Source organism: Melanotaenia boesemani, chromosome 4 (genome assembly GCF_017639745.1).
Source record: "Melanotaenia boesemani isolate fMelBoe1 chromosome 4, fMelBoe1.pri, whole genome shotgun sequence".
Taxonomy (NCBI): Eukaryota; Metazoa; Chordata; class Actinopteri; order Atheriniformes; family Melanotaeniidae; genus Melanotaenia; species Melanotaenia boesemani.
In genome coordinates, this window is record NC_055685.1 from 30613893 (window position 1) to 30684637 (window position 70745).

General features: G+C 38.0%; 3 protein-coding genes across 3 annotated transcripts; all 3 read right to left on the bottom strand.

Moving 5' to 3' along the window:
* Positions 1-7782: 7782 nt before the first annotated feature.
* LOC121639016 (stromal membrane-associated protein 1-like) lies at positions 7783-15801 on the bottom strand. Its single transcript, XM_041984164.1, has 10 exons — positions 15522-15801; positions 14982-15115; positions 13576-13661; positions 13397-13472; positions 13260-13322; positions 13083-13158; positions 11391-11524; positions 9476-9686; positions 8937-9277; positions 7783-8269 (listed from the first exon to the last, which is right to left on the bottom strand). The coding sequence occupies exons 1-10, from the start codon at positions 15637-15639 to the stop codon at positions 8135-8137; spliced, it is 1374 nt and encodes a 457-aa protein (XP_041840098.1). The 5' UTR covers positions 15640-15801; the 3' UTR covers positions 7783-8134.
* A 773-nt stretch (positions 15802-16574) lies between these two features.
* cenpk (centromere protein K) lies at positions 16575-22118 on the bottom strand. The gene is made up of 10 exons (XM_041984176.1): positions 22045-22118; positions 21720-21806; positions 21459-21515; positions 20089-20152; positions 19767-19813; positions 19609-19691; positions 19376-19474; positions 19068-19203; positions 18936-18989; positions 16575-17187 (listed from the first exon to the last, which is right to left on the bottom strand). The coding sequence occupies exons 1-10, from the start codon at positions 22069-22071 to the stop codon at positions 17032-17034; spliced, it is 810 nt and encodes a 269-aa protein (XP_041840110.1). The 5' UTR covers positions 22072-22118; the 3' UTR covers positions 16575-17031.
* A 15957-nt stretch (positions 22119-38075) lies between these two features.
* lbx1b (ladybird homeobox 1b) lies at positions 38076-40219 on the bottom strand. Its single transcript, XM_041984175.1, has 2 exons — positions 39895-40219; positions 38076-39441 (listed from the first exon to the last, which is right to left on the bottom strand). The coding sequence occupies exons 1-2, from the start codon at positions 40217-40219 to the stop codon at positions 38954-38956; spliced, it is 813 nt and encodes a 270-aa protein (XP_041840109.1). The 3' UTR covers positions 38076-38953.
* Between the last annotated feature and the right edge of the window lie 30526 nt (positions 40220-70745).

Below are 70745 nucleotides of genomic sequence, written 5' to 3' on the forward strand. Positions count from 1 at the left end.
TTCAAACGCTCTCTGAAGAACTTCTCTTGTCCATATTTGGAGCCATTTTGTTGCACATCAGTGTCTGTTCCAACTGTTCTTATGATAGCTGAATGCAAATCCCTTCCAGTAATGCTTGGTATTTGATAAGCAAATCCAAAAAAGAGGTCATAAAAAGTTGTTGCATGAACTTCAAACCATTTTGTCAGAGTTTAACCAAGCAGAAAATGTCTAGAAAAAGTTGCCTCAGTGATGCATTTGTGTATTTTAATGTTTTTGTTGCTTCCTGTTGTTAAAATGTGCCATGCTTCTCTCTTTTTCTCTTTGATGTCAAACCAAGCCAACCTTATCTATAAGTTTACATATTAAAACCCTGCCTCAGTTGGCTTTCCAGGACATGACACCATCAGTTTTGAAAATCGTTGACCAGTATTAACTTTATAAATATATACATGCACAGATGCATCAGAACATTTCAACATTTGCTTTATTTACTGCTTTTGGTTAAACTGTCAGAACTGGTTAAAGCTCAGAACAAGGAATGGAAGCAGGAGGGGAAACAGCTGAACAGTTAAAAGAGCAAAAGAACATGTTAACATAATGGTAGTCAGTGCTCTGAGGCAAAACGAATCCCCCTCTTAACAACCAAGTCACACTGATCTGATAAATAAACAGATTATTAGCCTTTTTTATATCCAGATGAGCAGACAGAGACGTGAGGAGTTGGAATCGTCTTAAAACCACAATAAATGAGCAGGAATTGATTTTTTACCTTTTAAGTTTGTGCATGTTGTGAAGGTAAAATATAGAATATACAAACATACGCTTTTCCCAGAGAGAATATAGTAAAGACACTTTTTATTCTCTTTGAATGTAGTTCTCATTTAGTACTGCGCAGTAAGTTTATCTTGCAAAAGTGTGACCCACCCATCTCTGCCTCTGACGGCTGAATGTTTGCAGACTTCAATGAATTAGGTTGGTTTAGGCATGTTGATCCAGTAAAGTAAAAGCAGAGGAGGGTGTGTGTGATGCTTTACTCCAGTTGCCTGAAACTCACCATGCTGGTTTCTCCCCAAATAATAATGGATGAAAATATGGCCTTTGTAGTACTTTATTTAAAATAAGTTGGAAAGATTGACCCAACCAACCAAAATTCATACAGAAGTACTTCAACATGGTAGAGTATTTTTAGAAGCCGTTTCATATGAGAACATTTTTAAAACTAGAGAGCCTGCAGGGCAGAAAAATATACCCACTTTAAGATACACCAATATTAATTTTATTTAATTGAGGACTTGATAACTATGCTGTTGGGATTGCACGAGCCACACCTGAAATGAGGTGTCAGACCACACCTACACACACCCATCAACTGGACTTAATCTTGGTTTGGTTTAAGCTACACATCTATAAAGCTTTGTGACTTTAAACTGGACAATAGAAAATGATCATTTTGATCTTTGTCGATCCTCTGATAGACATCCATGACTGGCAAGTAAACCTGCCTCATTCTCAGACAATATATATATATATATAATTGTTGTTATTATTATTGTTTTTTTTTTTTTTTTTGCAAAAATTTCAATTCAGCTATGAAAAGACCTGCTACCTGGAAGAATTGACGTTATAATCATTATTTGTGCATGTACTCCGAAGGCAAACATCCTGAAGGGGACAAGCAGAACAGGTGGTTTATAAAACTGCATTCATCTGATTTTAGTCTAATTTACTTGCATAACATGAGCACCATATAAACCACCAAGCTGCCTCCAACATGAGTTCGGAGTGATTGCTGAATTCATATCTGTTTTCTTTCTCAATTTGTCATAATAGTGTGCTGTCGTATGAACTGATTGATGAATTGGCAAACTGTCTGCACGTGGCCACATTAGGAAGTATAATAAAAAGATGTGCCAAGTTGCCAACAGTTGTGTCTGTAGCTTCTCCCCATTGTGGCTCACTGCCATTTGAGGCTCGCCTGGGGCTTGCAGAGAAAATAACTGAAGTCATAAAATACTTGATATCTAACAAAGAAGTTACATGAAAGCCAGTGGCATTTCGGTTCTGGGATATTTTTGTCTTTCTGTCTGGAAAGTTCCCCTCAACATGTTTTCCCTTTCTGTGCTGCAGCAATATCTTATATCATTAACAGTTAGTGTCCGTGTGTTTCAACAACTTTTCTAACATTTATCATTAATTTTTAAATGACATAGAAACGAAATCTGACTCTATAAAATTAACATGTTACTGAATATAGAGGGATTATAGACCACATGGGCCAGCAAGGAGCAGGCATTTATAAGACCATAATAAAGTTTAATAATCCCACTTTTTTCTCACCTGTAAATCCTTCTTGACTTAATAATATCTGATAGGCTACCATATTCATGTCGTTTTCATGTGTAATTTTATTGCCTAATACTCTCAGAAATAAAAAATAAAAAAAAGCATGTTTTGTACATTCATATTGGTATCATGATCAACTGCAGTATTTTAACTGGCAGATATCAAAGAATTAACTCTAGAGTATCGATACGCCCATCCCTAATTTAAATGCTCTATTCTGGTTTAAAGTGTAACTACACCCCCTACTTTCTGCGTAACTCCACCCACTGCCGAATTTGTAAAATGCCTGAAACTGCAAGGGTTGGGGTGGGAGGTGTGGGGTGATCAGTGGGCGGGTCGGAATACACAGGCAAAAATGACTGACAGACAGCAGCTCAGCTCACTGGCAAGATGCAAAGCAAGATTCACAAAGCACCTACACCACAGAGCGGTCTTTGACTTGGAAGAGCTAAACATGAACAAGCTGGTCCGCTGTTACGCTGGCCTGTCAGCATTTCCAGCAGCTCTGGAAAGCTGTGGAGACTCGCGTCAGGTTGTGGCAGCTGCAGGAAGTGCTGCTCTAAGTAGCCGCTGCTACGATTTGAGCTGCTGTCTCTCCTTAGATGAGGATCAGTAGGTAAAGAATAAAGTCTGGTGTTACTTTTACATCCCTCAAAAGCACAAATCCGTCCCATTGCAGGAATATTTCATCAGAAACTCTATGAAAGAATAGAAGTCTGAAACTAGCAAATCTACACTATAAGTTCACATCCCTTCATATGTGTTGGTGGACGTGGTTTTCTAGTCCTGCAAGGCGAGGACCCTCCTACCTGCATCTGGAGAGAGGGACTATGGGGATTTTAAAATTTTCTCATAAGGTAGATAAACCTCTGTATGTCACGAAAAACAAGCTAAACAACTAAAAAACAAACAAAAACAACAACAAAAAACCAAAACAAAAAACATTTTTTGGTGCACTACCCCTTTAATTACCTGATGGAGAAACAGAAAGAAAGGACAGTGTTGGCATGACACTAGTTCTAACAACGTCATCTGAAATGGTGCAGAGTCCCAGAAGCACAACAAAGTTACACAATTCAGTAAAATGTCAGATGGAAAAATGAAACAATAATGTGTAGTAATGAGGTAGGCGGGCTTAATGACTGGTTTATAACATCTTGTTGACTAGATTAGGACAAATGAAAAAAGAGGGTAAGTGGTTGGTTTATAATTTATCTTAATTTTCTTTGTTTTTTATAGTTTACATTTGATTAATTAACCATAAAAGAGCAATTATCAGCCCACATGTATTCAAAACTATTTAATGACAGACTGAATAAAAGACTAACAACAAACATTCACTTTGTCTGTTTGATCTGTTTCAGTGAGGAATTTAACCAAATCGCATTAACCTTTCATATCAGTGAAATGTTTATTCAGGTATTAGTCATGTCGGCAACAGTTAAACTGCAGGCTTACAGCAGCCATATCAGCAGGAATGTTGATGTCATTGGGTCAACAAGTCCATTAAGCGGCTGGAGAAAGAGGGAGCATTCTTCATTCGGATGGGGGACAGTGTCAGGTTGACTCACACACCGAGAGGAATGCCTAACCTCTTTGCTAAAGGTCTCGGGCACTGTATGGCATCAGCCCTCACTGTGAAAGTTTTCACACTGGGCTGGAGCTGCAGCTAGGAGTAGGAACAGTTGAGAGGTCGCTAGTGGAACGAGACCAAGTACAGCTCAAGGCTTTCAAAGCTTTCCAAGCGTGAGATTGATGTGAATGCTGTTATCTGTTTGCAATACACTTCTTATCCCAAGTAATGTCTCCTTGTACTCTTTAACATTAACACATGTGGGTCTGTCTTGGCCGGCTGAAAGAAGGGAGTTTAACAGATAGAGCTGGTTTAAAAAAAAGACACACCCTCTGTAAAATTCTAGGATCTTTTTTAAAGCTTCCCATGGGCTGGGTGGATGTGTATTGTGTGAAGAGATGAAAACCTAAATGCTTTGTAGTTTCAAAGAACCACATGCTGATGGTATAATTTCTTTTCAGATACAAAACTCGAGTAAATGTATGGCATGAAAAAAAAAAACTTACAGATTAAAACTCCTGAGAGTCTGAGACACATTTTCCCTTCAAAACTCCTACTGACTATAAACACATAGCATGACTGTGATTTTCCTAATTCTGCCAGTGTGCTTTGGCTCCCCGATAAACTTCAAGAAAAGACCATTCATTGCACAAACTATAAAAGAAGTTGCTTAATACTCTGTATGCAGCACTGTATCCTCATATTGTATTGGGAGGAAAGACTCAAAAATTGTAAGTGAAATCTAGTAGAATAGAAATAAAAAGAAACTTTTTTCTATTTTTGTTTATTCTATGTGTTTGTGAGCACACTGAATAAATAGAATATTGAGATTTAACCTGCTTTTACAAAAATAACTATTCTACACTGATCTGCCATAAAAATATAACTGCTCACCACTCCATTCTTTGTGGATTAGGCTTCCTTTCTACAGATGCCATCAGAACTGTAGAGTTTTGAGGGTATATGAATACCTCAGATGTTTCTTCAGCAGTATCTTTTAGGTCTGCAGCTTTTCTATTGAGAGAAGCTGCTGTTGCCATGTAGGGGTGTGACTCATGTAGGTGGTAAGTGTAAATTTAACATTGATGTGAATGCTGGGATGCAGCTTTCCCTATAACAACAATGCATTGTATGAAGATTAGCAGAGTTACTCACTGTACCTGTCTGTGGTTTTAATACTGCGTCTGATTAATGGACAGTGTGTTTTTTTAGCGGTAAAGCACAAGACAGTTGAACACTGCTTACTCCTCAGATTAGGCTAAGTTTTTTAACCTAATTCAAAGGCAGATGCAGACCCTGTGACAGTCATTCATCATGCCTGAAACTATTTAAATTTGCACTACACTTTCTTAAAAAAAATAATAAGCACTTGTATCTCAAGTTAATGGGTTAATCTTTGGAAAACTCATTTATTTGTCCGTGCAAGACTATTGAAGTTTGTGGTTGAAATTGTTTGGCTCTTCAAGCTCTGGACAAAGACCAAGTAACTGAAATAAAGTGACCATAGTGAAGCTTTCCACCGGGTGACTCACAGCAGGAAAACTGGGCTTACAGTACAATCATACATGTGCACGGCCCACAGTGACTTTCTGTGCTGATTGTGTTGCAGTATTGGCTCGTTTTACATGGAAAGTTTAGCTTGTGAGATCATGTCCATGTCCTTTTTGGACCTCCACCATAACAACATTGCCACCTAGAGCACATTAGCAGAAATAAATTAGCCAAATCTGCTACCATGACATTTTCAACCCAAAATTTCTCTTTAAGCAGGCACTTGCAACTTCTTTAGAAGAAATCCGTAAAGCCGTCCACGTGCAAAATGCTGCACAGTGTACTTTTACAGTTACCAGAGTGCTTCAATCATACGTTAAACCAAAAGAAAAACAGAAGAGCCTCTTTCTCTGCACGTTTATTTCCTCCAGGCTGAGGAATCATAGTAATTGTAGCCTGCAACACCAGAACTGTTTTCAGTTCTGGTGTTTCATTTTCAGCTCACCAAAGTAACCAGTAATTTGCTGCCTAGATTGCAGCCAAGATTAATGATAATGCTCTCAACTAAAAAAAAAAAAAGCCACAGCATTCCTTCCTGTGGTTGACACCAACACTGAGACAGCATAGCGAGCATGTAAAAGTTTTTTTTTTTTTTTTACAGAAAAAAGGGAAAAACTGGCATTACTTCAATGTCCCACTAACTATTTCCCGTATCTCTCATGTGGTTTACCCCCACTGACCCCCCCGCTTCATACCGACATGTCCCAAGTCTCTTCTTTCCAGTGGGAGAAAAGCACAAGAGCACAATGACCGATTCGTTAGCCCCTCTGGTGGGAATATTTGACCCAGTTTACACAAGCAACACATCTTCTAAGCATTCTGGTATTTTTAAGGTCATTAAATAAGAAGAAAGTTATCTTTCTTCAAGGTTTGTCTGTCTCACCAGCTGACTAAACATGAATCTAAATATCTAATCATATTATCTAAATTGGTGTTTTATTACTCATTAGCCCAATTATATCTATGGCTAAATGAAAAACAAACTGAAACAGGTTTTACCAGTAGTCTTCAGTGGAGCAACCTCAACTCTTTTTTGTGTCTCTGTTTTATTGAGAACTGCAGTGTCTCCTGGAGCAGGAAAGCAGAGGGATGGAGGCTAAACCCGAACTGAGGAGCTGCATCACTGAACACTGAAGCTTTAACATTCAAGAAACCTCAAAGTCTTAATCTCTTCATCATGAAGCCTATTTTTTCTGCATCCGCTCCTAAATGACAAATGCATATTCATAACTTCAAGGATTGCATGTATAATCTTGGTTTCAAAAGAAAGCTGAGACATGTGAGATTGACATCAGTGTCTGAATCAAGATCATCTTACTGTGTCAGTATAAATTCATCCTGAGCACAATAGAAAATGTAAAGGGTCATCTCCTTCTAAAAAAATAAACATTTCAGTGGAAACCAGAGAGCAGCCCACTGGTCATCTAGTAATTAGTAATGTCTGATGTGTAACTGCGCAATAATAAAAGCTAGAAAAGTAAACCTGCGTAGTTTTACGGATGTTGTAATAGAGGTGTTACACAGGTGAACATCATGACCAGGAACCCATCAGCTGATGATGATTAACACCTCTATCAATCGTCAGAGTCTGGAGGATCCAGGGATAACCCCCAAATTCACCTTCCAAACAGCATGATGATCCAGAAAGACGTGATACCCAAGATAATATATCATAGGAAGACTTCATATAAAACTTCATTTTCGTGGAAACTAGCAGGACCTTCATGATTAATTTCAAAGGGAGAGTCATACGAGAACACATTAGCAGAGCTTTTTTGAGCTGGAATCAAACTTTTGACCCCAAAACTGCAAAAATAAGACATGTTCATGTTTTAGATTCATGCTCTTATAATTATGATTTGAATTGTGTCACATTTAGATGTCAGTGTTTGGTGAGGTTATTTAGCTAAGGTCCTCTCTGTGCTTTTGGTATGCTACATGTTAACATTGGTGCTTCCTAGCATGTGTAAAGATCTTCTGTATTGCATGAATCTCATGCTGCCCCCCATACAGGGGGTTCTCATGATGAAGAGGATACCTTCTCTTAATAAGTACTTATAAATTTAGACTTTTTTTTTACCTTTAAAGTAAAAACCATCTGATTACATCTGAATCATCCGACAGAAAACTGATGACAGAAGACATGCGAGGCGAATTATTTATCATCACTTTAATTTTTTAGAGGAATCACAAGAACTTTAAAAGAAGGTTATATAGCGCTGTACATCTGGGAGCAGTACTGACTGACTTGATAGTCATTTAGCTTCTCCCTTTAAATACTATTCATTTAAATGTTCTATAATCTTATAATGATACAGTGATACAATAAAAGCTTGTGTAACTGGTCCTGCAGCTTTCCTGATATGTCGATGTTGGGACTGTAACTTCCTTGTCTTTTTTTTTTTCCAAAAAAGGAAAATAAAAGTTATGATCAAAAACTGTACGACAGGCAGAAACTGCCAGGCTGTAATCCTGTGGTACTCCCAATTCACTCACACAATAGAGAGAAAGAGAGACAGAAAGGGAGAAGGAGAAAGAGAGAGATACAATTGTAATGTTCTGAAGGCTGGTCCGTGATGACTGTGGGCATCAGTTCATAGTAATATGCAGAGAAGTACAAGTTAGATTTTGCACTTTCGGCCACATCGACTCTTACGCTGCCCGACCATCGACCTTCTCCAAGGCTCACTTCCACAGCTGTGTGCTCAGAGTCTGGCCAGATCCCGTTGCAGCCCATCCACCCATGGCTGATGAAGGCTGACCGAAGGCCATCTGACCTCCTGCACCATTCAGAGTCAACCCTGACATCTGCTGGTTCACCTGTGGATGTTACACAAGTCAGCTTGAATAACAAATCATTCATTAATACAGACTCCAATAATTCTAACAGTGATAATTATTCTTCAGAATTGATTACAGACGTTCCCCTACGTACTTGCTGTCTCCAGACTAAATAATGTGTGTCTGCGCTTTACATGGTGCAATCGGAAATCCTCTTTCTGCTAATACTGGCATCCTCATCCTTGTGTTTTCAAATAAACTACCTAAAACATAATTTTACCAAAATATTTTTGTCTGGTTTAGTCCTGCAAAAACTATCCTCAGGTTTTGTGAGAGATGATCTGTTAATCTAAGTTAGTATCAATGATTATGATAAAACATGACAGTTTTTTTTTAGAATGCAAACTTTCAAAGTATTTGTATATCCGATAATCACCTAATAAAAGAGTTTGCATTAAGAAGAGCTTTTCCTTTTGAAATCAAGTTTGTGCTGCCATCTAGTGGGTGCTGGATGCTATGTTCCCAGACTGCATTGTTTAGCACTTCCCAATGTAGTTTGCTTAATTCCAACTGGATGTGTGTGAGTCAAATAAAACATACCGTGTCACACACATCACTACAAGTTGGTAGTTTTACCTCTAATTCCTCTCACCTGTTAATTAATCTCAGACAATGTTAAGGCAAACAGTTCAAGCAGTTTCCATACCTGACCCATGTTCCATTGAGGCTGCTGCCCTGGTTGGATGGCGTACATGCCCTGAGCAGGCACCATACCTGTAGGCATGGCACCACCTTGTGGTCCCATCATCCTGGGGGCCATGCCCATCATACCAGTGGCAGGCGCATTCCCCATGAAACCATTTGACATCGACATTCCAACCATCATGCCTGGACTGTGTCCCATCATGGCTCCTCCACTCTGAGCCATCATAGCACCCATGACGGTAGTGGGTGGCATGGCTGTGCCCATGCCAGGGAAGCCCTGATAGCCAGCAGCAGCAGCCTGGACAGGAAACTGCATCTGGGAGGGGCCCATGAACAAGCCAGCTGACAAAGAAAGAGAACATACAGTTAAAAGTTGGAAACTCCGTGACTGAGCTACAAACAAGAATCTACTTGCTCGTCGTGCATTCATGTCTGGTGATGTCAACATATTCACTGAACTCAGGACGACTTCTGAGTAAGACGCTTCTGTTCAGGTTTGCTAGCAGACTTTACTCCTTCAATATAAATGCTATTTCTCACCGGCTTGCTGGGACATGCTGTTGGTTCCATACAGGGACAGAATTGAGTCCTTGGACAGAGGCTTCTTAGCGGCATCCTCAGTTTTTGCAGTGCTGTTGCTGTCACTGAACAGGTCAAGGTCTCCCTGTCCTGACCCTGAGCTGGCTCCGCCTCCTACCACTCCAGCTGCTGGAGGTTGTGTGGGAGTGCTAGCCGAGTTACTTGAGCTCACCTGGAAGGTGAAAAGACACACTGAGGCCAATTTGATGCTGATGAAGAAAAAGTTCAGTATGTATCTTTACCAAAATAACAGGGTCACCTCACAGAGACAAATCGGTGTTTTTATACAAGCATGTTGGCACATTTGAGGCTGTCTGACTCCTGGGTTGGGAAGCAATATAAAAAAGGTTCTATAATAAATAATGTGATCCTTCCTTTTATTACATGACTATGAACCTGACCGTAAGCTTGAATAAAAATCCAATTTTCCTATCCTGCTTATTGGTTACAATAACTTTTGCGGTGGCTTGTAAATAGCTGGTGCAGCCAGAAAGCTTAGTTGGGTTTAAATCCACTCAATCTGTCAAAAAGTTCCTTTATTGTGAAGACCTTTACCATACCAGCTCAGGTTTTTTAATCCCTGGGAGTATAAATTAGTTAATAGATCAGACGTTAGACGATGAATCATCTAGAGTTTTGAGCTGCACCTGTAAAGGTTCTGTTACTTCTGAGTTTATGTGAGACAAAACATCTGGTGCTGGCAGTTCATTAAGATTGGCTGGCTGTAAAAGTCAAGCGGAGAGGTTATAAAGGCGCATATCAGTGTTTCATGGTTGCGTTTGGCCAAAACGGCTTAATTTTAGATATCTTCCTCCACTGAAGAAAGCTGGATTTCACCACTGCACTGAAATGACATCAAGTCATTTCATGGCTATCATTCACATTTTAATTAATTACTTGAAGAAAAAAACTATTAAGAGTCAACATTTCCATATTTTCACAACAGAGCACTTTGCTGTGAGACTGCAGATTTATTTGTGGTTCCCAGAGTCTCTAAAAGTAGAACGGGAGGCAGAGCCTTCGGCCATCAGGCCCCCTCTCTATAGAACCAGCTCCCAGTGTGGATGTAGGAGGCAGACACCCTCTCTACCTTTAAGATCAGGCTTACAACCTTCCTTTTTGATAAACCTTACAGTTTACCCCTAACTCCCTAAGTTAGGGTTAGCCCTCCCTGAGCATGGTTCTGGTTCTGCTGGAGATTTTTCCTTCTCGTTAAAAGGGAGGGTTTTTCTTCTTTCTGCTTTCACCTGCTGCCCCACGCAGCTCAGGATATTGGATTGAATGCAAGAGAAGATTGGATGCAATTCGTTGGTTTCCTCAGATTGGCTTGAATGAACACCGTTATTAGAAATTGGACTAATTTGGATTTGTTTTAACTGGATCACAATGAATTGGCTCAAACTGATTATGTCTGTAAAGTGCCATGAGATGACTTTGTTGTGAACTGGAGCTATACAAATAAAACTGAATTGGATGTAATACCCAATCAGTAAAATCTGTAAGAAAGATTTCTCATTTCTTTAGGTTTTTGTTAATCAAAGCCAGTATATACAGATAAAACACATACAAAAGAGAGAAAGGCGTGTCATGATGGCCTAGGAGGCCTCGATGATTATTTAGCTTTGTAAATTACAATTACAATTAACTAATGAGCTATTAGTGAAGAGAATGGATTCATTAATTCATTTTCTGTTTAATATGAGCTCAGCAGTGTTGCCGTCTTGTGGGCTGTTGATTTTGATGGTCTTCATTGGCCTTTTTATTTTGACTGCACACCCGATTTCAGTTTTACAACAAGGCAACCGTTGCTGTTGAGCCCTGCAGAGCAGTACTCTGTAATCTAAATGACACGGGGGGAATTCTTGCTTAGTTGTACCTGAGAAAACTGAGCTGTGGATGTGGATGAGGATGAGGGAAGGGGGTTTGATACCATGGGGCCAAATATATCCAGGTCACTGTTCTGGTTTGTGCTCGTGCTACCATTGTTAGTCGATGCAGCAGCTGGTACGTCTGTGACAGAAAAGAAGACAAACAGGTTTTACATGTGGACTATTAGCATACACAGCCATAGGCAAATTCTATTAAGCTGCACAATTTACCAACTATATTCTATCTGTGTTCCTAAAAACTGATAAAGCATCAAAAATAGAACCTTACAATCATTTTATTGCTATTAAAAGTGGCATAAAGTCAAGAGATTTTGTGTTTGCTAAGGTGGAAATGTGCACTAAATTGCAGATTTTCATTAAAATTCTCATACATGGCGCACAGTAACAACAACAGTTAGGACAACAAGAAAAAATAATGAATGTAGTCTAATTAGGTTTTTATATAAGAAAACATAATTACTACCAGGTCATTTTCTTTGTAACTAAGTAAAACGAATGTCATGAAATAGTAACACGAATTAAATAACATCACTGAAAACACAAAAAAGTAAAAATAATACTGTGACTCAATGGATCACAAAGAGAGTTATCCACATAACAACTTACAAGACTTACTGTAAGGGATTCTTAATGTGTCCATAAGAAAACTTTACTTGCAACTCTAAACAAAAGTCTACAACAACTTGCTCCGTTTCCATGTTTTTGTAATAATGTGAGCTTTCACTATTTCTTTTTTCAAACGAGTTCCCAGCAAATTATTATTTCACAGTTTGCTAAAATATAGTTGTCATATTCAGCACTAAACCACCAAAAATGTAAAAATCTGAATTACTTCCAGTTTTGAAAAACAAAACAAAGGAAGAACAAAAGAGGAATTTCCGTGTCTGCTGCTATAAAAGAACTGAGTCAGCAGCTTGTAGCACTTCCTCTTCTGAAATGAAAAAAAAAAAAAAAAGGGGAACGCTTCAGTGGTTTCTAATGTAAAGTAGTAGACAGAACTAAGCAAATAACTATTTAAAAGGACTACACTGCAGCTAAAGCAGAGCACACAGAGTCTCAGTGACCGCTGCCTCTCTGCTACGATAACCATTTAAAAATGATGTTTTCTCTAACCAGATGTTTGGTCAACAGATGTTGTAATTTTGATTTAGAACAGTGTTTGTCAATCCTCAGGGACCACGGCCCTGCATGTTTTAGATCTTTCCAACGTCAGCACACCTGCTTCAGATTAACTGAACTGATCGGTAAGTTCATTGCCAGCTTGGTAACGAGCCATTCATTTGAGCCAGGTGTGTAAGCTCGGACACCTTGCAGGGCTGTGGTCCCAGAGGACCAGGATTGAGAAACACTGGTTTACAGGGACAAAACGAATCTGGATGGGGAAGCAGTCTCACACACGACACAACAACAACACACTGCACCACAAGTTTGGTTTAAAAGGCAAGAAAAGATCATTAAACCCAATGAAATTCTAAAAACAAATGATTAAAAATAGTGTTTACATACAGAATTAACACAGTTAATCAGCAATAACACCACATTCCCACTTCAGGACTGTTTAGCCACAGGATAAATAAGTCATTAAACTGGTCATTTAAACTGGTAATAAAGAGGAAACAGTTTGTCTCAGACCTTATTTAGATGAATCCATAAATCATACTTATTTATTTTATACCCACCAAGGCCTAGTAGGTTCACAGACGGCTCTGAAGTCTTAACAGGGCTGATTTTTGGAACTGGCCTGGACTCTTCACTCTTAGGACAGAATAGTCGTGAAATTTAAGCAAAGATCAGAAAACCCTTCAGAGATGCTTTCATTAAGCTTTTTTAAATACATGAATGAGTCAGAGACGTACCCTGGTGTAAGCAGATGCCTTGCTCCCTCTGTCAGACTCTTTCTCTTTCTTACTATCTTTTGGCTGAAATAATAGAAAAATATTGAACAGCTTTATCTTTTTAAATGCAAACTGGAAATGTTTAGTTTGATACATACACTGCTCCCATTGATCACATTCTTGCTATAGTATTTCTTCCTCTCATATTTATCCCTGATGAAGAATTCAACTGCTCTGAGGGCACAGTTAAGAAAAAGGGACAATGAAAAGGCTAAATAATTACACATGAACACAAAGCCAACTATACATTTGGATCTTTGGTGAAAGCAAAGGATACTGGTCTGTCTGAGGTCTTCTGAAGCTGTCTGGAAGGTTGGCCTCATAAAGCTGCCTGGCCTTGGTGTTACCCATCTCCTGTATGCTCTGAAAATGAATAAACAACATGTAAACAGAGCACCAAGCTGCTCATATAAAAGAATTACAGCAACATTTTGCTGATCTAATGGGTGGCGATCAGCCGGAATATTTCAGCAGCGACTCGGTCAATGATGAGAGCTGTGCAGAAGCAAAGTCTTCCGCAAGGCTGAATACAAATAAATCCATCCATTATCTAGACCGCATCATCCATTAAGGGTTACGGGGAAGCTGGAGCCTAACCCAGCATTTAGCAGGTGAGAGGCAGGGAACACCCTGGAAAGGTCTACAATCCCAATTCCAACTGAGATCTGGATGCATGACAAAGAGCATGATGTAATCAGGGTCCTCTTAAGTTACTGCTAAAAATATTTAAAACAAACTAGATGTGGCGTTTGTGTGATGTGATCATTCAATAGATTTATTATACACCAAGTTTAGATTAAAAACACGTGACAACCCAACATCCATCAAGATTGTGTTTTATTACTTTTAATAACAAACTTTGCTCGATCCCACATACCAAGTTATTTCCCCACATAAACTGTTGTATTAAGAAGAATCAAGCTGGATATCTTTGAGTTTTCACTAAATCATCTGTGGTTATGACTTGGACGTTCATCTTGACAGTAACATACTGTTTACATAACATACTGTTGTTTATGTAACATACTGTTTAAAAAAATGGTTATTAAAGGAACTTCCAGGCGTGCTGCATTAACGACAATAAAGCTTGACACACTGCAGACACAAACGTTATGCGATTTAAGAAGCAGCAGCTGCACAAAATCCCCTCCTTCTGGTTTTGGGAGGGATAATTAGGAAAATTAAGAACAGCATTTCTTTAAATGTTATATCACTGTATTGACAACCAAACAGTAGATGGTTGACAGAGAAACTATAGATGAAATGCACAAATGATTTTGGTTGATGACTCATCTAGACCGAACCTACAGTAATCATAGGAGACTATGATTAGGTATTGTTCTGCTGAAATAAGGAAGATCTTCCCAGGAAAGTGTCTGGTCTACATCAAAGCACATTTTGCTCTATAGCGGTTTGCATATTTCAGCATTACGGAAGCCAGTTCAAGTCTTGTTTCTAGTCCAGTCATGTCACTGACTTTAGTTCTGTCACCGGCTCAGTGAACTATTCTGCTTCAGCCTCTGACAAAAAGTCTCTGCAGTGTTGTTGATCAATTAGTTTTTAGATCATTTGAATGTTATGTTTTAACTACTTTCAGCATGTTACACGAAATCTCAACATTGATGTATAAAAGGTTAATCGATTTCACAATATTTTGTTTAATAATGAAGAAGAAAACAGTACCTGGATTTGTTCTGAGGTCCATTGGTCCAGGTTGACTGATTTAACTCTGGATATGTGTACTCCCAGGTTCCTGTGGATGCCTGCACACCGGATGCAGATAAAAACTCCCAAATTCCAGGATGCCCATCTTGGACCTGTTGATGTAAAACATGTCTAATCCAATCGTACTTCATCTTCGACTTTTAAGAGGCAAAAGAAAGCTCTGTGGTATATAAATGATCCAACATAACACCGAGACTCCGGATTCTTCGAAAGCTATGTCGCTGTTTGTTAAGCCCAGCAACGGAACAGAAGGCGGTGGGGACTGAAAAGCACCGCAGAAGCTTAGGTAGATTTACAGAAGTTAGCTTGCTAGTTAGCCACTTAGTTTAGCTTGAGGGGAGATATGTCAGCTGAATAGCCTGAGCCAGCCAAATCTTAGCGAGTTAGCCTCTTTAAACTAAACCACGCAGTTATCCAATACTTTCAGTTAGCTAAGTAATTGGTTCTGAACCAAACTGTAATAAAACCGTCAAAGAGTCGACAGTTTGAACGCCTCACCTTTCGCCTCGCAGTCGGCGCAGTACTTGTTGTCTTCCTCCCTCAGCATTTTGGACAGGATGGCCTGGTGCTGCTCGTTAAGTTTCTGGGCCTTCTCTCTCTCCGAGCGGGTCGTCATGTTTATGGTTTGAGTGAGACTTTCTTAATGAAAAGAACCCTACTTTAATCAGTCGTCAGTCGAGAGAAGTTTCAGATAAAATATCATAATCAAAGGTCTGAAAGCCCCCAACAGGAATATGAAAACACCCGGAACCGGAATCTCTTCTCCGCCCACAGGAATTTTAGAGCTGACGCGGCGGCTTCACCGGATTGGACGACAGTTGCTACGTCATCTGATGCGCTGGAAGCAAGAGGAATCAAGTTTTATATAGCGACATACTAATTATCTCCACTGTCTGATATAATTGTAATATTTGGATTAGAAAAATAAAACGATCGAATATTTAGTAAACATTGTAATTTTATTTTTTAGATGTAGGTATTTCAAAACTAAACTCATATTTAATCATTATAATAATTTTTAATATTTTAAATCTGAGATTGGTTAAAAACAAAAAGCAGTCAAACTATATTTGATCTTCATATTCAGCTGCTTTGTTTGTGTGACAGACTTACTGTGTTTTTTTATGGCTATTTTATCTACTTTGGTGTGTGAAGGCTTGTGTTATTTTAATATGCGTGAATTGTTCTTTTTAATTATGTAAAGCATTTTATGTTGCCTTTGGCACGAAAAGCACTTTATAAATAAAGCTTGATTTGATATATGGTAACCCTATGGGACTGAAAAATTTAAGTTGCGGTATCTTTTGTTTTATTGTATTTTGTCTTATTTCTGACAAGTCATTTTACTTGCACAATCTGTTTACTGTGTTGAATGTTGATATACATACAAAGTGTCTTATGTATTTTGTACATTTGCAGTAATTACAATAATAATATATACACACGTCTCACTCACACTTGCACAACCAACAGATTAAGGCGAACAATGAACAGTGGTGTTTTTTCCCCCATGAGTTATAATTATTCAGGGAATCTTAAAAACACAGCAGATGAACATCCCAAGTTTATTACACATAGAACAGTTTCAGAAGTCATGTTAAAAACTATAAAATGAAAAAAGACCCAGTTCAACATATACAAATATGTGGTGATAATTGGTAGAATAACACTGACTTATATAATCCAGTTTGCAGAAAAATAAGGTAAAAAGAAACATGGGGTTTAAAGTTTAAAATCTAATAAGTAAAAATTACAGTGGGAGAAACATATTGTTAAGCTACTTGAAAATACTTGGAGAAAACTAAAAAAAACACACACAGTCACTATACAAAATAACTTAAAATTCCATCTGAAGCCTAAATGAAGATCTTAACTATGATACACACACGTAGAGTAAATCAGCCTCCTTGCAGTTAAGTCCTCATATCAGCTGACACAAATGACTGCAATGTACAAGCACATTTAAAGTAAAAACAAGTGGTGTTTAGATGCTGAATGAACCACATTATTAGAAAAATGTTTCCAGGCGTATCTTTAAGTTATTCTCTTGGTGTCTCACTGCAATCCCATAGCGCAGCAGCATCTCCACGTATGGTGGCCAGAATGTGTCATCTATTAAAACGTAGGGGTCGTGCGGTGTGTTCAGGACTTTGTTCATGAGTATCTGCAGGTTTCAACAAGACAAGAGAATTTGGAGGATTTTCTCAGTCAGTGCTGACATGTCAGAACCACACCTGTTTACACTGATCGAGTCACTTAAAGTTAGAAAAACAAGTTCAAACTAAATATGCAATTGTACAGTTATAAAGAACACTTTATTACCTCCCACACGAGATGTGTTTAAGTCGATATGCAGCGATATATAAAACAGCAAAACTGATTCTTATGTATGCATCTTCAAATGCTTCTCTAATTCATTAAAACTGTGTAACCATCACAGACTCAGCAGGGCGTATGTGATCCACCCAACCTACTGTTTTCATACACTCATCGTGGGCATAAATATCATAGCAATAGTGAGCTTTTCTTGAGCTGTTCTTTTAAAAAAGGAGAAAATAAATCAGGTTCACATGTTTTATTTGATTTTTCTAAATTCAATAGAAACAACAAGACACACATACATACACCTACTTAACTGATAAATTCTGTGGTGATGAAAATGGACTAAATGTGTTGACTAACCAGAACCTTTTAGTTCTGTTAGTGATCATGACTGACTGCAGCTGGTAGCTTTGTTTGCAGAGAATGCAAACCATCCCCTGCTAGTCATATTTCTATGCTTTAGTCTTGTCCTTAAATTAAATTTTTGGCAGCCCTTCTGGCACTTGTCTTCACAACCTCTCTGTTTTAGCCTGACAACCCTGCTAGCCTGGATACTGATCGCACACACCTGAAAGAAGCTTTCGTATTATTATTTATTCACTGCTCAAAAATCCAATTTAAGAAAGAAAGCTAATCTATTGTTTAGTCCAAATGGTAGAGACACTGTCATTTTTAAATGTGTGAAAACATACAAAAGTCAACGCTCCTCAATTTGCACAAACCAGGGTCCTGTTCCAGAAAGCAGGTTCAGTCTAAACCGATTTTCCGGTTTAGAACAGCAGCTTTGAGTTGGTTCAGTTAACTCTGAGTATCTTCACTCACAGTTAGGCACATGCACAAACCAGAATAAAAAGAAAGCTCTGTTACCTGGAGTCACCATGGCAACTGCTAATAAGAAGCTGCCAGTTATTTTACCCCACTAGAGCAAGAGGTTCTCATACTAGTATGAGGAATACAAGGAGGGAAAGGATGGGAGAAAACTGCTGCCTGAGTCAGTGTGGAAGCTGGAATCCACCAGTTCAGACTTGATATTTAACCTGATTAAAACTCTAACACGTGGGTTTAAATGTAATAAAATATTTTCCTCATGGCTTGACATATCATTATCTTTCCATTAATTCAGCATTTAAATAAATGGGATCACACTGGTATGGACAACTCCTGTCTACCAGCTGCTTAAGGTGGGAGGACTTCACAGAGTCAGTTACCATGGTGACAGACTCAGAGTTTGACTTCCCTCTCTTTATAGAACAGAAAACCCAAAGTTTCCCTCAACTCAGGGATAACATACTCACAGAACCTGCTTTCTGGAAAAGGCTTTTCCCCAGATGTAAAAAGAGTCTTTCAAGGATAAACTGTGTATTCATGCATCAGCAAAAACTTAAGTATTAGTGGAAAAAAAAACAAAAAACATTTACGTGACTGAGAGGACTTTTTTGTTGATTTAAAAAAAAAAATGCTTAAATGAAGGTAAGCACTTGTTAAGATCCAGTTTGATCATATTGATTGGTTCTACTTTTATGAAACTTGTCTATTGGGGCCGTTTCTCAAATTAAAGCAGACCAAAAACAAAAGCATGAGAAAACTCACCTCCAGAATTTCACTGAGTGAAATGATGTCGTCAGTAATCTCAGCCACAGTATTCTGGAAATGGAAACATAAGCTCGTAAGTTATAGAGTGGAAGCAATATGCATTTCTGTTATGACGAGCTTTCACTGCACCTTCTTTTTTCTACTTGAACTGGATTCGCTCTGAGGCAGAGGAACATGCTTCTCCAGGATGTCCCCCAGAGACTCCATCAGCTTGTCTTGGTATTCTTTCATCTTCTGGACTTTTGCTTTGGTGTCCTGCAACACACTGGAATGTATGGACAATAACCTTTAAAAAGCTCAATTAAAATTTTCATGACATGCCTTCATTTTTACAGAACCGTACTGTTTAAATTTTGAACATTTCCACATGTTTTCTGACATCTGAATTGAATACAACTTCAAATCTGAGCTCACGCTGACTTAGCAATCAGACTCACTTGTACTTTGATGATTTCTCACTTTCCATTTTAAGTTGTTCAGCGTGATCTTTGGCAGCTATTAGCACCCGTTTCTTCTCCTCCAGCCATTTCTGTTCACTACAAAACATAAATAGTAAGACGAAGGAAAACGTCTCTAAAATGTTCCTTCCATGATTCTTGCAAAACATGTCTGTGCTCTGATGAAGAATAGAAGTTATTAAACGCCCACAGAATAATGAAACGTAACGCACAGCTCTTTAGTCTCTTTCAGTTTGTCTCTCTTGGCTTCACAACAAGAAAGGATCATCTCCAGCTCAGAGCACAGCTTGAGCATCTGCAGAAAGAGAGGTGAGCAAATTAAAAAGCCACATAGTATACCTTATAATAAGAATATATACTGCAAACTTACCTCCTCTTTTCCAGCTTGAAGTAAAATTTCAGAGTTTGTTGCCAGCACTGGATGGGTTGAAAAAAAACGACATGTTAATGATTTCAAATCTAATTTTCCACATAGGATACTGCACGTTTTAATACACAAGTCCAATTTGACTTAAAAGTCTTAAAAAATTAGATTTAGGTGTAAAATCTGAAATTCTGGATTAGACAGTAATATCTGGAGCAAAGTACTACACAAAACACTGACTTTCATTTCTGATGTTAACATGTTCGCAGTAAATTCTTGAGTGAAGTTATGATCATAAGTTTGATCGCGGTATGAAAGGAGGACTTACACTTCGGCTCCTCTGCCAGCCACTGCTTGACTTCAGCTTCTGTTGCCATCAGCCTGTTTACTGACTGTTTAAAATAAATATCAACAATCCACAGAAAACACACCACCATTAACAAGAGCACTGATTTATTTTAATAAACAAATATCACACACATAAATGCAAAACAAATATTTCCAGAAAAAAATAAACTGCTTTAGTTTAATTAATATGTTGATTTATATTATTCAAAGAAATAAAACACTGAATGTAACTCAAAATATATTCTTAGAGGGAAAAAAAGGCTGAAAAGTAAAAGTTTTAAAGGAAGTACTACTAAAGTTTTAATGAACTCAACTCCCCGTTAGCATCTTAAGACTACATCCAAACTAATGTTCTTATTACAAAACATCCATTTTTATACACTCGTGCTAATACCTTAAATCAGACCTTACGAAACGCTAATGACGAGGTTACAAATAGTGAACTCCTGCACAGCTTTTAGCTGAGGAAAGCAGGACAGGAACTCAGATAGCTAAAGAGGAACAAACGCTCTCTGAGATCATGACTGTCAGTCATTTAGTCACTGCTAGTTATTTCCAATGATCTAAACATTATGTTCTACATATTACACCTCTTCATGATCAATAATTTAATCTTTATTTTTAAAGAGACATACATTTGAATGGCTTACATTCTTGTATCTCATGCACCAAGTTTTGAGAGAACCACAATTTCATTTCTCTGTTTGTTTCATGCTGCAGAATTGACAATAAAGCTGACTTTGATTTTATTTCCTGAGTAATTTCCCATTATCAAAGCTTCTTCAAGCAGTGAATACCATTCCTGGAAGCACTTTAAAATCTAAATGTGTTTGATGAGTTTTCCTCTCAGAAAATGTTTTAAATCTTTATCAGCCAAATAAAACAGCTCCTTTTCTTCCCAAAAGCTTTTTGGGTTTCTTACATTAGATGGATTACTTTGGAAGAACTTTCTTCATTAAGCAAGAAAAATAAAAGAGAACCATATTAGTAAAAATGTAGCTATAAACTGTCCCGCTAACTATTTTAATTTAGTTAACTATGCAGATTTTCTATTTATTGCCAATTCTCAAAATTGAGTTGTTAACAATACATATGTGTTTATAAAGTGTTTATGCATTTTTACAAATACACAACTCGTTCTCTTGAATCTCCCTAACTGTAGTTTTAATCACCTTAATGGCCTTTCTTTGAGACTAACAGAAGTTTTAATAATTATTAACGATTAATAACATTAGACAAAAATCACTTGCCTTGATTGACATTTAAAGGAAAGTTTTTTTTTTGTTTTCTTTCTAAGGACAATGCAGAGAAAGGGTAAAGTTCATGTATGAAAATCTTCTACCTTCTTACCTGTTCTTGCAGATTCTTACAGAAATCTGATTCACAGAGTATAATCTCATTCTGGAGCTGCAACACAGACAAAGATACTGAGGTTAATGGTCAGATTCCCCCTGTATTGTCTGATCATGCCACTTTGTAATAAAACTTATTTTTATTTTTTATTAACCATCAAGTGGAGCTCTTTTTACTTCCCAATTATCTTGTCCACTTCACCTGTTTCAAGTAATGCACATCACCTCTATAGATCATAAAGTTAAAAGCTGGGTTTACCTGTTCAAGGTGAATAAACTGCTGCTCACACATCTCCAGGAGCTCCGACTGAGCGTCCTCCGACAGCTGCACAGCTGGCAACTCAGCCTGAACACAGTGACAAAACATGCAGACTTTTTATCTTCTAATACAAAGACAATGTATGAAGACAAAGCTGGATCCCTGTGTGAGACAGCTAATGCTAACTGTCTGCGATAGAAAAGCTGAACTGAGATTAGCGCGTGTTAACATCACCAACATTTATTTATAACGTGGAAAAATAAACTGATATATTCTTCCAGAAACATCTTATTAACGAGGATTAGTTAGGAACCATGAAACCTACCATATTAATAAGATTAATTACTTTCATCCACGAGAAGAAAAACAGGGCCTGCCTCTTTTTCAAAATACCGCCAACATTGATGGCGTCACGCCTGCGCCAGAGGAAGCGTTGGGAAGTGTTGATATTGCGCAAAACTGCGCAAGTGAAGTCGTTTAACATTTGCAGCATGTCTTTAATATTTACTGTCTGTACACACATACAGACACGCGCGCGCACACACACACACATAGTGTTTTTTGTCTAACTAACCCTTTTTAGTGTGACATAAAGTATTTTCTCTTTTGAAGAGTTATTTTCAGCTTTGTAGATAAATAAAGTATCTATCTATCTATCTATCTATCTATCTATCTATCTATCTATCTATCTATCTATCTATCTATCTATCTATCTATCTATCTATCTATCTATCTATCTATCTATCTATCTATCTATCTATCTATCTATCTATCTATCTATCCTCTTCTGTAAATATTAAAGACAGTAAATATTAAATACAGCAAACACAATACTGCAAATGTTGAACGACTTCACTTGCACAGTTTTGCGCTTTATACATATATATATATGTGTGTGTGTGTGTGTGTGTGTGTGTGTGTGTGTGTGTGTGTGTGTGAGAGAGAGAGAGAGAGAGAGAGAGTGTAATTATTGTTATTAAATATTATTTAGATCATCACATTCTCTCGCACACATCTACGCTACCACAATCAAAAACAGAAAGTAAAGTTGTATGTTGGGTAAAGTGGAAGACTTTTAACATGATCATTGATGTGTGAATGTGTACGTGCGCATGCATTTTTGTGCCGCGAGTGTGCATGAGTAAGCGCATTAGTCGCTTGTGCGCATACATGTGCGCATGCATGTACTATTGCAACGTTCGATTTGTTCTTCTATCCGTGACGTATCAAGGCCACAAAGCAGGAGCATTCTGAACTTTCTAACATTCTGTTTTTGACGTTCCCAAGAAACTCAGAAAGTCAGAAATTTGGAGAAAAAAAGAAAAATTTTTCACCATCAATTCAGGAAACATTTTAAAGTTATAACAAAGTAAGTAATTTTTCACAGGTATTTATACAGTAGCAATAATAGTTTAAATAGTTTTGTCCACATTTCCTATCAGAAACAATTTAAAATCTATTTGTAGTTTTTCTTAAAAAAACATTTTTGTAAAGTTTTGTCAATATATTTTTGCTTATGTTTGTGCAAAACTGGAGAGCTTTGCACAAACACAAACTTAAAATTGCACTTGTTTTCAAGTGCAATTTTAAGTTACGCTGCTTGTTTGATTTAAATTTTACACTAACTAAAAAACTGATAAGCCCTTCTGACTCCCTGATAATAATTGCAAGCTTAACAGTCACTATAGCTGAGAATTTACTATTTCTTCTTGCCATGACATGGGAGTACATGATTTTACGTTTAGCTTGCAAAAGATTAGATGAAAATACGTGATGTTGAATTTTAGAGTCACGTTCATGTTTGGCTAAATGTAAAATCATGTTGTAATGTTTTGTTATCAGATAGTGATGATAAAAATCAAGACAGTTTAGACACAGAACTTTTAAAAACAACAGTATTTTTGTATAACTTTATCAATCCGCTGAGTTGTTTCTGATATTAGATTAAGAATTAGAAAAAATCTATTAATTTATTTACCTTGTGTCACTAACCATCTATCCATTTTCCTCTTTCGGATTACAGCCATGTCACGAAGCAGTGCTCGACTGGTAGCCCTTGGGTACTATGATAGTAATGGTCTACCGACCATTAGTTACAAAGAGACACCTTGGAGGTAAGTTAAAGTAGTAATATGCATAATGTTTTTTTCCAGCACTGTCATTTGGATTTCTATGTAACAGTTTTAAAACTTGTCACTAACCAAAGCTGTACTTGTCACATTCAGATCACGTAAAAGGTGAAGAGTTCGTCCCCAAGTCCTGGAGATGATATCTCCTGGAGGAGATGAGTTTCCCCTCTTAGACAGTAACTCTTTTGATAGAGAAGAAGAGTACAATGAGAGGGAAATGCCAATTTCCATCATAAGTGTCATTTTAATAATCATCACTGCTGGTAAGTAATCTCCCTTCTCTAAAGTTATTCACTTACCACTATTTGACAGTTCTGTATAATGTTTGTTTTTTTAACCACGTCACAAACCTTATCTTCTTATATTTCTTCCACAAGGACTTGCATTTATGATTAATGCTATGAGCATATATCACTCAGAACTGTATTTCCAACAACCGTGTGTTAAAGACATGCACAAGGAGAATCTAAAGTTACAGTGGAGGGTCAAATAGCAGCAGAATTTCTGCCAAATGTGCCTCTGGCATCACTAGGTAAGTCATCATTATCAAACACAACATGGAACTTGATATATATCAGACAGCAATTATTTGTTTTTGAGATTTCTAACTAACTATATTTGTATATTTTGTGTGCAGGAGCAAACATTGTAACCGGCAGAACCTCAGCATCATACGAGTGGATAAGACCATCTTTATTCAACATTCTCCAAATGTTGTCATACAGGTATGCACTACATTCAGAAAACATAGCGATGAGTGATTATTCAATTAAAGCTAACAGTTTTTTTATACATTAGACTTACCAACTAACCATAATTTCGTTTTCTGTTCAGGGATCATCAAATCTGCTTCCTGGAAACTGCTGGTCCTTTGCTGGTCAGCAAGGACACATAACTATATTCCTGTCTCACAAAGTCCCCATCAGCCATGTGACGCTGGGTCACATATTGAAGTCGGTGTCTCCATCTGGCATGACATCAAGTGCACCTAAGGAGTTTTCTGTCTATGTAAGTCACCAGTTTCTTATTTTCTCATTACTTTGATGCCAAAATCCTGTCTAACCCTTTTAAACTTTACAGATACAGAGAACATAAAGTGTTAATTAAAAATACATCTCTTTTATCTTCCAGGGAAAGAAAACAATGGAAGATGAGGGAACTCTCATTTGAACTTTTATGTATAACAATGATGGAGACCAGTTCCAAACTTTTAAGATAGAGGTAAGTATAATGCTATGCTATCATGCATGTGAGCATGTGCATACATAAAATGTATCTAATCTATTGCTTCATTTTCACCTTCTATTTACATATGTCCCTCATCTCACACTAACACTCATTTTTTTTATGCCCCACAGGACCATAAGGAGGACATGTTCAGTTTAGTAAAGTTAAAGGTGAACAGCAACTGGGGCGAGCTGAAGTACACCTGTCTGTACAATTTCAGAGTACACGGAAAGATAACTAGCCCACAACCTGTCCCTTACCAGATATTACTAGAGTAGAAGAACACACATAAAAAATATCAATTTAACTAAAAGCAAAAAACAAAAAAACAAAAAAACAAACAAACAAACAAACAAAAAAACAAAACAAAACAAAACCTAAAAGATCACCTCACAGAACAAAATGTGCAGATAAAAAAAAGAACAGCATAGAACAACATGGATTAAATTTTTGTGATCCATGGAGATGTGTCTAGGAGATAGTGTCAGGGCCTAGTGTGGGGGACCCAAAATTCTTAACTGAACAAGAGAAAGGTGAATAGAGGCAGTAAATGTACAAAAACCCAAAAGTCACTGCTACAGCAGCTTCCAGAAAAACACAAACCAAACTGAAAAAAAGGAAACAGTGGACTGAGGGAACAACTACAACTACAAGGAAAAATGTACTAATAAAGTAATAACAATAATCTGGCAAGGAGAAACTGAAACCAACAGGTTTAAATACACAAAGGACAACTAACAAGAAACAGGCTAAGGGAGTTAGCTAAAACAAACCAGGTGCATTAATGACAGGAAAAAGAAAGCAAAACAGAAAACAAAAGGGAAAACCTACAAAATAAGACAAGAAAAACAGAAAACAGAACAATCAATCAGTCAATCAAAACACAGAGACCCTGGGAGGTAGGATCCAAATGCAGAACTGAGATGAGTGATCAGCACATAGAGGATCATCTCTTGGACATGAAATAGGACACAAGATTAGAATTTAAAGACAGACTACAGAAATCCAAGAAACCACAAAGCCTCCAAAGAAAAAACAAAAAAGAAACGCAAAACAAAACAAACAAACAAAAACAAACAAACAAAAAAGAAAAAACAAAGACAGAACAGAACATAATAGAGTAGCTAAAACAGAGGAGGAAAATACAAATAGTAAAACCAAACATACAAACAAACAAACTAAAAAAGCAGACAGTGGAAAGCAACACCAAAAACACCAGAGAATAGACCATAAAAAGAACAAAATAACAAACAAAACACAAAAAGCCTTGAACTACCTAGAATAGAATTTTTTGTGATACATGGAGATAGCATCCAAATGCGGGACGGAGATGAGAGACCAACAACTGCATCACTGCAGACGCCGCACCGATTCGCCTGTTGATCTCTCGCTCCATCCTTCCCTCACTCTTGAACAAGACCCCGAGATACGTTTACTCCTCCATTTGGGGCAGGACCTCATTGCCAAACTGGAGAAGGCACTCCACCCTTTTCTGGCTGAGGATCATGGTCTTGGATTTGGAGGTGCTGATTCTCATCCCAGCCGTTTCACACTCGGCTGTGAATCACTCCAGTGAGAGCTGAAGCTCACGGCCCGATGAAGCCAACAGAACCACATCATCCGCAAAGAGGAGAGACCCAATCCTAAGGCCACCAAAACAGATCCTCTCCACACCTTGGCTGCGCCTAGAAATTCTGTTCATAAAAGTTGTGAACAGAATCGATGACAAAGGGCAGCTTTGGCGGAGTCCAACCCTCACTGGAAAAGATTCTGATTTACTGCCGGCATTGTGGACCAAGCTCTGACACCGGTCGTACAGGGACCGGACAGCTCGTACGCCTTCTCCAAGTCCACAAAGCACAAGTAGACTGGTTCAGCGACTCCCATGCCCTGAAAAGAGTGTAGAGCTGGTCCAGTGTTCCACGACCGGAACAAAAACCACACTGCTCCTCCTCAATCTGAGGTTTGACTATCCGACGGACCCTCCTCTCCAGCACCTCCGAATAGACCATGGTAGCAGGACCCTGGGGTTGAATGAGGTCTGCCCAGAGTTACTTAGGGCTCTGGATGCTGTAGGGCTGTCTTCGCTGACATGCTGATTACTGATTACAATAACAAACAGTGTTTGCTGCACAAGAGGCTCCCCAAGAGTCACTCGGTTATAGCCCAGCGAAACTTATATTTGGCTACTCGGTTTGGGGACTGTTAAAGGTTTTAAAAGAAACCCTTCTAGACAGCCACCTCTCTCCCGACACGAACGTATGCCAGTACGTAAATTCCTTCCGAGCTAGGCTGAAGAAAGCTCGTAGCTTTGCGTCGGAAGCATTAAAAGTTGCTCAGACAAAAATGAAGCGATACTATGTCAGGAAGGACAAGTGGGTCCTTTCAAGGCTAAAATAGAAGCCATTGATAAGTTCCCTTGCCCCGAAAATAGAAAATCACTCCACCGTTTCTTGGGTGTGATGGGGTATTACAGGAACTTCTGCAGGAATTTTGCTACGGTTGTCGCACCATTGACTGCGTTGGTAAGTCCAAAACAAACATTTAAATGGACCAACAAATGCCAGCACGCATTCGCCAGCGCTAAAGCTCTTCTCTGACATGCACCAGTGCTCGCTGCCCCTGATCTCACAAGCCCATTTAAACTTGAGATAGATGCAAGTGCTGTGGGAGCGGGAGCTGTTCTTCTGCAAACTGAATTGAACTTTTGTTACGACCCCTACTCAAAACCAAGGGTATTCGGGTCGGTAACAAAACAAATTGGACAAAACTTAAAATATTTACAATTGTTTATTACAAAAAACAGGTTCAAAATATTACAGAACAACCCAGGGTAATCAAGTTCAGTAAAAGAAAACTCAATTAACACAAGGTCAGAGGCCAGGGGACGTGACACACGCCTCTGCAGCATCAAGTGAACATCGGGGACAGTTCCCCTGGACTGGCAGACTGGGGTGGTGGTCCCCCTCTTCAAAAAGGGGGGTCGGAGGGTGTGCTCCAACTACAGGGGCATCACACTCCTCAGACTCCCTGGTAAAGTCTATTCAGGGGTGCTGGAGAGGAGGGTCCATTGGATAGTCGAACCTCGGATTGAGGAGGAGCAGTGTGGTTTTTGTCCCAGTCATGGAACGGTGGACCAGCTCTACGCCCTCTTCAGGGTCTTGGGGGGAGCATGGGAGTTTGCTCAACCAGTTTACATGTGCTTTGTGGACATGGAGAAGGCGTTCGACCGTCTCTCCCGGGGTCTCCTGTTAGGGGTACTCCAGGAGTATGGAGTGCTGGACCCCCTTGTACGAGCTGTCCGGTCCCTGTATGACCGCGTTGCCGGCAGTAAATCAGAATCGTTTCCAGTGAGGGTTGGACTCCGCCAAGGCTGCCCTTTGTCACAGATTCTATATGTATATGTATATATATGTATATATATATATATATATATATATATATACATATATACACAATCTGTCCATTTGTTTCTCAGCAGGTATGTGGAATTTTGCTATTAATGTATATATATCTAATGTGTTATGACATTGTTATAGCTTATAACTTATGCTTTTTTATTTATTTCTCAGCAGGTTTTTATGTTCGTGTGTGTATAACAATGTGCAATGGCAAACACAATGTCATTATGACATTGTTGTTGCTATTAACTTGTGCTTATCCTTTTCTGTCTCAGCAGGTATCCCTGGCTTACCTTTATAAGTATATATGTATATTGAGTGTTATGACATTATTATTGACATTAACTTGTGTTTTTTTCATTTCTGTCTCAGCAGGTATCCCTGACTCAGTCTCAATGAGTAAGGGATTTTTTTTTTTTTTATCTCTCTGTCCTGTCCTCTTCATGATGAAAAATTGAGTAAAATTAGAAAATATATTGCATTGGAGCAGTTTAGTTTTAGAACTAATGAGGAACAAAAAAAAAAAAAAAAAAAAAACAGATTTAGATAAACTATCCTGTGCTGTTTTTTTTTAATTTAGCTGATTAAGTGGGACAGGAAAAAAATGTATTCACATAAAGTTTTAGTCTTTCCCAGATTAGTCTGAGCTTAAACCCACCTAAGTTTTTCTTGTTTTCTTTTCTTAGTTTTGGCTGATAATACATATATTTCACAGTGTTAGAAACATTATGGCTATGGGATAAGCTTTGTGCCACTGGGGAGCGAATCTGAATTCTTTATATTTGAATTTGAATCATTCAATTTGAATTTGAATATGCCTGTTTGAATAATTGCTTAAAAAAACTGAATCCAAATTACCATATTTGATATTGAATCTTTGTTTTTTGAATGTGTATATTGGTAAAGTTGAAACTTTTGTATTTGAAAAAATTCATTCCCTAATTCATTTTCATAGTTCAGTTTCAGTTCTCTCCATTCAAATTCAGATCTGAAATTCAAACTTTTGTGCCACACATTCGGGACCTGACGTGAGGCAAAACTAGTCGATCGCAGATGGAGTAACGTCAGTTTTGTGCAGTTGTTCTCATCAGCTACAAGCAGAGGGAGGGCGAGGGGAGGATGGTGGCGGGGAGAGAGAGAGAGATGCTAAGATCCAGGCCAGCCACTCTCGCTACAACGGCAGTTACTGTTCCTGCAATGGCACTTGCCGTTTCTGTAGCGGTAGTTACCGTTTCCTCAACGGTCTCAGCAGTTTGCCATTGTGGGCTGGTTGCAGACTTTTCACATTAGTGGTAACTCCTAATACAAGAAAAATATGTGTAAGTTTGCACAGATTAATGTGCACCTCAAGTGACGTACATACACCATGTAGGCTATAGGACCAGCTTGATCTTTTGCGTTGGTTTGGAAACATTTTAGTAAGTAACTCGCCGGGCTGCAGACACGCCAGATCATGTCTGTGATGGCGCATCGTTGTGAAAGCAGTTTGCAGGCTTGCTGTCTTTCTGTCTCAGCAAGCAAGGTCATTAAGACAGAAAGACAGGCGACGACCTATTTAAAATTAAATGCAACGTTGCTGTTGATCGTGACATTTCATAAAGATACTGGCATGTCCATAGTGGTGTTTGAAGGATGGAGATTTAACGTTTGTGGACTCTGACCCCTGCTGGTTGGGGCGTTGCGGGACGACAGAATGTTGCTCCATTCTCGTCTCTCCTGGACTGATGGAGCCCAATAAGCCTGCAAGCTGCTTTCACAACGATGCGCCATCACAGACATGATCTGGCGTGTCTGCAGCCCGGCGAGTTACTTACTAAAATGTTTCCAAACCAACGCAAAAGATCAAGCTGGTCCATTATAGTCTACATGGTCTATGTAGGTCACTTGAGGTGCATTAGGAGTTACCACTAATGTGAAAAGTCTGCAACCAGCCCACAATGGCAAACCGCTGAGACCGTTGAGGAAACGGTAACTACCGCTACAGAAGCGGTAACTGCCATTGTAGCGAGAGTGGCTGGCCTGGATCTTAGCATCTCTCCCTCTCTCTCCCCGCCACCACCCTCCCCTCGCCCTCCCTCTGCTTGTAGCTGATGAGAACAACTGCACAAAACTGACGTTACTCCATCTGCGATCGACTAGTTTTGCCTCACGTCAGGTCCCGGATGTGTGGCACAAAAGTTTGAATTTCAGATCTGAATTTGAATTTCAGATCTGAATTTGAATTTCAGATCTGAATTTGAATTTCAGATCTGAATTTGTATTTCAGATTTGAATTTGAATTTCAGATTTGAATTTGTATTTCAGATTTGAATTTGTATTTCAGATCTGAATTTGAATGGAGAGAACTGAAACTGAACTATGAAAATGAATTAGGGAATGAATTTTTTCAAATACAAAAGTTTCAACTTTACCAATATACACATTCAAAAAACAAAGATTCAATATCAAATATGGTAATTTGGATTCAGTTTTTTTAAGCAAATATTCAAACAGGCATATTCAAATTCAAATTGAATGATTCAAATTCAAATATAAAGAATTCAGATTCGCTCCCCAGTGGCACAAAGCTTATCCCATATATGACTTTATCTAAATCAGCATCGCTGGAACTGGGTAGTTTTGTGCCTTTTTTTTAAATTATAATTGCGGTACATTTTTAAAAAATAAAAGTAGGGTGATCTCTACTTAGCAGTGATCACAAGCTGCTAAGACCTGGGACTCAAACCAGTGCTGACTGTGCTGAGGAACTGTAGATATCGGGCACATTCATCAATGTCTTCTTACAAATCTTCTTAAATTTGTTCTTAAGTTGCGCTTGAGAAATATTTTATTAAAATCTCCCATCAGATTCTTGAACATGTCCGTAGACCACAGAACTGGTCGTATCTTTCCTCTTAGACTGATGAATGCCAATTTTTCCTAAATTAAAAGGATGGACCAGCTGGCTCTACTTTGTGTAGGTAAACACCCCAAAAGTACCCATAAAAGGTTGTGACTTACTGGTGTGCAAACAGACATAGCAATGAGACAGACAAGGAAAAATAAATAACAGGATGATTCAACAGGTGAATATTAAAATCCCCACAAACAAAAACAATTTTCCTGTTATTTTATATTCTCATACAGATCAATCATTGATTTCTGAAATGTATTAATCCAAGACCCTGCTTTTTCGATATACACAACTGATCAAAGCATTTCTTGACTTATTTATTTCAATCTCAACAGTGACACATTCCATAACTTGGTCCAAGGCTAAACTCTTGTTACTAACTAATGTACATCTCAGATTCTGATCAATCTATAACTCTACTCCACCACCTTTAACAGAAGTTCTACTTTTGAAGAATGATTTATAACCTTCCATTTTGAACAAGGAAGTCTGACCTTCACAATGCCTGGTCTCTGATTGCTATTGCAGAGAATTAAATTGTTCTCAGGATCAAGATAATTTTGCTTATTATGTTGTTTATACTCTGTATTGTCAAACATTTTGAACTACAAACTTTCATAATCAGAATCAGAATTACCAAAGTCTGTTCTTATTGTGTTTGTAGTTGAGTCCGGTCCATCTGTCATGGATCCAATTATTGTCTGTCATATTCTGTTACCTTCCTTCTTGGTAATCCACAACATGGTTTAGTCATTTATATTGATCCAGTTCTTTGAGATCCTTTATGACTATTACTTTTGCTTGCTCTGGCGATCCATTCAGCTTAATCAGGACTTTACAGTTTCTTGTCCAGGTATCTTGAAACTTCTTTTCTTTTCCTAAGATCCTTGCTTCTCTTGCTATTTCAGCTTTTCTCTTGGTTAGGTGCTCATTCACATAGACGTCTGTGCCCTTTAATTTTCTGGCATTTTTTATCACCTCTATTTTGTACTTCCTATTAGTAAAGCAAATAATAATATTTGGCTTTTTACTGGGCTTATGAGGCAAAATATGGCAAGCAGCAATGTTTTTAATGTCCATTATAATATCTTTACTGTCAAAGAACTTTATTACCTGTTGTTCATATGTCATCAGATCAGGGCTTGATTTTGCAGATTTCCATCCATCCCACTGCGGCCTGTGCATAGGTGCGTTGTATGGCAAGCCCTGATATCAGGAGATCATCCATTCTTAAATACTGTTCCAAATCATCAATTCTTCTTTTCAGCTGATCAATTTTCTTGTCCTTTTCTTGTATCAATTTCTTTAATTGTTTGATTTCCTCAAGCAATTCCTTGAGGCCTCTTTGCTCTTTTGCCACATTAGTTATTTCCTGAGACATGAAGCCCAAAGATTTCTTGATATCTTCAGTATCCTCAGCCATTTTTTTTTTTTACTGGCCATTGTATTCACAAATGTTGCCCTGATTAGATAGACATAATTGATGATCTGAGGCTAATTATGTTCATGTATAATCAGGGCAGAGTCTTTACAGTTTCGTCCAGTTGAGTGTGATGTGATGATATCGTCCTCAAATTCATTCATATTCTTCCATTACAGGCAAAATTCTCAATAATCACTAAAATAACCACAAACTGAAAAAGTAATAATAAATAATAATAATAAAAAAGAATAGCTAAATTCTAATTTAGTTAAATAAGAAATTGCTTTTGAATTGTGGTTAAGAAGAATAATTATAAATGAAGAAATCAATAAACTGTCCTGGACTAATAAAAGCACGTGCTGATGAGCAATGGGCCAAAATACCTGTGAACTGGTGCAGACGTCTGATTGAGAGTTACAGAAAACACTTGATAGCAGTGATGGCCTCAAAGGAGTGTTCAACAAAGTATTAGTTTCTGGGTCTCATCATGCTTTTTTTTTATATTTCTGTTGAAGCACAGATCAAAAGCAATGTCATGATTTTCATAAAATGTTCATTTAATATCATTTATGTTACTTATTTTAGAAATAGCTATTTTTTCCTTTATTAATGAAAAAAAATGTACATTTGGAAAAAATGTAAAATCGGTAGGACAGTGGCTCAACAGGGCCACAGTTGGTGATCCCTCACTAGTGCATCAGGAGAATCTTAATCTTTTAAAGGGCTTGAAGCTGTGAGATGAGTGCAGAAAATATTCATTTGAAACTTTTTAAAATGAAAAAAATTAACCTCAATATTTTAGTTAATTTAGATCCAGTGCTTGCAGGCCTAATAACTATTACATTCTTAAATAAGCAACGCATCCGTGTACAGTAGAACGCTGGTGATGCTGGTAGAATGTGCTCTTGCATTTAAGGTTAGGGTGGCAGCGTTGTGTTTCAGTTTCTCTTCCGCTGTAACTGCACAAATTCAGCATATTGGCACTACAGTAAGTTTAGTAAGTTATTAACACAAATACACAAACTCAGACTTAAAATATCACAACAAAGTTCTATAAACCTCGTCAGATACTGCACTCACTCTGCAGTATATTCTTCTATATTTGGTTTTTAATTTAATAGTTCTATTAAAAACTTTAATGGAACTATTCAGTTAAAGAGTTATAGTTACATATCAATGCTTTTTAACCTTTATTCTCACAGATAATATAAATACATTTATTTCTGTTACAATGACAGTGTAACAGTTTTTGTCAGCTCTTGTACTACCTCCCACAATCACCCAGTTTATGTTCATGAAAGGAAAACACATTAAATGTGTATATTACATACAAACACACCTGCTGGCTCCAGCAGAGTCACTGCCATGTAAGAGCCAGCAGGGGTCTCTGTTTGTCGCTTCTTATGAAACCAAGACCTTAAAGTTTATCATCATCTACATTTCCTCTTTCTTGTTTCCTCTTTTCTTTAAAATGTGCAGCATTCATCTGAACTGTCTTTTAAAAAACTAGTTTGTTTTGGTCAGATGTAACGTTGGCCTTAACACTTACATACTGGTTATTATACCTTCACAGTAGGATTCAGGTCACAGGGATTGTTTAGACACAATTTTAAACTTTAGATCTACTTAGAATTTCTAAGTAGCTTATCTTATTTTTTATTTATTTATTTATTTTATTTGTACAACCCCACAAAACCACCACCGCCACTCATTTAATCAAAATGTATTCAAAGGTGAAAAACTTTCATTTTACATTCCAGGTGCAGGTCTTGTGTCTGTATAAAGACACCCTCTGGCCTCTGGATGACTTTTGCTCCTTATGGACATCGTACATGACAACTCTGGCTTTGTTTTATTTCACTGTTTCAAGATTCCCCCTCAAACTTTCAAAGATCAGCAGGTGTCTGTTTCTTCCTCACATCAGCCAACGATTTACAGAATAGCTGACTTTAACTTGCTTGCATTGCACAGCCACAGATTCATCCATAGTTTTTATTTTTTTTTTTTTGGGGGGGGGGGGGGGGGGGTCTATTTATGTGCTGTTAATGGCTTGTCAGGATTTTATTTACATTCCTGCTTCACATCTCTGCTTAAAAATAGTGATCTCTTAATGATGGTGCCATTTAAGCCGGATCTATTTTCAGGGTTGCCCATCGTCATCCCCAAACCAAAATCCAAATTTATATATATAATAACTCTTATAATTCTTTAAATCTACCTTCAGACATCTCAGACTATTCATAATATAAACCAAAGTTTTTTTTACTTCAACCACAATATATTTAGATTTTATTCTCCGTCACTAAAAAGTTATATTTTTAAACAAAAACCCAACATATCTCCTTTTTAATTTAAAGACTACGCAATGTTCAAGACAGCCAGCGATTGTCTTCTGCTTCTTTTATATACTTTCCTGTTCATTTATAAGCTACACTTCATGTTATTGTGCTATTAAGATAATTAGCGTTTGTTCCAATAAAATTGTATGAACAGTTTGGTGCAAATATTCCTCCTGACTTAATCTAGATATCTAATTTTTGCACATGCAGCAGTGGCAGCATTGGAGTCTTAACAGGATCTATTTTTTCTGTGTTTCATGTTTTCTGGTTTCAGCTACAAAAATCACACAGTCTTGATTATTTGAATGATCAACTAGAATTTGATTAATATGCAAATTTCTGAAATAAACCGTTCCATTTGAGCCTTCAGCGCAGCCTAATTAATCAACAGTTAAAGGAAATTAATACATACATCAATTCTGTCAGGAACATGCTTAGTTCAATCGCCCGTAAAATTGAAGTTTGAAGTATTAACTGGCTCCACAGGAAGGCTATGATTAAAACTCTACATTTTGGCTCTATTTAGAAATATAGAGTGGTTTAACTCCAGGCAAAGATAAAGTCATTCACATGTCCCCTTTTTATACTAGTGGCATCAGTAATAATAATAACAGTAATGAGAATAATAATAAAAACTCTGAGCTATATTTGAAGCGTATAATGTTTATGTTTTTCTTCTCTGTCTTCTTAAGCAAAGAAGGTGAAAAACATTAAGTTAATAAATCAAACTGCAGTTTGAACCTGCCTGACACCACTTTCCTACGAGGTGCAAATAGTAAAAGAGAAACAGGCAGATTATAAAAAATAAGGGAGGGGAAGGGATGAAAAGAGAGAAGGCTGTACTATTGTTTCAGTAGGGACTCATGCATCAAACTTCAATTTTCCGGACGATTGAAGTAGTGATTTTTTTTCTATCTTGAAGTGAAATACTGAAATACACTTAAGACCTCCAGATTAATTACCACGAAGTGGTCCCTCAGACTGTAGTATTACTTATCACCGGGTCTGCCTGACAAGCCCTCATAAAATAAGCAAGTGAAATCCATAAACTTAGCTTGCCTTAACACTCTCCCTTCATAAATATGCTTGCTTCAGAATAGACTCCGAAACACACACTTAGAGTACAAATGGTACAAGTTCTGAATTAACATCTTCATATTTGCATGTCAATTTTGTAAATAATAAAACTGAATGGATTTTTTTTCCTTTTGGCTGCAATGTTTTAATTGAAAGGTTAAAGCTAAATACATTTAAATTTGACTCTTTTACTATCTATTTTCACTTCAATAATGAGCATGTAAACATTTAACAAGTAATATATAAAATAATTAAGTTATTTAAAAAAAATATTGTTGCCAAAAATGATCATTTTTCTATTAAGACATCAAAACTGTATTATAATTTTACATTTCTATACAAGCATCACACTGTAGCTGAGCACAGTTGTTGACATGTAAATAGTAAAAAAATTACAGCTATCATTAAAAAGGGTTTATAGCTGTAAATATAAACAATAAGGTGAAATAGTATTTTTCAGGGCTAATTTGCTAACACAGGATCCACAATGACCCCAGCCTTATTAAATGCTTACAGGCCTATAAACGTATTCATGTAGACCTGCTTTTTCCCCCCAAGTAACCTAAAGAAATTATTATAAAAAGAAAAAAGTAAACACTATAAAACAAGTCACAAGAAGACAGCACAACTTATCCTTTCTTTTAACAAAGAGAGTTAAACGGGAGGTCGCCTTTGAGTTTTTCTTTTGGACAGTTTCTTTCTCACACCATGTTTTCAGCTTCATTAAACTCCTTAAAGACAAAAAAAAAAAAAAAAAAAAAAAAAGAAGAAGAAGAAGAAGAATAAAAAAAAGATGAGAAGAAAACAAACAAAAGACTCCCTAACCAGACTTTGGCAGAAATGTCACAAACTCTTTATGACTCCCCTACTTAACATTAAAAACACTTCCAACAAAATCCATTTCTTGCTTAGAAAAACGCTTTTGGACAGAAGTCAAACATATTATTCCAGAGCTAAAAAGCGGATAAAGACAAAAAGGGGGGGCTCGTTTCATTGTAATTCATTGACTTGTTCAAAACGCCGGGCAAAGAAAGGGGCTAGACATTAATAGCCGCAGATGCCCTCATGAAGGGAGAGTCTATGTAGGCATTATGGCCTTTGTTCGCACCCAGTTAAACAGTTTAAAAGGAGGGTTAACTCAATCCATCAAATTGTCTGAAATTGTGAGGAAATTTCAAAAACCATATGGCTTCCAAACGTTTGCGTCCTTTTTGTACGGTGGGACACACTTGTCTCAGTATTGCTGCCTGCGGGGGACCGGCCCTGTTCCTTTGTGGCTCGTCCCATCAGGGAACGCTGCTCATTTGTCCCCACTTTTCATGCTTTACGCTCAAAATTACGGCCCAGTCCCGCAGAACAAAAAAAGGCTCTATAAAGGCCCGGGGAAACTGGCCCAAAACTTTGTGTTTTTGTGGCATCCTCGCCTTTTTTCTCCCGGCACCAGATTTGTGTTTCTCACATAAATTTTTAGCACGAATTGAGAAACACGTCTTAGGGTCAAAAAGCCACGATACGCATTTAGGATGTGAAAGGAGGGATGTAGAATTCCGGGCCACAAAATGTTTAGAGAAAAAAAAAAAAAAAAAAAAAAAAAGAAAAAAAAAGAAAAAAGGGCACAAAGGAACAAAATAGCTTAGTATTAAAACCACAGGCCGCTTCTGATGAGCTTACACGAGCAGATTTGGCATTAAGAACCGTTTGAAAAATCGTTTCCCCCCTTTCATCAGTTAAAAAGGCTGGATATAAATTCAAGAATTACAACATAAAAGAATATTCTGAAAAGACATTTTTATTCCCATAGTAGCCTATATACAATACAGTCTGTGCATTGGTTTTCAAATAATGTCCTGATTTTAGGAAGGCACTTACAGGTGTACAAAACATAACAAATTTATAACTGTAAATCTATTGTATCCAAACAAATAATCTAAAAAGTAGCCTATATAGCCTCTCAAAATCACCGCAATATGAACTGCTGCATTTCGGCATCGTTGGAGCATTCCCATTAAAACGCCTAATTGTGAGAGTGAAGTGGTTGGGAGAGAGAGCGAGAGAGAGAGAGAGAGAGAGAGAGAGAGAGAGAGAGAGAGAGAGAGGTCGTCCGAGTTTTTCATCTCCTGTTGTCATCGAGCGCTGAAGTCTGAAGAGCCGCAGCCAAAGGACGATGAGGAGGAGAAGGAGATCCGGCAGTGAGGGGAGATTTGGCTCACAGGAAATACAAAATGAAAACATTTAAATAATATAAAAAAAGAAAATAAATAGATAGTGATCACAAATCAAATCATGCATTTTCATGCAAACAGTATGGAAAACCAGAGCACTTTCGTTATGGTGTGTGTGGGGATAGGCCTTATAATAGGACAGGTGTGTGTATGCGCGTGTATGCGTTTAAAATGTAACTGTGTGCTGTGTTCGTTGGTATATAGTGTAAAATAATAATAATAATAATGATAATAATAATAATCCGTTACTCATGTTGTTTTTAGACCATATTGCTTTGACCGAAAGAAGTAAGAGTCTGCTAATGAATACACCGTAAAATATCGCTGCATATTTCTTCTTCTGCGTTCATGCTTCACTATGAATAAGTCGATCTGTGCCGATATAAAAGTCGTTACATTTTGGTACATGTTCCGAGATATGGTATACAATATAAGCAGTAAGTTTACAAGTCCTCGGTAGGATCTTTTGTGTTTTTTTATTGTCTCTGCGCGTCTCTAGACCATCTAGCTCCTCGCTGCGCCATCAGTCATCCACATCAATCTCCACGTCCTCGTCCTCTGAGCACTCTTTACTAGTTGTGTGGTCTGAGAAGGGAGACAGCGGCGATGTCCGCAGTTTCTGAGCGAGCTCGTGCTCCTGCTGGCCTCCCCGCGCAGGGGACTCGGTTCGCGGGTGGCTCAGCGTGCCGTTGGCGCATTTCTCTAAGTCCGCCAGTTTGGCGAGCTTGTCCAGTGGGACCTGGCCGATGGCCTTAGCCGACTCCACGTCGGCTTTCATCTCCTCCAGGTCCCGTTTTAGCTTTGCCCTCCGGTTCTGAAACCATGTGATGACCTGCGCGTTCGTCAGGCCCAGCTGCTGTGCAATCTGGTCCCGGTCTGCCGGGGACAGGTACTTCTGATACAGGAAGCGCTTTTCCAATTCGTAGATTTGGTGATTGGTGAACGCTGTCCGAGACTTCCGACGCTTCTTCGGGGTGGTTCTCTGACCGAACAGGGTCATCCCATCACGGCCTGCAAGGAGGAGGGGGAGATGAGTTAAAAATCAGTCATTTAATGCAGATGTGAGGTTTCTTCATTGCTGCTGGATGTGCGTAAAAGAAACACAAACATAATGAGAACGGTTCTGTTCGGGTCATTTTGTTGTAGGAACTGAATAATAACACTGAATAATTTAAGCATAAAACACAGAAGGCCATGAAATTTAAAGAAAGACTGTGGTGATTATTATAAAGAAATAAAAATATAAATTTAGTTTATTTTTAATTCGATTATATCCGAAAGGAAAATAAAAATTCCTTCACACGATAGGAGATTTTAATCTGGGAAATTAAATAATCAGCACTTTTCAGTGTGAAAAAAAATCGTTCAGTCTGAATGTTTACTTTAATTTCTGTTTGATGGCATTAAATAAAGTAATTAAAGTGTAATATTAAAAACGCGTTTTATTTTGGCTTTGAGATTTACCTTCCGCAGCCTGTAAAACACTGACTTCCAGCCCTTTGAAAGTCTTGCTGGCCAACTCCTCCAGCGCGCAGAGCGGGGAGGTCTGAGTGAGGAGAGCTCGGCTGGAAAGAGGGATGCTCGACGGACGGTGCTTCTCAGAGGACGAAATTAGATGAGCTGTGCCGCAAATCGTGTAACTTCGTTTTACAGACGGTTTGTTCAAGATGTCCTCGATGCTGAAGGGGGTCAGCGGCTTGTTGGAGTTGGCAGGAGGAGGCAAGTGGTCCAGCGGACTTCGCCTCCTGTTTTCCACTGCATCACATTTGACTTCTTTGGATGTCATCATTGGTTGAAGGCAGAGTTTTTAGGACTTGGTTGAAAAATTCAGCAGTTAGAAACTAGCGAGGTTATAGGTGAAAAAAGTCACATAACAATAAGGTAGGGAATAAACAAAACAAAAAGTAAGGGAAAAAGAGGAGGAGAAACAGAAAATCTTATTCCGAGATGTGATGTGCTCTTGTTGTCGATCCTCGGGAGCTGCAAGTCCGCAGGAGTGAGAATCCTCCCTGAAAATGGCGAGGTCCAAAGAGTTGACGATTACTAACAAGTTATCATTGATTGGTAGGTAATCAATTATCTCCAGTGGCACTTTCGCCCTCTTCCCTTTCACTCTTTGACTATGTTGCAGTCCAGTGCGGGGCTTTTTGCGACTGGGGGTGTCCCATTAATTAGGACGCATGGCTGGAAGGAGGAGGAGCCCGGCGGAATTCTAATGCTTTGTGCTCTTATCATCTTTGGTCTAATTTAGTCGTGTGGAGAGATACCAGAATAGGTATATGGGGTAAATGAGGGGAAGCAGAAAGAGGGAGAGAGGAAGAAAGGGTGAGAGAATCACAATCTATAGGCAATTTGGGGCGTTTTTACGCGTGAAACTTCAGTTTAGCAGCAGTTCAGTTTTTTGTTTTAAAAGTATTTGGATTATCCGGATGGTTTCTAAAAAAGACAAGTCGTTACTTTAGATGCCGCAGCTGTAGTCAGAAGGATGTTTTCCTCGAACCGCAGGGTGGATGATCCTTTGTTTTGTAAAGGTAATGTAGAGCTAGGCCATATATCAGCTCTGATGATACCTCCTCTGGGGAGGGAGAGAGGGAGCAGCATGCGTCCCTCTCAGCAACGCCAAAGCCGGGCCATAACTCAGGCGAAAAGGCTCCTTTTATATCACCCGAGAAATATTTCATTTCCTCTCAGATCTCCGAGCAACCTGAAGGTTTGACGTGATGGTTTTATTCTGGCGCTGGACTGACAAATCGACGAGTGTTTGCATAAACTGGGCCGCAAAATAAAACAGGTTGTTTTATTTCTACATGAAAATCATAATTCAAAAATGTATTTCAAAAGGAAAAATAATGTATTTTTCGTTTCCTGATATGCTAACTTTAATTCTAACCGTAATAAGAACCAGTTAATAACAAAACATGAAGCTTTTTTTGTGGAAAAGTGAAATTCTTCGACTTTTTCCCATTAATTTTCTTTTAATTCTCCTTCTGTTTGTTAATAATTACTGGTTTGCTAATTTTTTTATTCTGTCGCAATTGATATCTATAATAACGAAGCAAGACCTGTAAATTCGAGATTATGTGATTATAGCAGATAATAATAAGTTGATAACAACGAAGCAATTTTTACATTTGATTTTAAATAATTTTTGAGTAGCACTGACATTTATTTAGTTATTTATTTTTACAGTAACCTGTCACGTATTGTACATTTTCTTTTTTCTATAAGCACATTCACAAAAACTTTCTTCTATTCAGTCAATTTATAAGCTTAGAACAAAGAAATATTTGGTATTTTATTTTTTATTTTAACTTTTCTGCTTTCTTCTTTTTTCCTCAATTTTTATTAGAAAAATTAACAACAGAAATTTGCTGTCAATTTTAAACCATCATCTGAAGCTATGTGACCAGTTCCACTTCATCAGATTGTGCAGAGAGGATAAAACAGCCAGACAGTGTTTATTCTCTGCTGGTGGGGGGTCAGATCTAATTTCATTGACTAAAAAAAAAAAAAAAAAAAAAAAAAAAAAAGCAGCTTCTGTTGAACATCTTTTTTATTTCTCACATTTACCAAAAGTTTATTTAATTTTTGTATTTTATGTTCTGAATTTACATTTAAATGTGTAATTATTGTTTAGATATTAGCTTTGAAAAGTAGACATTGGTTGAACAAAAGGTGGGTGATTTACTAATTCACTTTTGGGCTTAGATAGTTTGATTAATACACAGGACAATTATTATAATTAAAAGCACATTTGTATACATAAATTAAATATTTCACAATTTACCATCTAACACATTTAACCTGAAAAACAAGTTAAAACGATTATCATTATTAAACACAGTAACATGATTTTTCTAGTAGATGATAAAGTTTGATCTGCTCGTTATAAAACATTTATTTTACTTTGCATCAGATGTGTTTCCAGTCAGCTGATCTGTGGAGGATCCTTGTGTTCAGACTTTCTATTAAAGGCATATATTTGTAGTATTGTCACCATCTCTGGGTCTCACTCGCTAAGGTCAATAACATGTCCAACCCTCATGACTCTCCAATTATATTTTTGTCAATTCAGTTATTTGAAAGGAATTAGTTTAGAATTTCTGTAAATCCTATAATCTCTAGTTTTTATCTGGAAGCATCCACGTGGCCCTCCTTAGGTATCTCTTAATGCATACAGTTTTCAATAGCTCTGTTCCTTTCAAACCAGGTGTTGATTTGGGCCTTTCACACTGCGGTCTGTGAGCTTAAAGTGCCACCATGCAGCATGTGTGAGTGACCTCCTGTAGGAGGAGTCTCAGTGTTCACTGCAGGCTTAGACTGCGATTAAACAGCTGCAGGGGAAACTGTCCCTGTAGCCATTTCGTGAGACCCCATAGATGGGCGTCATGTCTTCCATCTCCTAAAGGCTTGCCAGTTATTTCACATGACATCTGATATAGATGCACAAAACGAGGGTGAGGAAGCCCGGCTCAGATGCAAGTCTCTGTTTAAAACTTGTACTGTATAAATCACACGTCATTACCAGAGGTCACTGGCTGAGGTGCACCATTGGATGGTTTCATCACTAGGGCCAGTCTGGTTGGAGGAGAGAGGATTTATCTGGCAGTGGATCTCTGGGGAGGGAGCCATATTTTATGTGACTAGAGATGTAATAACAGGCCTCTGACAAATCCCTGATGGCCCAGCTTCTCCAGCCTCGCGGTGCAGAGGCAGGGCTGCTGGAACTGCAGATCATGAGCATTATCACTGGGAGGCACATGCACTGTGCTGCTCAGCAAAGCAGCTTTTCCACTTTGGAACTCTTTCTTATTCTTTCACTTCAGTCTGTTAAAGAGGGATGTCATCCAGTTACCGGTTCCATCCGGCTTCTTTTATTTCCCAAGATTTTCCACAAACTTATTTGCAGCTACAGCTTTACTTGGTGTTAGTTTTAGAGGAAGTTGTCCAAAATGAGCAAATATTAAAATTTCTTGTGAGTCAGATTTTATTTTACCTGCTTGAGGTGACAGTGATGTAGAGCCACAGTGCCATACTGGTTCTATAACAGAGATTAAATACAAGTTTAGGCTTTAATAATTAACTTGTAGAATTCACAAGCCACCCTAGATGGCCAGGAAAGGACGAAATAGGTGCAGCAATTTATTTAAATATGAGCTAACATACACATAAAAAGGGCAAAAACAGAGATTTTAACAGTCAACACTTGATACCATCAACTTTATTTTTCAACACTATTTCTTTAAGTCTTCAGGAATAGTTCTCCAGGCTTCTTAAAAGGATTTTCAAAAGCTCTTATTTCGATGTTTTTGCCTTTTGTTCTGTTTTCTGCCCAGACAATCACTGCTTCAATAATGTTGAGGTCTGGGCTTTGGGGAGCATTTACTCCATCAGACCTGTTGAAGCTGAGTTTTAGTCCAGTTCATGTGTGATGTGACATACCTCAGTTATGGTTCCTGGCAGCCACCCTTCCATGGAGATCATTTCTGATGAGACTTCAGCCAACAGATGGATTAACTGAAGGTCCAGATGCGTCTATCAGGTCCTGTTTCAGGTCTTTGATAGATTTTTTTTCATGTTTCTTCAGGACATCACTTCCAGATTCTGTTCATCTGCTGCCCCCCCCCACCCCCCCAACCACACACACACACACACACACACACACACACACACACACACACACACACACACACACACACACACACACACACACACACACATATATATATATATATTCTTTCAAGTTTTCTCTTGATAATATTCTTGTTGGTGCAAAAATACAGTTTTCTGTCCATCCTAAGACTTTTTTCACAAGCACAACAACAAAAACAATATTAGAGCAACCCTGTAAAAAACAAAAAAACAAAACAAACAAACAAAAAAAAAAATGTATGAACAGCTTGAAATCAAAATGAGTGAAGACTTAAACATTCTGACTGCTCACTAGTGAACAAAAATTCAAGCCCACTTTAAAATATTGTTTAAAAATGTAAAGAAAAAGGGAGAAAATAACAACAACAACAACAATAACAACAACAACAACAATAATAATAATAATAATAATAATAATAATAATAAGAAGAAGAAAACTGATGTTGGTCAATACATTTCTCTGTTATTGTGGAATAACTTTATATATAAAAAAATCTCATCTACGACTTTTGTTTCTTCAAAAATGTGTTGTTTAAAACTTTAGGTGTCAGTTTTTACTTTTCTGACCACTACAAATGAAATTCCTTTAATTCTTAGGGTTAAATAAGAAAACTTAAATTTATACACTTAGCTGCATGGATACACATTTACATGAAAAAGAAAAAAAAATCAAATGTAAAAGAAGCTTACAGATTCTATAAATTTGACATAATGAAAATAATCCACTACAATTATAATCTGAGCAATTTAAATCTTTCTCAAGTTATATATTTTTTATTTTAAAAGCAATAGAAGTTGCAGAATGCAGAGAAAAAAAAACCTTAAAATTATGCCAAATTATTGCACTTTTTAATTTTTTTGTGGAAAATATGACCTTTTCCTTTATTCCACAGTCATTTGGCAGACACTGTTCTCCAAAGCGACTAAGAACTACACAAGCAAGAATTCAAACAGGATGGGACGTCATGATTAGGTGGTAGTCAGACTGCTGTGAGTCCAGTTGGACCCAGGTGCTGTCGTGTGGTTGAAGGTGCTTCCCTTCATTTAAAACCCCAGATGATCATTTTTCCTCTTTCAAAATGAAAAAAAAATGTTGTTTTTAGTAATAAATGATACTATCATTGGATTTTTCCAACTCATAGAAACATAAAAACTGTGTCAGACACAACAGTCAATTAATTAAAAGTCATGATATCACACAGGAAAAAAAAAAAAAAAACAACAACAAAAAAAACAAAAAAAAAACAACAACAACAAAAAAAAAAACAGGTGCACAGTCTCCCAAGAAAAGAAACACAAGAAGTGAAGGAGTCACCCCATGCAGAGTGTGTAATGTGGAGTTATTCCTTCCCTAACAAAACCTTTTCATGGGTCTCTGGCTGTAGTAATGCAAAATCTACTGGACTCTATAAAGAACCATTCAGTCAATAAATAGTTTGAAGAAAGTGTTTTTAATGCTACGTTTTTTTCTTCTTTTCACTGATGATGACAGTAAAATTTCAACCTGGGGCCATGAGACTGTTGACTGCATCTTACCTGATGGAACAGTTGCTGATCTCACTGCTCTGCCAGCCAGGAACAGACTGGCTGCCCACCCCCTGATCATACTGGTGTGGTTTGGGGCCTGTACACTTGTTGTTGGCACAGCCTGAACATGAGCATTCCTAATTTACAGAGGGCACATTCTGAGGATGCACATAAATAGTCAATGGACACGAGTCTATGCCATGCTAGTTTAGACTGGTAAAAATTTCTGAAAACATTTCTTTTTCTGTTTTACTCCTCCTTTCACAACCTTTGTCTCTCAAAGGCAGCTAGTTCTGCAATAATTAAACTGTCACTTCCTCACACCTTTTCCCCTGTAGATGAATCCTCCTCCTGACTCTGAATGCCATAGAGCTGCAGCAGAAAGTGCTTCATTTGAATGTTCCTCCTTTATCATCTACACTTCTCCATAAAACACAGCAAGCAATGATGCTGAAGGATTGTGTTATTTGGAAAGGCCAGGGTGGAAAAGATTATTCAGAGCCTTTGGTAATAAAAACTGCCAGAGGAGAACTGGGGAGAATTATGACAGCAATCCTTTAGTTTTCATTTGTGGGGGCTGTTTTTTTTTCTGCTTCTTCTTTTAAATTCTTATTTGATGCAAAGGAGGATAAAGAGACCTTGAGGTGAAAAACAACAGAAAATCTAATTTGTCACTCTGAGAAGTGTAAATACCAGCTGCATTTCTGTTGATTACTCATATGTAAAATTGTAGATACAACTGGATTTTTTATGACTTGTTACTTACAGGTTATTGCTGGTTGCAGTTAAACGCTCATCATCTCCCACTCTGCAACCCTTCATCATCTAAGATGTCTATCACATAAACAAATATCTATAGATGACACACAATCGTGACAATGTTGGATTTTCTATCTGCATAATTACTTGATTAATAAAAAATTATATTTAAAATATGATTAAGGCTACCGGGCCACTCTAATTACATGATGTGGGTTTGGGCTGTGTTGACTCAATCCCCATAAGGGCTTTTTCAATATGTCCGCATGGGACCAAACACAGACAGGTCAGCTGTTCTTTCTGAGAAGAATGTCTTTCCTCCTCCTCCTCTTTCACTTTTCCTCATCTCCTTCATCCTTTGTCAGTTATTTTCCTCTCTTTTCTTTCCTCTCTTTCACCACTCCCGCTGTCACGTCTCCCTCCCAACACACACTAACACAAACATATACACACAAATGCTGTCTTTGAGAGATGGCCTCTGTCTTTCAATTAGCCTGCAATGGCCCTCTTACAAGGCTGGCGTCTGGCGAGTTAGGCCTGCAGCAGATGCTGCTGTGGATTGGCCGTTCATCTGCAGCCTGCAGACTGTATTGAATAGTCATTAGGGTGGAGCTGACTATTCATGGCAGTAGAAGTGGCTTTGTGTGGGAGGGGATGCTGCTACATCAGGTTATCTTTATTCTCTTGCTCTCCGTGGGGTTTTTCCAGTTCTCCAAGAAGGGGCAGCCTCTGATTACGTGCACAACAAACAAAACAAAACAAACAAGAAATAATTACATAATTTCAGAATATTTTATTCTAACATATATTTTTTCTTGGTGGTTTGTTGTATAATTTTTGACAGGAAAGCTGCAGCAAAAAATAGAAACAGACACAGAGACCCCCCTGGTGGGCAGCAGAGCCACGAGCCGGTCTGCTGCATTTGTGTATGATTTGTCAACTCTCAGTGGGTCTGTTCATGAAGCACCTGGCAACCCTGCACAGCGGAATATGGTGCCTGCCATGACCATACACCAACACACACACAACCATATGCCCCCATTGTCATTCCAATCAGCTCGGACAACATTCACTTTCGCCTCCTTTCACCAAACACTATCAATACAAACCCCATGTGGAGGGGCCCGGGTCAAGAGGGAGTTTCACCACAAAGTGACACACCAAATTCATGTGTACACACTCACTCTGGTCCTCCTCCCCCCTCCCCTGCTGAACCCCGTAGGCTGGACTGAGGAAATGTGAATTAGCGTCATCAATGCAGAGGTTAACATTGCGCAAAGATGATGTTGACCTCTCGTTGTATTCTTGGTTTGATGTCTTTCTTAGGGGGCAAATGCTTATGAATAAAAATGGCGGGGGGAGAGGTTGACAAAAGGATTTGTCTGACTAATGCCAAAGGAGAACCCCTCAGGGAGAGCCTGGTTAAACCCAACACCCCTGAATCCCCCCTCTGCAGTATTATCAATCATGAAGTGGCTCACACTGTGCTGTTATTGTTTTTTACCATAATAGTGTCAGAATAGCTTTCATTTGTCTCTAATGAAAAGTGTCTGCATTTGTCTTGTTAATGTGGTGACAACATACATATTACACAACATATGTGTTGCCAGTTTGTGCCTGTCCGGAAATGAGTGATAGACTTTCACTTAAATATGTAAAAGTGAAAAGGCTGGTTTACTCAAATTATAAAATGTTGCCGTAGTTGCAGTATTAAATTAATATACTTAAATAACTGAAAAATCTTTTCAGGAACTATTTCTCTGGTCGAAGTGTTCACACTGAAGCATTTCAGTTAGAACAGCTAAAATTTATGTTTTAAATAAAACTCTGAATTAATCTTTCAATGCAATAAAGAGGAAAAAAAGGAAAAAACTATCTATCTATCTATCTATCTATCTATCTATCTATCTATCTATCTATCTATCTATCTATCTATCTATCTATCTATCTATCTATCTATCTATCTATCTATCTATCTATCTATCTATCTATCTATCTATCTATCTATACACACATTTTCTGCTTGTGTAAACAAACATTAAGTGAAATTGCTATTGGTAACAACATCAACTACAGAAAACCTAAGGCCGTTGGGGGGGGGGGGGGGGGGGGGGGGGGGGGGGCACGACCTTTAACCCTGAAATAATTGAGAAAAACATGTCGGTGTCGGTTTGTTACACAGTTCAAAATATGTTGTTTCTGACTGACACCGAACCATTTTCACAGAAATTTCCATCTGAGACTTCTTCTGTGTGTGTGCTGCATGTGCAGGTGCTCATCTTTGTCTTTGAGATTTTTTTCTTGTATGCAAACAAATTAAACACTGCACACTCCCACGCATACTCGCACATGATCTGCTCTACAGGGCGTGCGCTTGTGTTTATGACTTTATTAAAAGCATCTTGTTTCATATCATGCTCTCCCAGCAAAGAACCACACACCTCATATATCACACAGTTATTGTAGGTAATTAAGAGCAAAACTTGGTGTTATATGGAGCCTGTTGTGCATAAGCAAAATTGGCGGGTTTAATTGCAAAGGAAATATATTTTCTTGCACTTTATCTTCTGTGAATGATATTATTACTCTTCTTAATATTGAAGGAGGAGGAGGGCCCAGAGAAGATGGCACATGCATTCATTATACTAACTGTCCCCCTTAAAAATGAATGATAATGAGACACAACAGCTATTTACTTTGCTTTAATGCTGTGGCAACTAGCGAGCAAGCCCCCCCCACCCCCCGTCCACTTTTACTGCAAATACCCTGTTCTGCCCCGAGCTTTTTAAATCTTTGGACTTGTTACATTGCAAAATAATGCATTAAAATTTTAAAAGATGCAAGTGGAGCCCAGATAAATCCATCTGTTCTGATTATCCTGCAAATCAACGCAGCGGTGCAGCATTTTATCACATCATCTGAGCCCTACCGCTGCCTATCATGTACCTGAACTCTTTTGTTTCATATTGAGGGAAAATGAAACATCCTCGTCCATCTATCATCATTTTCAGTCTCATCCTCTCCCTTCCTCTGTTTCTGTGTCATGCAGTATTGTTCACAGCGAGCCCAATAACCTGCGTTTCTCTTTCTCCCTAACAGATGAGTGTGGCCTGAAGGAGGAGGGCTGCCATCCATCCAGATCTGTTCCTGTTCCTGCCGTTTAAACCCGAGCAGGCTCGACTAATGCCCCTGCCTCACTTCTCCGTCTGCTGCTTTATAGGCTTTGTTTGAGGCGGCTCCTGTGTTTTTCTCCCCCATTCATCTTCTTCATATTTTTTCACTGCTTAATCCTCTCACTCTTCTCTCATCACCTTTATCTCTCTACTCCTGTCCTCTCACTGGCTGTTATATTATCCCCCCCCCCCCCCCCCCTTCTCTTGTGATTTCATTTACTTCTTTTACCTTTCACAATCCTCCTTAGCAATTGCTTTCCTCATTGTGTTCTTAAAAAAAAAAAAAAGGCAAAAAAAAAAAAAGGCAAAAAAAAAAAAAACAGAGGGGGGCTTAGATGAGAAGTCGGTGGCGTTGAGCCGAGGAGGACACACTCCACTTAGATAAATATCCCCATCGCTCTGAGCAGAGCCAAGGAGATTTATTCATCTGCCGAGCTGGCAGAAAATTGACTTGTTTCATGGGGGCAGGCTAGTGACGCATTGCCATGAGAGGCAAGGAGACAGGATGGAGGGAGGGGAAGGAGGGATGAAGAATGATAAAGAGAGAAGGCGCATGGAGAGGAAGGAGGAAAAAAAGAAGAGGAAAAGAGGGGAGAAGGCGATCTAGCAAGAGGGGAGGGAGAAAAACGATAAAGAGAGATGAGAGAGAGAGATGTTCCTCCTCTTGTACCAGAGGATAAAGCCAGTGGGGTGGTGAAACAGTGATGAGGGAAATGGTACAGTTGACATTTATATAAGAGGATATTGATGAAGCTGAGACACCGGCTGACTCAATCCAGTCCCCCTCTTCCTCTTTTGCCTCTTTCATCTTGTTTACTACTTTTCACTCTTCCTCTACTTGTCTTTTCTCCTCTGTCTCCTTCAGCTCTCTCTGTCTTTGGACTGACAAAGTGCTCGTATTGGACACTACATCCTCATTGAGGAAGAAGGGCCACAACCTTGGGTGACTTAAGGCTGAAGCTACCAATGCATCACAGTGATAATCTCTTATTTTTTGCCTCCCACCTCCACAGCAGACAAACACTCTCTGCAGCCGTTTGTGCTGCAGCGTCGTCCCTGAACAGAAAAACCACAGTGTTCCTGTTTTTCATATTGCCTCCATGCTAACACAGCAAATAGAGAGGAGACGAATGCTGCCTCCCCTTGGCTTTTCTGAGGAGGTGTAGTGAATGGAGGTGCCCATACGTGTGTGTGGGTGGGTGTATTTGTGTGTGCTTGCTCTGTAAGTGTGTGTGTGTGTGAGTATGTGTTCTGGGAGCACTGGGGCGTGGAGGATTTCTGCTTGTATCAGCACCTGGGCTGCACCGCCAGAGAGGTATACAGGGGAGAAAGATGGGAGAACTGGGAGTCTGTGTGTGTGTGTGTGTGTGTCTGTGTGTGTGAGAAGGTTGGGTTGGGGAGGTGGGGGCTAACATGGAGTGAAGCAGGGTATAATTTAGTTGTGCTGAAGCTCAAGGCTCATGTCAACCTTGGATAGGGACCCTGGATGATAATTTGAATTGGGAATTAAGTCACCAATCAATGGTTATATTTATGCTGAATCAGTGGTTTATTATGGGATAAGAATTCAATCATCTGATTGTGCATGCATGTCTGCACACATGTGCAGGTAAATCTATGACCGAGAATTAGTGCACTCCTTTTCTGTGTAATATTTAATGCCATGGTTGTCAGAGGAATAATGCATTGTTGGCTGATAAATGTAATTCCCCACATTTGGGGTCAGCAAAGCCCCTAAAATTTAATTAACATGTATGTTGTTTGTCTTTGCTGTCCCGAAGAATGTGACAATGAAATGATTCATACCAACCTGATATCTAAAGCTGAATTGGGTTGTGGCATAAAAATGTCTTCTTTGAAAATAAAACCAAGGAAAAAAAAAAAAAGCTTTGGTTAAAGCATCACACTCATAGCTACACAAGACTGAGTCCGGTTAAAATATATTATGATCATTTATAGATGTAAAGCAGTAAAAAAATACTGGTTCTGGAGTCTTGGCTCAGAAAAATGTGTTATTGCATGTCACAAAAAGTAAAGTATTGATTATGTTCCTATGACACATTTTTGGTTTTAGTTTAGTCTACACTGCATTGAAGACTACAGTCTTTTTTTTTTAGAAATTAAGAAAGGACTGCCTGTTACATTTAACGTGAAAAAGACCACATCTGGAAGTAAGAGTTTGATGAAGGGTTTGCACATATTATTGTCAAGCAAAAAAGCCCAAGTTGAACTCCCTTTCACCCATTACCTATTATAATGACTTCGGTTAAAAACTGATTTTGTTGGAGTTAGAAAAACATGCAGGTTTGCATTAAAACATTGTGTCCACTAATGTACAGTATGCCTCCTCTTTTTGGTGTACAGGGTGTCAAATTTTACTGCTTGGGCAAAACACACAAAACTGGTTTTTAAAAGTTGTGCTAAGTGACAGAAAAAAACAACAACAAAAAATTGTGTCACTATTGCATATTTCATTACAAATCCTGCCTGGTTATTTAGCACCAAGCTAAACATGGATGATTTATAAATGATGATCTGCGAATCAGTCCTCATCAAGAGCTTTCTTTGTCATTCAGTTTTGTTACACATTTATTTAATAAATAAATATTTTGGCTCAAATCACTAGAACCTCATCTTTTAAAAACTGCTGCCAATTTTACTGCAGAGCCCATTTCTTCTACTTTTAATTGGACTCATTCCCAGTTCTTAAATCACCTTTGATTTCCCTAATGTTGATGGGTGGAAACCCACATGAATAATTACCATTCTATATTTGGATTGTAAGAAATGGCTAAAGTATTTGAATTTGACACAAACGGCCATTTGAAAAAGGTTTTGTTAGATAATTATATTCTTAGTAAATTTCAATCAAGCTTTATTTCTGACAGCTACACTGTTTACAGATTATATTCTCTAATCATAAGCCAATTCCACAATGATGTTTTAAACCCCAATTATCTCCTGTTTTTATAAATGGGATTGGACAAAAAGTAAAAAGTGTGTTTATATGCTGATGACACATTCATTTATACAGCTGCACATTTGTTGAATCAAATCGTGGAGCTTTTGTCAGTTAGTGCAGCCCTCACTGAGAGGACCAAGTTTTTAACTTTTTATTCATTCAAACTTTTGTTTTGTATATAATTTTATTTGGAGGCAGTTTTTAAAGACTACTACTACTCATTACCATGTTGTTTTTGTTCACTCTCCTTCCATATAATACTAATATATATATATATGTGTGTGTGTGTGTGTGTGTGTGTGTGTGTGTGTGTGTGTGTATGTGTGTGTATATAAATTATTTGTTACATCAGATTTCACATTCACCATTACACCTTGTATGACTTTTTTTGTTCACTGAAAACCCAAGAAGTAGAGATCATTGCTATTTCTTTTATGATATCTTTTATTATAAGACATCACGGACACTTATACTATTAACACTATAAAATCAAGCAACTTGCCTTTACTTAAAATGAAATATGCAAACTTGTTGCCTCAAAAGAAAATTTGTTATTACTTTGAGTGACTGAGCACAAATAACTGCAATGGTTTGAGTATATGGTGTTTTTTAAATTTGATAAATCTTAGTTTGCTGTAAGATTGCAAGTTGGGGAAGAAACTGGATGTGATGATTCCACGTAAATTAAGATACTTCAGAAAATCTTGATGATTTCAACTTCAGTGTACTAATCTATGAACTTAAAATTGTTCTTACTTTGCAGCAGCATTTACTTTGTGTGGACATGGTCTAAACTAATGCTACCTCTCTGTTATGCTGCAACAGCTGCCTGTATAGTAGTTTTTAAACACAGGGATACCCAGAGAGCAGGTAACTGAAATGACCAAATTAATAAAAAATATTTTATTTTCATCACCAATAACCATTCTAACAGTTAAGCTGTACATGTTGTCTACTGAAACTGGTGAAAGGTGGACCACTGCTGATATGAGGTCAATGTGGACGCCAGAAAATGTTTTCCTGTCTACGTTTTACTTATAACTGATTCTCTGAGAAGCTTTGAGTATCATCAAGCGTAACATATAAAAAAAATCTATCAAAACTTTTTTATTCATCATAACAGTAAGAAGAGATGAACTTTGAGACATTTTAGACAATTCGAAAATAGACATGATGTTACAGTTTGTAGTTTTAAATACTGAAATCATTAGAAACCATTTGTCATGTGTCACCATTTTTCATGCACTCATCTTATTTGCATTGATTCAACTTAAGTACATTAATTTATACAACCCTTTACACTCCAACATTTATATGGCTTTAGGATTAATATTTATAAGAACTAAATTAAAACTGACTTACATCCACTAAATATATTATTTATTAAAGCCAATGTTATACTTTACAATATTCCAAAGGTTGCACTCAGACCTGGTTAAAACAATTTTCTCCTTTTTAGCTTCTTATCCATATGAGGGTCCACACACCATCAGCATACAGACAACTCATTTATTCATAGTTTTAACCCAGTTTTATGAACTACCCAGAAGATAACATGTCATTTTAGATCATTTGAAACTTCAGGGAAAAGCATTGGATTAAGTTGGTGTGGCTTTGTCTTTTATCCTCGGGGGCTGTTTTATTGTATCAACATTGGACTTTTTCTTTTTCCTTTTACATCCTTTTTAATATTTTTAATGTGGAGACTTCATACAAAGCTGTTAATTTATTTATTTTTGCAGCAAAGGAGTCTCTGGGAAAATAAAAGCTGTATTTCAAGCGCAAATTAATACAAATGTAAATATAATATAATAAATTTCACATCATTCACAAACATCTTTATTCAAAACGACATCTAAAAACTGATCAATTAATGAGCAACAAAAAGGTGTTAAATGGATCACTGAATTATTGGTCTTCTTTATAATGTGTGATTCTAGTATCAAACTGGATCACCGATATAAAATAGATCAGGAAATGACTAAAGTAATTATACAGTTCTTTTATTAGCTCATGAACTTTCCGTGCCCTCAGCACCAGATCAGATAGATGCACGATTTACTTTTCTTCTTTTATGACTGTCACAAGACCTCAAAATCCTTTCTCCTTCTTCTTAATGTAATAATGTAATTTATTATTTTATTGTGATTATGTGTTGATTATGTGTTGATGCCTTTTACTATTCTAAATATCTGTAATGTCTTTGTTTTATGTAAAGCACGTTGAATTGTCCTGTACATGAAATGTGCTATACAAATAAACTGCCTTGCCTTGCCTTGCCTTCTTCTTGCTTCATATTAGGACTATTTGCAATGGATGCGCAGTGCTCAATCCACAGCCATCCATCCGTCAATCCCAGGTTGTAGGAAGAGCCAGGCAGAAAACTTGTTTTTGGTCTTTATAAGAGGTTTTTTTCTAGATGCATGCTTGTTCTTTATAAGAGGTTTTTTTTAGATGCTTTATTGGAAGAAACAAGTTTCGCTGTATGTGTTTAACCATTTTGCAAATATAGAATTTTATACTATGAGCTGATTTCAGTCAATATCCAAAAGGCACTGGGGTTTTATAACCTGCAGGTCTCCACTCTATTCTCATATAACGTGGCACAACTATGAAACACCCTCAAACAGCTTATACACACACCTGTTTTAAATGACCTCAGCTTTCCTTGAGGGACTGTAAGGTGCAAGTGTAATTCCACATATGAGTGTGTTTGTACCTTTGGAGTCTGAGCAAATGTGAGTGGCAGACGTGTTGGAGAGGCACGGTGACCTTCTCTCTCTGGACTGTAACTCAATCAGAGCTCAAGGCGTGACACCGTAACCCCGCGAGGCAGGAAGCGGCCTTGCTGCGGCCTTGCTGCGGCACTCTGCTAATGCCCCCACTAACGGGCGTGACCGCGCTGGACTCATATCTCCCCAGAAAACAAAGCTGCTCCACTGCCACTTTCTTACAAATGAGAGATAAGCCCCCCCCTCCACCTTTTTTTTTTTTGATTCGCTACAAAAATGTGTGTCCAGCATGACAAGTTCACAGGTTACCAGCTCTCAGGTTACAGATTCATTAAGGGAATTAATGAGGCTTCTGTAGCAGATGGATTAAGAGAGTATCTGATTTCCTTCCAGGCATGCTCTCCAAAAACTCCTTTGGAAACAATGTGTCTTAAACATGATTATTCTAAGTGGGCTGTAAATGGACAATTGCCACTTTAAAGAACATGAGCCTTAGTGTTGATTTTTCTCAGGCTATAAGGTGGCATTAGGTTAGCTTGGTAACACTTGTAGATGTTTAGATAAGAGAAGCTAGCTAATCTGATTATGTGAGTTCATTGCTGAGTGTAGATTGAGGTTGTTGGCTGTGTTTCATCAGCTGCTCAGGAGAACCACACAGCTTGTTTGGCTGTGCTAACAAACACCTGCAGATCATCTGTGTGTGGGTGGCTTGTGCATCTCTTTTTCCATACTTGCATTGTGTATTACAATAAATATAAAGTCTAACAACTGAATTTTGTGGCGAAGTTGAGAGAAGCAATTTCTACCTGCAAATGAATAATTTGCTGAAGTGGTTGAATAGTCAAAAAATGACAATGACACAGTAGGTCTTAATGCTCAATTCCAATTGTTTTTGTTGTGATAATATTTTTTGTGTGCTTGCTTACATTTTATTTTATTGCAACCAACGTCAGACTCCAGAGTAAACAGTCTACGGCCCTGAAGTAGCTCACATGTGCAGAGGAAGACACATGCTGTGTTTACAGAGGTAAATGTGAATGCTGGGGGACATGGTGTCCTTTGACCATTATGAAAGCGCTGCAGGAAGGCTCAGCTGAGCATATATTTTTTATCAAAAGCTTCGTAGTTTTAATGTTGACAGGACTTTTATGCAAATGTTTTACTCCTGTTTTATTTGAATCCCTTTTAACTTTCTCTTTTATGTGTTAGTACGGCTCCCTTACCCTAAAAAACAAGAACAGATTGCAGGAGATTGGAAGACTAAATTGCAGGGATCTCCCTGAATGACCTCTCAGACCTGTATCACACCAGAGTCCAAAGCACGGCCCGTTCAAACCTTGCGGATCAAAGCCACCCCCTATATATCATAGTCTTTTTACATATTTATTGTTGTTTGTATGATTGTGCACTGACTGACTGTTTTTATTGCTTGCTGCACAGCAAATTACCTTTACTGGATAATAAAGATTCCTTGAACCTTGAAGTTAACCACAATGTTATACCTCTGAGTGCTGTACACAGCTCTAAACATTCACTGTCAGTCAGTTTTCTAAAACAATTAGGAAAAAACTTAATACTTTTGAAATGTAATAGGCCACATGTAGTTTTAGCAGTTACCTTGTTAAAATATAATCATGTAACCACTGCAGATACTTTATTGTAGCAATGCAACTCATTTCAGTTGTTTACTTAAAAATGTTTTAGAATAAATAAATGATTATATTGATCTCAAATTAGCTTCTAATGGCTTACCAGGGAGTCAGGTCCCATCACAGCAGCGAAGTTATAAGTAAACATGTTGGTTTGTGGGGTTCAGTGTCATGAAAATTGCTGTTTTTGGCATCTGCAGACATTGATTCTAATAAAAATTTAATTTAAACTAGAAAGTTTAAACTTCACAACATTCGACTTGATTAGTGTCAGATGTTTTATTACTTTTCATAAAACTTGAAAAAGCATAAAAGAAATGTATTCTGATTAGATTTTTAAAAGTGTGCTTTGAATCAGCCCATGGAAAAATGTGAAATAGTCTCAAACCAGAAAAATTTGTGCTGATAAAGATGAAATCTGTTTAATGTTGTTGATTGCTTGTTAGGGGGACCATCCTGTTTGACTTTCAAAGGAATCTTTCTCAGCTACTGTACAGTTCAGGGTTTAGCCAGCCTAGCCTTCCAAGACGTTATGGAGGCTAAATAGTAGTGCCACAATCCAGGCTAAAATAATTAAGATATAGACTTTTTTTTTGCATGTTTTATGTAAAGAATCTGTCATTTTATAACTATGTAGCAAGATATGGAGAAACTGTATTCCTCTGTGAAGTTATGTTCTTGACTGTTTGCATGAAAAAGAAACACAAAAATTGTGTCTGAGTGACACAAATCATATATTAAGCTCTAGTAACTGTTTTGTATTATGCTTTGAGACGACACTGGGCTGCCTCAACTCATAAACTTACCTTCCACTTTATCAGGTCCACCTGTTAAACTGCTTATTAACACAAATAACTAATCATCCAATCACATGGCAGCAACTCAGTGTATTTAGTCATGTAGACATGGTCAAGACGGCTTGTTGAAGTTCAAACTGAGCATAATAAGTGACCTTAAAGTGGCATGGTTGTTGGTATTTTAGAAACTGCTGATCTACTGGGATTTTCACACACAACCATCTCTAGGGTTTACAGAGAATGGTCTAAAAAAAAGAAAATATCCAGTGAGGAGCAGTTGTTTGGACCAAGATGCCCTATTGATGAAAGAGGTCAGAAAAGAATGGGATGGAGATAATATAGAAACAACAGAAACGCAAACAATCACAAGTTTGAACCAAAGCCTGCAGAATATCTGAACATACAACACATCCAGCCTTGAAACAGATGGGCTACAGCAGCAGAAGATCACACCTGGTTCCACTCCAGCTTAGAACAGGAAACTGAGAAGAGAAATTTACACAGACTCACGGCACTCAAAGCGCTTACATTGAATCCATTGTTTTTTTCACTCCTCATTCACTTTTGGTGATGGTAAGCCACATGTGTAGCCACAGCTGCCCTGAGGCACACTGACAGAAACGTGGCAGCCAGTGCATGCCAACAGCCTCTCTGACCACCACAGAACATTTATACATATTCATACATCTAATAATGGTGGGTGTGTTTGTTCGTTTGTGTTTATTTTCTCTGCACATTTTGGGCCACTTAGTACCAACTGCCTAGCCTACCAGAGTATTCATGCAGAGCTCGTCCATCCCTTGTTGACCACAGAGTACCATCTTCTGGTGGCTACTTCCAGAATAAGTCCTTCTGAAGGAAGGAGGGGGACATGAGTGTGTTGTAGTGTCACTATTCAGGCTAACAGGTTGTGAGATATGGAATTTTTTTATGACAATTTCACAAGCTGTGGTGAAACTCCATGGAGTTATTTTCATGACTTTTAGCAGAAATAAGAAATCTATATCGTATCAGTGGACACAAGTTTTCATGATTGTTTTGCGTTTTGCTGTGAGATGAAAGCAGGACACCTCGACACATATAAAACAGAAGGAGGAATGGAAAATACCTTGTGTTGGCTGACTGAATGTGGTTATTTTGGCAAGTTTCCACTGCCAGCAAATAGATTTAACTTTTTTCAGCAGTGAAAGCCATTCTTGTTCAGTAGCATGTTTATCCATCCTGATAGTTGACTGGCAAACAGAGCTGCTGAAATTAACCATATATATTAACAATGAAGTGGGAACATTCATCCACAGGTCATTAATAAAATATCCCAATCTGGGATTAATAAAGTCCACCTGATTGTCTGATATAGTAGTGTCACAGTTCATGGTTAGAAGACATGAGCTGCCAGTGTTTCATTGGGCAGATGTTTTAATGTAAAGCAACTTTTGTAACCCTTACAATGTATTTTTAACTTCTATCCCCAACCATTCAAGAGTGAGAGCAAAGTAAAAAATAAAAATAAAAAACTAGAAAGAGGTCTGTGAAAAATGTGTGTGGTAGGTGTAAAACTCTTGGTCTGTGGCTTGATAGTGTCACATGACTGACATGCAGACATAGTAAAGGATGCAGCAAGACTTTGAATGCATGCATCATCATGTAGTGAGATGCAAGTCTCCATATTTAGATTGAAACATTAGTAAGGTTTGGGGTTAGGTTACTCTATGGCTCTAAAGCCTTTACTGGGAAAATACTGCATTTTTTTCTGTGGACCAACATAGCTCTTATATGTTCTGAGGTGAGATTATTTTGTGCTGTAAACTCTAGTTTGTTCCAGTGTTTTTTATCTTATGCTGCCCAGCAACATAGTAAAACATGCTTTACACTTACATCTGATCATTTCTTAAATGATTTCCACCTGCAGAATAACGTCTGTAACTCTAGTGATGATGTTCTGAAGTGTGTATGAACAAAAAAAATGTCTGTCATGGGTAAAACAGTGTTGCTTATTAAATAATCTTTCTCTAACAACTATTAAATAAGGAGTAGCTCCATCATTTATTGAAGTTATGTCCAGACAATGTGGAACATTTCCAGAAACAAAAGAAACTGCACTCGTGCTGAGTGGTTAGTAAACCATTTACAGAGCAATGAGCTGCTTGAATACGGAACAAAATAATCAATAAGAAAGCTGCATCCATAAGTGATTCTTAGTTTCAGTTTTTATAATAAATATCTTAATGGATAAAAGACGTAACCAGATTATCATCAGCCAACAGTTGCCAGCCAACTCAATTTACGTTCTCCATGTTTAAATTATAAAGACATTGCATGTAAAAATAGATAACAGGCTTTTATGTTCATACATATGGTGAAACAGGTGCAGTGTTTTCAATAAGAGCAGCCAAATCTGAGCTCTTCTCCTGTTGAGTCAGAAATCGTGAGAGGGGACAAGGTCGTTCCAGCGAGTCAAACAGTCTTCAAACAGCTCGTAAACTAGAGGTGCCATGGATGACAAAAAATGTCAAAAATTCACGTTTGGAAGTGATGAAGAAGGGTGGTGTGCTGTGTGTCGATATGTGGGATAAGCCTCTGTCTGCCATTTCAGTCTCCTGTCATTTTTTAGTCAATACACATGCAACGTTGGACTCGTATTTCCTGCAGCACAGCAAAGACTTTGCACAGAGAGAAAAGCAAAGTTGTGCAGACATGCACGAACACATCAGCACACATGCGCTCTGCAGTGATGTGCTCCCTGATACCCATGTTTATTATCAGGGATTGTGTTGGAGAAAGGGCTTAGTTACAGGGCAGAGGTCATGGCAGTGGGATTTCATGGCTAACAGAGACCTGGCCCCTTGTGAGAGAGCATGGCCTCTCAGAGGTGCAAAAACAAAATATATATATAAAAAAAAATCCCACATGGCCACCCTGGACAAACAGAGGGATATAAAAGGCAAGATCACAGAGAAATGGGAAATATGTCAGTCAGTAAAGAGAAAAGATTATATATATATATATATATATATAAACAAGACAAAACAAAGCAAACAAACAACCAAAAAAATAAAAAAACACAGCAAAACACAAAGAACAAAAATGTTAATATTATTTACTGTCCTTATTTTCCTTTCTCTGCTCACCCCCAGATATGCAAGTGCCTCAGTTCACCATTTGTCTTTGCTGGTAAACACAATTTAATATTAAAATAAATTACAAATGGTAGACTGATGGCTGGGATAGATTTTTCTTGCGGGAAGTTCAGGCTCCACCAACATTAATGTCCCTCGCCACCTTTAGAAGCATAAATCTTTTTTCCTCCTTTTTGCCTTGAATCATAGGGATATTGAATTACTACCCTGCTCCACACACATAGAGGCATTGTGCATTACATTGACTGATAAGCTGTCACCAGCAGTTTAACTTAGAGACATTCAAAGAGTAATACACCAGTTGAGGATAAACTAACCCCAGTCCCCTTAGAGTAAACTATGGTGCTGTCACTGTGAAAAATACAGCGGGGGCATTTCATATAACATGCAGCATCTGGCATCTGAAAACGGAGGAAAATACCTCTGAACAATGCTTTGTTTATAGCTGTTTTTATGATGGGTGACATTTTTGTTTTACCCTTGAACATAAGAGAAAGCTTAAATCTGAGAATCAAACTGTCTGATAAACAAGCATCGCTTATTGTGAAAGTATCTAGTATTAAAATCAGAAGACCTGATAATAATGTAGTTGTTTTTTTGTTTTTTTTTACCATCAACTTGTATTCTTCCTCCTCTAACATCAGTGGTTTTGTTCTGAGCCATGTGTGCAACCCCCCCCCCCCCATCCTTTTTTTTTTAAAACCTCTTTTCCATATTTATGAGAGCAGCTAAAGGGTCTTTTTCACGCTACAATCTGGGAACAACCATTAACGCTTGGAGTTGGACCAATGAGAGCAAGCCGCCTCTCACTTGTCGTAGTTGGCATGAGAGTGGGCCGATCCATCACGGCAGGTTTGGCAGCAGTGAGGCTTGTGGTACTGGCTTGCCCCGCCGCTTCAGGGTGGTATGTCCAATTCAACATCTGCATGAGAGACTCCGGCAGAGCAGCTGTATACAGGCTGCTTGTGTCTGTGTGGGTTTGTGTCCTCATGGCCTCTGAAATATATACTACTAACAATATTGTACCATTAATAAAGCATTTCTTGTACTGATACAAAAGGAAGGAGAGGGGATGCACAGTAGGGTTTGCAATACTTTGTTTTTCTTGTATATTTTCAATTTATTATGTTGAAAACGAATATTTACATGAGAGCAAATGTTGGTTTACATATAGCTTAATGCAAAACATTTCTAAGTGGTGTACATTTAAACTGAGCTAAGTGAATTTAACCATCTGTTATGAGACATTTAGAAAAAGCTGCACTTCAACAGTCAACTGCCAACCTCATAATTTAGTGTAGTTTGTGTATGAAATATGGTGAAAAAGCTAATTGATCCAAAATAAGCAGAGTAAAAGGCTTTTATTAAGCAGCAGTACTTGTTTTCCTACAAATACAGTGATATGTAATACACACACACACAAACGTGTGTGTGTGTGTGTGTGTGTATGTGTAGGAATCACCATTTCTGAATAATGCTGCAAAGGATTAATTCAATGTCTTTTAATCTAAGCCTTAGCCTGACAAAGAGATCTTTAAAGGTAAGGCTGTAAAACTGCTATATAGCAAAGGAGCGCCACTAACTGAGAAGCTGACTGAGGACATAAACAAGACGGATGTCTGTCCCTTTTAATATAACATAAAAACTGAGCAGGAGAAAATAAAACACCTCATTGTAATGAAATGCATTTACTGCAGCACGGGCTTGAAATCAGGCAGAAGTGAGCACAAACGTCAAAAGAGCTCTCCTGTTGAGCTGAGCGGCAGAATTAAGAGGCCTGATATCTAATCCATTTCCTGTGAAACCGGCGGTGTAGACGACATCAAAGAGAGTTAAAGGGAATTCAGTGAGAGCAGTTCAAGTGGCAAGGCAGTGAAATATGGCACATTTGGTTTCTTCTCTCCCCCGGCACTGGGCCTTTGGAATAATTAGGTCCTAATTCTGTCTAATTAACGGACTCAATTACTCCTGAAGAAAGCTCATCAGAAAGATGGCGGGAAAGCAGAGAGGAGAATAGTAGCGCTTTTTTTTTTCTTTAATTAATGAACTGAGTTGAATAACGTCCATGGAATTAAACATTTCCCCCAATGTGTATGAATTGCAAATTGGAGCATCGTTTTTTTCCAAGACAGGAGCCCAGGGGCTAACGCTGCTGTCAAGTAGCTCTCTAAAAAGTCAAAGCGCCGATGCAGCACTAACAAATTACTTAAGATTACCATCTTTAGCACATGCAGAGGTCCTAACGAATAGCGATGAATTAATATGCCGTCTGTGTTTGAGCTCCCCCATTGGCTATGAGTTTCACTGATCCTAGAAGAGCCAATAAACCAAGTGCCAGCGTGAACTTTATTATACGCTTTTCTTCTTGTACAACTGGTTGTCTGTCGATTTCATATTTCACATCCTTGAGACGTTGATATAAGCCTTGTTAAATTACTCAGCTGAGATAGAGCGCTGCATACACGAGTGTTTTCAGGGGTTGAAAACTTTTTATGTGCTATCTGGGCTGTGAGTGTGTGTGTGTGTGTGTGTGTGTGTGTGTGTGTGTGTGTGTGTGTGTGTGTGTGTGTGTATTTGTGTGCACAAAGTGCTGTGCTGTGCTCAGCAGCTTTGCAGGCCCAAGGGTCGGCTATGCTAACTCACTGCCTCAGCACTCTTTAGTTTAGCTTCTCCAAACATTCGCTGAGGCACTGGGAAACAAACTTTAAGGCCCAATATTATCACCCATATGTAGAGAAAGAGCAGCACAACAGCACAAGAGACATTTGCTGGTATCCTCAGTGTAACCTCTGTTTTCTGCCAGCCAACAGATCTTTTGTTGCATCTTGTTTGTGTGTGAGTGTGTGTGTATGTGTGTGTGTATTCCAGCATGTTTTTACCTTGTTGCCCCTCTGCAGCAGGTGTAACATTTCTCATTTAATCCTTGAGAAGCATGAGAGTCTGTGAAGCTGGATCATGCACAGAAAACAAAAGTAGGTCTGGAAGTCTGACCTCTGATTCCAACACACACTGATAAAAACACCCTTCATGTCTGAGAACAAGAATTACATTTTTTTTTTAATAATTTATTTATTATAATAAAATGTATAATGTTTACATTATAAAAAGTTATTTATATGAGGTTCTCAGAACCTAAATGCAAGAATATACTTATTTATAATTCTTTTGTGCCCTGTGAAATATACAAGCATTTATACTAACATTTCTTTCTTTAAATTTTAGTAATATCATGAATTTCATTTTGAGGACAGTGATTTATATGTTTCTGACATTTAGAATTATTACTGCACTAAATTTCCAGCCGATGACATGCCAAAAAAGGTATTGATCATTGATTGATTATTTTCATTGTTGTTGTTGTTGTTCTTCTTCTTCTTATTATTATTATTATTATTGTTATTATTATTATTAATAACAACAACAACAATATTAATAATAATAATAATAATAATAACAACAACAACAACAACAACAACAACAATAATAATAATAATAATAATAATAATAATAATAATAATAATAATAATAATAATAATAACACTAATAATTATAATAGTTAATTATTGATATAAATAACAGATGTATAACTTTAAAACTGAGGTTAAATATCTCTTGAATTTTTTTTGGCCAATTAGATGTTAGTTTTCAGAAGACATTAGTACTTTATTTTTCTCACTTTTTTGTCAATATTACATGGGAAAAAAAATCTACTTTTGAGTTAATAAAATATAAATGGGCTACAGCCCAGTTTTCATTTTGTTTTGGACAAACTTTGATAACTTGAAAAAAAAAGACCAACACCATAACTATCCCAGTGAAATATTCAAAATCAACCATGAAAGATGTTATCCCTTCATTTTAATTGTTTGAAAACACAAAGATGCACAAAATAAATGGCGTCAACCATTTAAAGATACTAAAACCACATGAAGTAGTCCTAAATTGTTTCTCCTCTTTTCTGTCTTCTGCAGGAGAATATCACAATAACATGATTCAAAGCCATTATTCTTCCTTTATTAGAGCAAATAGGTGAATGTTAATGACTCACAGAACAAACTCAGAGTTCTGTTTTGCATCAGCATGTTGACAGTTTATAACATAAGGATATACAGTAAGGGTCTGACCTCAAGTTGCTCGGTTTCTTAAAAAAAAGGAGAAAATCCAGGAAGTGGATTGCCTAGATGTCATCAAGTGAAACTTGAAAAAAAGAGAATGACACACACACACACACAAACACACACATGAAAAGAGTTAAGAAAAAAAAAAAACTGTTTAACTTCTTAGAGGCATTTTCTGAAGGTTTCTTCATTTGGTGTTAGATGTGCCATGACATGGCTTGTTTACATTTGGAATTGGGGGGAAAGGACTTCCAGATCATCCAATTAAAGTTGTACCCCTCCAGAGACCCAATGCCCTTCCTCTCCTCAGCTTATTGGGTAGCACCCACTGAGAAAAGGCATTTGACTACATTAACAGTAAATGAGGCCAACTTCATTTTCTTCATTAAAGCTCCATTCTGAAGTAGAAAAAAAAAAAGAAAAAACAATAATCTGTGGCTTGTATTTCCAAATTTGTTTTTTGGTAATTTTACATTTCTCATATTTTGGGAGATTGGTGCCTGTAATTGAATACATTTATAAAAACAAAAACAGATATTGTTACGGTTCGACTAGCAATATAAAAAGAGATGCCTGCTATTTCAACACTGTCTCCAGTGATCATCGTTTAGGAGCACCTACTGTGTTTTTAATATCCTGTAAATCTAATTAAGAGTCAGTACTGCGGTTTTGGGGTTGTGTGCAAACAAGTATTGGCCTACGACACCATGGTGGCTATAGATACTTATATTAGAAAAACACTACAATAAACAAATCTCAACCCTGATAATTGTTTAGGTCATTGTGTTGAAAAATATAATAAAGATCTCTTTAAGTTAAATCACTTTCATTTCACTTCTTTGAATTATGGAGCTTAAATTTCTGAATGTCTTGTTTTAAAGCTGCTGATGAGGAGTTAGCAGGTTGATTGCTGGAGCCAGTTAAAGTGTTTCTCACCCTAAACACATTTAAATCCTAGATAAAGAGGAAAAAAAAACAAACAAAAAAAAAACAAAAAAACAGATGGCTAGGGTATCCCATCTGTTAAAGAAATGGTGCAATCTCAATCCTAAGGGTTGTTTCACTTTTAGACTAAACAGCATTTGGCAGCGAATAAACAGCATCCTAGCTTATAAAAGGCTTCACTGGTTTTACCATTTGTAATTAGCAAAAATAGACACTGGTAATTTGCCCTCTCGTAATAGCCAACATGAAGTCATCAGTTCGTCACATTACTTGGAAAAGTTCAGAGATAATTCTGGACGATGGTGAGATCCATACATATCTATAATGAGGCTGCAGTTAAGTGTTCTCGTGTGTGTGTGGGTGTGCGTGTGCAAGGACATGCTGATGGAGATTACATGTCATGACAGAGAACTCATGACAATAGGATAAAAAACTCTCTGTTCCATGCAGCCGCAAAAGCAGATACACTCACAAATGAGCTCTCAGATGCACACAGACACATACACACAAGGGGCAGGTTCCACTGGGGGGCATCCATCTTATGGTAAGCACAGCTGAACCATTAACCTCATTAGTATAATGGTCACACATGAGTGGAATGCAGCCTCCATGCTTCATGATGGCAAATTGATGCTGATACACTCCTAATGTTGCTTTGATAAATATAGGCAGGATCAGGAAACTCATACAAAGCTGGTGTGCAACATCGTTAATAAATAGAAGCAACTTCCTGCCTGATGATAGACGTGTGTTTGTAACGATCAGAAAACATGACAAAGGAAAGCATTCAGAGCTGGAGTGAAGATGGATGCTGAAGAGCAATTGTTTTAGTGAGATTTGATCCATCTGTAGGATTAAAAAAACAGAAGAGTCCACTAGACATTTACTGCAACAAGGTATAAACACCAACAAAATCCACCCTCATACCCTCATACAAATCTTTTAAAACCCATAGAGATTCTTTGCTGCATTTGTAGCCTTTTGAAACCAACTTTGATCCAGCATATTGAGTCAGGCAAAGAGCCTTGGAGAGACAGTCAGTGTGTCCACGGCACAGTGCGCAGGCTGTATGCCATGACGAGAAATGCGTGGCTCAGACTGCGTCCCAGTGTCCTGCAGGCACCCTGTTAAAAATGTCACTGCAGGGAACGAAATGGCCGCCCCGGGGCATCACGGCCCCCTTTTTTCCACGGAGAAAGAACACAAATTGCATCCTGGCAGTCACGATGGCTCTCCAAATGTTAGATTTCAGTATCATTTCCTCGGCACAGTGGCCTCAGAGAAAATAAATAAAGAATATGTTTGTAAATATAAATATATTCAGAGGCGGCAAAATGTGTCCGATAGGGCAGTAAATGATAACACAGCAGGGAGCCATGTGGAATGTGTGTTTATCCCTTTGGAAGGCAATGACCTCCATCCCTCCTGACATTTCCCTGCCGCCCATCCCCAGTGAACACCAGTAAGGTTAGACTGTCTGTGTGTGTGTGTGTGTGTGTGTGTGTGTGTGTCTTACTACTTTACAAGAAGCAAACATCACATGCCCCCAAGAAGTACCCTTTTAAGCCTGAGCCATAAAAACCCCCAGCTTCAGCAGGCTTTGGAATCATTCACAATGAAATATTGTCAATTCGGCATTAAGTGTTTTTGATAAATCACTTTTATGAGAAATGCTTGGAAAACAAACCGGGAATAAACTGCAGTGGGCAACGGCGAGTGAATTGAAGGAGAAAAATGTTTCCACCACATTTGGATAGACATGTTCATTAGTCTTGTTTACTAACATATGGCACAAGGATGAAACAGAGTGGCTGCTTCAATGAAAAGTGTAGCTTAAAGATGCTAAAGCACCCGAATTCAGAGCAGACAAACAAGATAAAACAATAACAAAAAAAGAAAAGAATGTGATGTGATAATATAATAGACTGTGTAGGACAGGAAAGGTACAAGGAGTTATGCCATTTCTCCTATTTGGCCTTTCGCCAAGGCTCCAGTTTGGGTTGGATCCCTGAAGCATTAGCATCACACTTTCAAGCTGTTCCAACAGCCTGAGCGCTAACGGGCTAATGGGCTAATGGCTAATGGAAAGACTGCATCACGGGTTTGAGCTCCATCTCACTAAACTGCCACGCTAACACAGATACACAACAATATGACAACAAAAACCACGCTATCGGTAATGACCCTCTGAGAAGACCACAGTTAGACCAAACCTGTTTTGCTAACATCTGCCTGATTATTTTAATGACGACATAAAAGTCCATCAAAACAACATAGTCAATTGGTTAATTTACTTTAGGTATATTCTTCGTAGTCACCAGCTTACTTTATTACTTCATAAGCAAGAAGAATATTGTACGAATCTGTAAAAAGACATGTTTTCTATGCAGGGGCACAACAAAGCTAGCACCTCATGGTTCTTTACTTATGGGATTGTTTTAATTATTTATTATGTTTAAAATACTTTTAATGGCATTTTATAACGCAAAATCTGGCACAGTTTTCTAATACGTTCTCAAACGGTAACTAAACTTGCTGTGTTAGGTGTAGGCTATTTATACCCTCAGTTTTGGGGTTACTCTGCTGTGAAGCTTGCCTGTAGATCACAGTAGTAAAACTTGGGTTAGAAAATATTAGACAATACAACAGAAAACTTATTTAGTGACCTAAACTGTACTCTTCATTGTTAACTTGCTTAACTTCCTGCCCCATATGATACCATTAGTTTGTCATTTTCACAGAAGAAAGTATGCCTGAAAGTTATTTTATCCAACCATGCTATTTATTTATTTATTTATTATTATTATTATTATTATTATTATTATTATTATTATTATTATTATTATTATTATTATTATTATTATTATTATTATTATTATTGTTATTATTATTATTATTATTATTATTATTATTATTGTTATTATTATTATTATTATTATTATTATTATTATTATTATTAATGAAAAAATCTGTAATCTACAGAATGTGATTTTATTTGGCCCTACATGTCATTATGGAAAATTATTGTTGCTCTTTCATAGTTGCTGTATACATGCAAGCATATACAACAAATTACCTTAACCTAATTCTGTCTCATTAATTTCTCATTTATCTAAGGGGAGCTGCTGATTTTCTCATTTATTCACTCACTCATTTATTAATTGGCTCCATCAGTTGCTTTACAGTAACTGAGTGGACTGGTTACACCGTCAGTAGTGTAAACTACTGCTATCTAGTGGTGTGAGAAACCATTACACTGCAGGCAGAGGGATGTTTTTTGGCTGCTGACCAGAAAATCCAGCACAATATAGCATGCAAAAATGTTTGCATAGAAACAGGGTGTCATTAACTGTCCCCCTACAACTATGTTTGATTTAATGTTACACATACAACTTTGTATGTGTAGAACAACTCTGTTGGATTTCGAGGCCAAGCAAGTTGATTTTTCCTTCTCATTTGTTAACTTGGAAATTACATGTTTAAATTTAAAACAGTAGCAACACCAACAAACTTTCACCATTTCCACTATCTCTAGTAAGCTTCCATCCTGCATTACCACACCACCACCATATCCACACCCTCTATGATATCCCCATTGTCCCCCCTCCCTTCCTACCCCCCGCGCTCTCTAACTGAAGTGTGGCGGGAATGAGTGATGTGCCAGTGTTTGGGTTAACGACAGAGACGGGGTGTTAAACCTGAAGTGTTTAATTAACCCCACAATGGGCCTGGCTGTCAGCCTGCACCCATTCCCTCTTGATTGAGACTTCAGCTCGCACACACTCAAACACACATATATGCATACACACACATACACAATCAGAGGCAAGTGTGCACAAATTCACAAGGAACACATGCCCTTAGAGACACACATAATGGCAGGTGCACATATATATAAAAGCACACACCATCCTGGGCGGGGAGAGGACAAGGGGAGGGGAGTAAAGTGATAATACTCCGCCACAAACGCAAGATTGCTTTTTTTTTTCTCTCTCTCCTTCTCTAAAGTCCATTTTCTGGGTCACTGCATTGCATTCATTACTGTCTTTGAAGACATTGGGCTGAGAAGGAATAATGCTTCTCTTTCACTCGCGCTGAGAGAGAGGAGAGTTGTGAGCACCAGAGTCAGGGCCAGAGGCCTGGGAGGGAAGAGAGGAGGGCGGGGATGTGGTAATATGTGACATCTTTATCTGGTTTTAATTTCAGTCATAAATATTGAATGCTTTATTTGCTCATCTGCAGCTGCCTCCACTCAGTTAGGGTTTGTGTCTCTTGTCTTTTTCTTTTTTTTTTTTTTCTGCTCTGCCGGCACATGCCATGTTTCTTATGTTGTAGCTCGGGGCCAAAGCAATAGGATTAGGTAACGATTTTTCCATTTTTAAATGAACTCTAAAATGGACTTCAGCCGATTGAAACACTAAAAATCCAGCCTCCAGACCCCCTCCAGACAGAATGAATATGAATAAAGCATGATTTAAAATACTCTTGTCTCAGATCTACATCAACAGGACGGGAGAACAGAGGCTATCGGCCACTCTCTGAGAGGATGACACTGACATAGCGAGCTTTCTGGGAATCATCTTGTCCCCTGGGTGAATCAGTAGGTGCCATATGACAGTGGTTCACCCATCAAGTGGTGCGATGACAGGGGATGCTGCTGGAAATTTGCTTAAAGCCTACACCAATTAACTTCAACATGACAGATTTAGGCAGCCAATGAGCAAGCTCATTGCATTTGGTTTCCTGCCTGACACTGTGGGTACAGAAGGAAAAGCCTCAGCTGTTAGACGGATGGTGTGCTGCCTTATGCAAGTGTGGGTGTTTCTGCATGCACGGCAGCATCAGTGGTTGTGAATTTGCGTGC

Coding starts and splice junctions, on each gene's coding strand:
- LOC121639016 (XM_041984164.1), bottom strand. CDS start 15,639: ATGACGACCCGCTCGGAGAGAGAGAAGGCCCAGAAACTTAACGAGCAG. Junction 15,116..15,521: donor CGCCGACTGCGAGGCGAAAG/GTGAGGCGTTCA, acceptor TTACATCAACAG/GTCCAAGATGGGCATCCTGG. Junction 9,278..9,475: donor CAGCATGTCCCAGCAAGCCG/GTGAGAAATAGC, acceptor TTTCTTTGTCAG/CTGGCTTGTTCATGGGCCCC.
- lbx1b (XM_041984175.1), bottom strand. CDS start 40,219: ATGATGACATCCAAAGAAGTCAAATGTGATGCAGTGGAAAACAGGAGG. Junction 39,442..39,894: donor TGTTTTACAGGCTGCGGAAG/GTAAATCTCAAA, acceptor TCCTCCTTGCAG/GCCGTGATGGGATGACCCTG.
- cenpk (XM_041984176.1), bottom strand. CDS start 22,071: ATGAAAGTAATTAATCTTATTAATATG. Junction 21,807..22,044: donor TAATTAATCTTATTAATATG/GTAGGTTTCATG, acceptor CACTGTGTTCAG/GCTGAGTTGCCAGCTGTGCA. Junction 20,153..21,458: donor GTAAGAATCTGCAAGAACAG/GTAAGAAGGTAG, acceptor TATTTTAAACAG/TCAGTAAACAGGCTGATGGC.